Source organism: Helianthus annuus, chromosome 9 (genome assembly GCF_002127325.2).
Source record: "Helianthus annuus cultivar XRQ/B chromosome 9, HanXRQr2.0-SUNRISE, whole genome shotgun sequence".
Taxonomy (NCBI): domain Eukaryota; kingdom Viridiplantae; phylum Streptophyta; class Magnoliopsida; order Asterales; family Asteraceae; genus Helianthus; species Helianthus annuus.
The window spans coordinates 59,197,585-59,269,673 of NC_035441.2; the positions used below are offsets into that span (position 1 = coordinate 59,197,585).

Genomic DNA, 72,089 nt, shown 5'->3' on the forward strand with positions numbered 1-72,089 from the left:
GTTTTGGGTTAAAAGTAATTTATGAATACTTTTGGGTGAAAAGTAAAAAAAAAATCAATTTTTTTTTTTGGAAAACCTCAAAAGCCAACGTTACAACAACCATATGCATAACCATTTTTTCTTTGAAAACCCCCCAAAGCACACCTCGCGTTGCGACGGGGTGTAAAACGGTGTCAAACAGTACTAATGTCACACAACCGTCATCGACAACCAACACTAACTCGACCTAGGATATGCGTGTTGCAACGGACCTGTCAAACATGGAAAAATAGAGGTAAAAACGTTGAACCACACATGCACGTTGCGTCGTATTAACTCGAAAAATTTAGAACAATACGTAAAACGAAAATTTGCGAAAGATGAAAAGTATAAGTGACAAAAGTTGTGAAGTTAAATTGCAAATAATGAAAAGTTTTGGATTAAAGTTAAAAAAAACAAATTATGTAGGGTTAAAATTGCAAAAGGTAAAAACATTTAGGTTAAAAGTGAAAAATCAACTATTTTTTTGAAAAATGCCCAAAGGCCAAAGCACAATGTACAAACACATGATGCACATGTAACTTGCTAATTTATACAACAACAACAATAATAATCACGACGAGACATTTTACATGAAGATAAAAAACCACGTCAGGATGGGATATTCTGGAAAAGTTACGTCGTTGTATACCATAGCCAAATTATTCTAATAAAATTACATTAAAACATATATATAAAGATAAAAACGACAACCGCACATTGCAACCAGACGGTTTAAACATAGATAAAAAAAGCACGTCGCGATGATGCATTTAAAGATGACCACCGGGGATTTAAAAAACTTTTAAAATAACCGATCGGTTTAAAAACAACATAATGAAAAATAACTCGCATGGAGCATTATGAAAAAAACCACGTAGTAGAAAATTCAAATTCAAAGTAAGAACTTTATTAAAGCTTAGAGGTGGTAGTGTAAATTGATTAAAGAAAAAAAACTTTGTTAAGCACCCATAAAATTTATAATTATTACAATTTAGGGCTTTAATGTAAATTTGTTAAAAAAAATAAAATACAACTTTGTTAAAGTAGAGGTCACAAATGTTAAACCTATTAGGCCATCCATAGTCATAAAGCTTTTTATGGGCGTTATGCGACACGTGTCGTGCCACGTCACACATGAGCTTTATGGGGTGTTATGCCACTTGAGGCCGTAGTCATAAAGCCCCTACGTTATCATTACTCAATTATTTAATTTTCATTTTCTATTAATTTCTAAGTTTTTTAAAATTAAAAATCATTTCATTAAATAAAAAAAAAAGATTACATTAAAATAAAAATAAGAGTAAAATAAAAAAAGCATTAAATTAAACTAGAATAAATTACAAAAACATTACACAATCAAAGGTTATATTTTTTTCTATTCGCTCCTTTTGTGCCAACGCCATCTTCAACGTTTTTTTTCTCGTTAAGTGGTCGTGCGGTTTCGAGTAGAACTCAAAGTCGTGAGCCCATTGTCTATCCTGCATAATCTCGGACACTTCGCGTTTCTCCTCCATACGTTTAGTCCCGAGTTCGTGTATGTCTTGAAGTCGTTTTTTTATCTCCGAAAACGCGTTACTTATTTCGGTTCCCATCGACATCAACGACGACTCGGGCCTTTTTGACCGGCTTCTTCTTCCAGCGGGTCTTGGTAGCTCTTCCACCGGCTCTTCCTCCGGAATATCCTCGTTCAACTCGGTGTTTCGAGCGTCGGAGGTTGGCGTTTCAGGTTCACCCGACTCGTTTGTTTTGGACCTCTTTGACGGCCTTTTATTTTCCGATCGACCGCTAGGAGTAGAGATGTTGGCCCATTTGGGGCTATGGCGAAGGATTTGCCAACACCTTAGGTACGGGAAATGGCCATTAGCATTTGTATACTCGACCAACGCCGCTTACGTAATGTCCTCGTCCTTGCTTCCACTTTTACATCCGGCAAAATTGCGTTGGTACACGGTTTGAAAATTCGTGCGCTTTTTGTTGATATCGGTCCACTTGCCCGATATCGAGTCCGGCGGCCGGTATTCGTCTCCTTTACCCATGAGATCGAAAAAAAGATCTCGTATTCGGCTCCAAAAAAACGGATTTACTTTGATTGTTTACTAAAAAAAATCAATAATTAGTCCGAAATTTAAAAAAATATATATATATAAACATAAAAAAATTGTTAATAAAAAAGAAAAAAAAAAACAGAAATATAAAACTGTAAAAGAACAGAAAATAAAAAAACAGAAAAAGCATCGAAATTTAAAAAGCTGAAAATAAATAAAAAACAGAAAAAAACTTAAAATAAAAAAACTTTAAAAAATAAAATAAACAAATAAGTATACCTATCACGGGGTCCTCCGACACATCGATCCAAGCGCGGGTTAGCGCATACTCCTCGTCGGAGTCCCACGATATCACATTTTTTTCGCTCGGGTGGTGGTTTCCGGCCTTTCCGCTTTCTTTTAATGTGCCCGTTTTCCTTTTTCTTTTTGCGTCTCCGCTACTTTGGGTTGTGTTTCCGGAACAACCTCAGGTTCGTGTAGTGGGGAGCCGAAAGCTTGAGACGACCACATTCCGACGGTGTTTTGATTCAGGTTCCGCCCATAGAGATTCGGGTCCCATGAGAGCGGTTGGTTCAAAAGATTCAGGAACCAGGTATTTTGTTTATTGTAATCGACAAAACCGGATCCGAAAGGGGTGGGTCAAGTGGGAACCGGAAACACAGGGCGGGTAGGATTACCACTTTGGTTTGGGTCCGCACTTGATCGGGGAGGAATGAAACCACGGGTGAATGGATGCATTGTATAAAATTTGTGAATTTAAAAAAAAAAAGCTAGAGAGAAAGAAGGCTTGAGAGTGTGTGAGTTTATAAAAATATGGGAAAAGGGGTTAGTATTTAAAGGAAATATTGAAAATTAATTGTATTTTAATTTTTTATAGATTTGACTGTTTCAAACGGTCAGAATTTGAAAATCAAAGAACATGGCGCCGCTATGCTGATGGCGCTGGTTATTTTTTTGGGACCCAAAACGCCCTTCGTCGTGGTGTTACCGGCGCTATATGGCGCTATAGGGCCACAAACGCCCCACTACAGGGGACTTTAATGATAAAAAGTGTAAATAAACATTGTCCACAAAGAGACAAAAATAATACAATTATTAGAGCATTCACAATCGATCATCTATATTTTTGTGAGTGTATTATTTATATTTTATAGAATATTTGTGAGTGGAGAAGAGAGAAAGTGCTATTTTTTATCGATAAGTAAATTTGGATGGATATTGTTCTTCCTCTATAATTTTCTATATATTTTTTTTATAGTGGTTATGAGTGGAGGAGAGGAAAATTTTAATGATATAAGTATAAAAGTGTATTATTTAATTGAAAATTAGAGAGAAAAGATAATGATTTTTTTGTGTAATTATCGAGATTGAGTAAAGAACTAATTGTGAATGCTGTTAAGTACCCCATAATGTTATTATCATAATCATTATTATGATTTTCATATTATTATTATTATTATTATTGTTGTTGTTGTTGTTGTTGTTGTTGTTGTTATTAGAGTTAATTACGTTTTTCGTCCATGTGGTTTGTTGAAAATTACTAATTCAGTTCATTAGTTTAAAAATTGCGAAAACAGTCCATGTGCTTTCACTTGCGTAACAATTACAGTCCACCCGCTTAACTCCATCCATTTATTCTATTAAATTTTGATTAAATGACCAAATTGCCCTTGTTGACCCCATTGGCTATACAAAAAAATTCACAGGATTCGAACTTGTATATGTCTACTGCTAAAACTAGTGAAGGATCAAGTAATACTCTTTCTGATGCTGAAGTGATAAAGGTAACATCTTTGTTAGAGCAAGCAGTGAGAGAAAATGTTGCAGCAGAGAAACATGTTCAAGAGGAAGTTCGAGAACTTGCTAGTAGCCCAGATAGTGAGAATTTGTTCGGTGATGTTGATGTTGGAGTATTGATGTAAAGGTGCACAAAGACGTAATTGATCCTTCTACAAACCAGCCACTAAAGACTGTCATGTGGCCTCTAACGAAACAAACCAAGAGAATTCCACTACTTAAGGATCTTCCTGACAATAGCCTACACGATTTCAAGTTCTGGATGTATGATCCGATCTCATATCAAACAGTTCTCGTTTGTGAAAATGATGAATATAGAGTTGCTGATGTTCGTGACCTGATGCGGTTTGGAGAAAATGATATCCATTTGATTGGAAGGTCACAAATCCAAAATGATCCACAATATGAAGTTTGTGCCAAATCGTTTATTGCGGGAATTGCTTAGATAATACAGTTGAAGATGTGGTCTGGAAGGAGAGGAAGAGTTGAAACCCAGCTGTTCGGTCCGTATATTGGAAACAAGATTCCAAACGTTCAACAACAGAAAAAACAAAGACGCAAGTAGTGCTTGAATTGCCAAGACAACATAAACCTAATGGAATATTGTAAGGGCATGGTTTAGTAGGTTTAAGTTTGTCTTGTATAGATTGATAATGGGTTGGTTAGTTAAGGTGTTTGGGCTTGATTAGATACTTATGGGTGTATGGTTTGGGCTTGGTCTGGTATGTAGCTAGGTCGCACCGTATGTACTATAAATAGGGTGCACCTAGATTTTAGAATGGCTGGTTGATTGTTTATGCATTTGAACGACATTGTACTAGACAAACCTAGAGTTTGTGTGCAATCTTTATAATAACAATCGATTTCTTCTTCCTCTTGTTCATCACTTTCTTTGTTTTCCGCACTTTGATTGTGATTATGATATCCGATTGAAGATCTCTAGACTTACAAATTAACCCGTAATAATTTCTTAAATGTCATTTGCCGTTTATTGCTATAGTATTCACGTATTCATTTTATGTATAAAGACTTGAAGGATATGTGAAGATACAATTTTCCAAAGGAGCAAAAGTATACATGCATATCATGCCTTTTTAAAACAAAGTACACCTATCATACTCCTTGTTGCTTTTCTTTTGGGGATGCTAGCGGGTGCCGTCAGATATTGTCGACTTTTATATATTGTGGGCCAAAGAAGAGAAAACAATTATATTATGCTAATTATGGACTTTATATAACAATTATATTATGCTAATTATGGACTTTATATATTGTGGGCCAAAGAAGAGAAAACAATTATATTATGATAATTAAAAGTACTCATCATTTGCTCCTCAGGCTATAGGGTGTGGTCATGACCCTTATGGTCACCATGATCCTCCACATCAACGCCATGTCATTCACTTCTAATCCATCATTCAAAACCACTACCCTAAGGGTGTGGTCATGACCCAAACCACTATCTTCCTATTTTAATTTATTTTTGTAGAAAAGGAAAATGAATCATTGCAAAAGGAAAGTAGGCTCATGGTTGTCATGGTTTAATCCATGCCAACCATGGTGGATGAAGGAAGGGGATGGTGTAATAATCCATTAATTATCCTATGTGGCATTAATGACCCAACTCATGCTCCCCATACCCTTTAGCCTCATGCTTTCTTTTTTTTAAGGGCCAACAAAAAGAGGAGATATTATTAAAAAAACTGTACAAAAGCTTTACTTTAAAAGTACTCATTTACTCCTCAAACTGTCGTTTTGTGTTTGTTTAAGGTGTAAGATTCTTTATTGTTCGGAAAAATGGAAACAAAGTAATAAGATAGTAACTAAAAGAGTCCACTTTGCTACATGTAACAAGAATATTTTTTTGTATAAGCTTCTTAATCTATATCTATACTATATAATAAAAGAAACCAACTTTGGGACACATGTCATTCATTGGAGCAATCTATTTTTTTAGTTTTCTCATCTTTATCTCCTACTTAATTATAGATAATTAATATTAATATTAATTAAAAGATAATTATAAAATTAAATTTAAACAATTCGTTTAGGAGATAACATAATCTTTTGAAATATTTATTATTTATTATAAATTAATATAATGTAAAGAGTTAAATGTCATTTTAGTCATTGTGTTTGGGCCATTTTGTCAGTTTAGTCCAAAAGTTTTATAATACACAAGGGTTTATAAAGATATAATAAGATATAACTTTTTATTGATTGGTATATAAAATTACATGTGCTCAACACATACAATACATTAGTTTCTTAAAAATGTAACTTTTTTCATTATTAATATATAAAATAAAATAAAATTTACTCAACCCGTACAATACACAGAGTTCTTAAATATAAAATTAATTTATTCAACCCATGTAATAAATGAGATTTTTAAAGATATCTTTTTATTATTTGATATATAAAATTACATTTATTCAACCCGTGTAATAAAAGAGGTTTCAAAAATATATTTTATTTATTATTTAATATATAAAATTATATTTATTCAACCCGTGTATTACACGGGGTTCTAACCTAGTTTTGTATAACGTAGGGATGAAACGAATACCAACATTTTTATATATCTTCTATACTATATTATAAAAATACAAGAGAAAATGTTATGTTACTTAATTTTCTAAAAAAAGTATATTAATTTATAAAAAATTAACATGTTGCGTGATTACCAACGTCTATGTTCCCCGCAACATCGTGCAGGCGCTCCTCTAGAATAATAATATATATCAGTTTCACAATTGTTTTTACATATATCATTTTTGTCAAGTTAGGCCTTGTTTTTTTTTTTTTTATTTAAAAGAATATTATACAACATGATTATTTTAGCGTAATCGAATTTATAAGCGTGTCTACATACAACTTAAGTAAATTTCAATGTGTGGTGTTTTCGTTCGTTCTAAATTCGCTACGAACAAACTTGTAATACTTCATTTAAACCGAAGATAATGTTCTAAACAACAAACACAACGGTAAACACAAATACAAACTAGTACCTAGATAGAACTGGAATCACAATACGATAACAAAGCAGTCGGGTCGGGTCACAAGGTAAAAATTCTAACTTTTAATACGGTCACCTCTAGCCGTCGATGGAGTCGATGGAGCGAAACACCCACACAGACGACGTCTTCGGCTTCTTCCTCCATGGTGAATAAAATCGCGCAAGATCACACTCGTTCTGCTCTTACTCACCGAATATCTACTCTTCACTTTGCCCTTCTTCTCATCATCAAGCTTCAGCAACACGCTTTGGATGTTTTGAACATCCAACTGCACTGTTTTGATCCGTTCTGAACGTTTCCACGTGTCGTCTTGCTCCAGCCACGCTGCTAAAGACGCGTTTTTATCAGCATTGGTGGTTGTTCCAACGTTCACGTTCGATAGCTGCGAAATGGTCTTTTCAGCTTCTTCCAACTGTTCTTTCACAATCTTGAAATCAACCACATTTAGTTTTTTACTCTTTTTACCGGCTTCTAATCTTTGTGTAAGATCTTTCACCGTTGACTCGAGAACCGAAAGTTTTTGCGCATCCGACACGAGTCTTTGCAATAGCTTTCCTTTTTTGGATTCTCGATGTGGTACTTGTAGCTTGTAGACACCCAAATCTTCGCTTTGTGGCTCGTATGGCAGTTTGCAGGCCTTGTTTTCGGTTTTGTACGTCTTGTGAGCCGTTTGAAACTGATCAAGCAACATGTCATCGCTCCGTAAATACCCTCTTCGGCTCCTGCTTCTGCTGTTTGCAGACGATGATCCGTCCGATGCTTGATCAAGCGGAATGTCTCTTACTTCTGAAAACTCAGGTCTAGCTTTCGGGATGTTAAGATGATCTAACGTTAGATAACGTTTCCCACGAAGCTTGTCTTCTTTGTTACGCTTTTGGTGATCGTTAGATTTCGATTCTTCGGTTTCTGTTTTTGCCGGTTTTGGTTTGATGTTGACGCCTGAGGTTTTTCGCCGTGTAACTGTGTTTATATCTTCCACGATTACCTTTTCAAGTGCTGCTATGCGTGTCTGAAGCTCAATCAAATCCGATATTCCGTTTGGTTCAAGCGATTTTGGACCGCGAGTGGACTCTGGATCACTTTGATTATGATGGTGTTGAACCTTCGATTCCACATCCTGGACCTACATTAGATTTTCCAATAATATAAAGGACAAAACTCGTTAACTTTTGCATTAAAGGACAGCGCTTGCAATTTGGTGTAAACATAAAGGACAAAACTTGTAATTTACTCAAAACATAAAATGTTTTCTTCTAGTTTGTATTGGATATTAGGTTTATTATTATGAGCTCACATGCCCATTAGGTATCTAGGGTTTGCATTTTGTTCTCTATATATTGTAATGGGCCCGTGGGCTCATAATAATAAACCTATTATCCAATGGTTTGACCCTCCAAATTGTCGGTTTGACCCCTTAAGTTGTTTCCGATAGTATAGTTGAAGTACGATGGTTTTAGTAACGACTTTTACAACCCACCAAACCCGTTTAATTAAATAGGTCAATGTGTCAACGTATTTAGGACCAACTTTACCCATTTATTACAACCCACCAAACCCGATTAACACGTTTACAACTTGATCACTACCCAACAACTAGTTTGACACGTTCAGATAAATGGGTTAAACAGGTCGTGTTTGGGTTGCAAAATTTTAAGTGTATCCGGGTTGAGCTTGATATTTTTGACATGAATAAATAATATATGGGTCGTTTTCCGGTCGAAACAATTCGATCCAAAACTCGTCAACCCACCAACAAGATTATGGTAGAAAGAGCAATACCTCTGCTTTTCGGTTGTTTGATACAACAAGATTCGCCACAGTGAAAATATTATGTTCAAGAGATGATATATTCTCCTTCAACGAACTGATAACCGGAGTATACGCAAGCAACTGTGCTTTCAATCCTTCAATTTCTCTCTCCATATCACTCGCCTTTCGTTTCAACTCTTCAATTTCCTGATCTTTCGCTGCATTTTCACCTTCAAGACTCTCACAAACTTCCGCCAGCTCATGAACTTTACCTTCAAACACAACGTCACGCGTGTTCGAAACTTGAAGATCAAAAACACACTTCGTAGCCTCAGCATTCCACAATTCAAGCTCGTTCTCTCTTTCTCGAAGCTCGGATGTCAGCTTCTCTTGCACGGTTTTGCGTTGCTCGATATCTTCGTCCAACATAACTAACTCCAATCCAAGACTCGCGTTCACTTCGATCAGATCACGATTCTCTTTCTTGACCTTCAAGAAATCATTCTTCATAGTTTCGTATTCGTTCATAAGTGCCTCGTTGTGTAGTTCGGATTCCTGGAGGACGGTTGAGACGACGGTGTTTTCGACAAGTACACGCTGCTTATCATCTTCTTCTTTTAACAAAGAATGCTTCAACTGCTTAATGTTACCGATAATCTCTTCAACCGAAATCTTAGCAGGGTTTGACTTTGACCCGACCCCGAGAGTCGAGAACACTTGATGAATCCCGAATCTCAAATTTTCGACTTCAACTAACAAGATCTCTTCTTCGACCTGTTGCCCGAGAATTTCCGTTTCAAGCTCGGAGATCAATCTATCCGCTAACTTAGACGCCTCAATATGCTTCCGGTTCTCGACCAATAAGCAATAATTCTCTTCTTCCACTTCCTTTACAAACTTTTGTAAGATGAAGTTCTCAAACTGCGCAATCACCGCTTTATCGAGTTCTTCCTGTAATTCTTCTTTCTTCAGTTTACTCTCTAAATCGTCTAACCGTTTCTCGTCCATCATCATACGACGCTCGTGTTCTCGTTTCTCCATAGTTGACGAGATTAATTTGATTATTGGAGAGTTTCCGGTTTCTTTTCCCTTCTCGAATTGCATAAACCGATTCTCGAGAACTTCTAATCTTTTTTGCACACTTTCTTTCAAAAGATTCGACTTCTCGTTGTTGAGCAATTCACAGAGTTCTTCAAGTCCCGTCGATCTTTCTCTGAGCTTCTCGAGCTCGACGTTTGCAGCCGAAAGAGACTCCTCGAGAACGGTTTTTTGAAGAACAAGTGCAGACTTTTCGGCATTCAACCTCGAGGTTTCGTCGTGCAAGCACTTTACCGATGACTCGAATGATTCAGGATTTGATTTATAGCGCGTGTTCAATTTGGTAATTTCTTCTTTTAAATCGTAGATTTCTTTTTGCATAGTGGCGCATTGACCCGACTTCAATGCTACCTCGTCTTCGAGTCTTTCCTTCATTTGCTTCAACCCCACAAATTCAACTTCTGTGTTCTTCAACTCATCGTGTTTGTCGGATAATTCTTGATCTTTTAACATGATAATCTTAGCTAAATCACTCACTTCCGTCTTCAATGATTGGTTTGACGTCTCCAAACGAACACAAATCTCTTCAACGTGTTTAAGCTTTTTAGCACTGTTTAGAATCTCGGTTGTGAGGCGTTGAACATCCGATTGAGCGGAAGAGAGATCGAGCTCTAACGCGCATGATTTCTCGACGCATTCTGCGTATAAAACCCGCAAAGCTTCTTTCTCTTTCGTTATCTCCAAAATAGCGGTTTTAAGCCTCTCAACTTCCGTTTCGGCTTTAGCAACTTGCTCAGCGAACATTTTCGCTTCCTCTTCGGCTGCCGCAATCTTCTTCTCTAAAACAGATATCGTTTCTGTTTCGGCCCCGACTGCTCGTTGGTCAATTCCGTTTATCTTTTCCTCCAAATTGGATATCGTTTCCAGACACTCCGTTTGTTCGGTTAAAGTTAAACGAAGAGTTTCGTTCAACATATGAACTTCTTTTTCCGCTTCGTTCGCTTTCTCTTCAAGAATCCGGGAACTTTCTCGGGCGCGATTAAGTTCGTCATCCGCATTCGACAATTTCTCCGAAATAAACTGATACTGAACAAAAAGAGAATCTTTTTCCGCAATCAGATCAGCCACTGCCTTCTTTAATCTCTCAACTTCACATTCATCTTCCGGAAACATTTGTAAATCAAAAGATTCGTGTTTCTGAGCGTCGGGTTCGATTGAAGATAAATCGTCGGGTAGAGTGAATGGTTCTTGATCCGGGAAAGCAGCTTGTAAAGTTTTCTGGGCGTGGCGGAGCTCGCTGGTGGCGTAATCATATCTTTCGGCTAATGCACGGTATGCGCGGTAGAATTCTTCGACTAGTTTCATGAGCTCGGGGCGTTTCTTGTAGTACATTTCGGCTCGTCTTGCAAAGGAATCGGCGTCTACTTCAATGAGCTTGATCATGGATTTCACTTTGGTATCCATTTCTGCAAAAGCACATTTATGTGTATCAACACTCATGTCATACATGAAAAGTGTATGAAAACAGAAAGAGTAAATTACGTTTTTGGCCCCTGTGGTTATATCACTTTTACTATATTAGCCCAAAATAAGAATTTTTAACATATCTGCCCCCATGGTCTCTATAACTAACCATTTTGGCCCCTAAGTCTAGAGATCATGGGGGCCAAAATGGTTAGTTATAGAGACCATGGGGGCCAAAATGGTTAGACTTAGGGGCCAAAATGGTTAGACTTAGGGGCCAAAATGGTTAGTTATAGAGACCATGGAGGCAGATATGTCAAAAATTCTTATTTTGGGCTAATATAGTAAAAGTGATATAACCACAGGGGCCAAAAACGTAATTTACTCTAACAGAAATTATTATAGAGTAAAGTACACGGATGGTCCCTGTGGTTTACCAAAATTTTGAATTTAGTCCATAACTTTCCAAAAGTACACGTATGGTCCTTGTGATTTGCACTTTGTAACGAAATCTAAAGGATTTAGCATGTCCAAGTTAGGGACTAAATGCGTTACAAAGTGCACACCACAGAGACCATCCATGTACTTTTGAAAAAAAGTTGGGGACTAAATGTGTTACAACGTGCAAAGCACAGGGACCATCTATGTACTTTTGGAAAGCTAGGGACCAAATCCAAATCTTGGTAAACCACGGGGACCATCTGTGTACTTTACTCTAACTTAAATTATAATATGAACGCTCTAATGAAACTAGTAAATCTAGAAAAGTTTATGTATAAAGATAATGTCACATATAAAACCGTGAACAAGCCCAACTCAGCGAACGTGTAAAACGTAGAGGTTGCAATTTTGACCAACTTACCTAAAACGGCTCGATTTGTGTTATAATTTACATCTAGTGGGACAATTAAAAAATCTAACTATATTAGAGATGGGTCAAATAGTCAGAAAAAGTTCACAAGGTTTAATAAAAGTAGCTTGTGAGTCAGCCCAACCTGTTTCGATCCGCACAGATTAACTATTTGTTGACCCGTAATCCAACCAATAAAATGGTGAAACAAAATAGTTTAGCTAAATAGGAAACGAGTCAAATGGGTCAACCGAGTTGAAAGTCATCCAAAGTATACTTTTAATGCATATGACCTTCGAGTTAACTTTATTTGGAAATCAAGAAGTAATTACAATATTATAGAGTTTGTAATTATATTTAACACCCTAAATACTTTAGGGGGTGGGGGTGGGGTGGGGGGGGGGGGGGCACAACACATGCTTGAACCTTCCTAGCTCCATCAACAGTTAATTTTCTCATTCAGAAATGCAGATCTTTGTTCTTAAAACCTTTTTTATAGAATGGAATGATTCGGATATAACCCAAATCATGTTTTATTTAAGAAAAAGAACAAAAGACAAAATTCGGTTGATATGTAAATTATAACTTTAAAGCACTAATATGTAAAAAAATTATATAAAATCCTTTTTTTGGGTTAAACGGGTTGTGTTTGTGTAAACACGTGTCGTGTTTGGTTCATGTGGGTGACAAGATTTTTGAGTCCGTGTCGTGTTCGGATAACATGACTAATAGAAAAGATTGTTACACATTTAATTTTACTAATCTACCATTGCCTAATTTGATTATGGAAATGCCATCATTACAAATTTAATTTTACTAATCAGCCTTAAACTGTGCAAGAGTCTACTAGATTCAAGGGTACTTCCTATAATCAAAAATGGCAATCAATCATTGATCAAGAACATATAAGAAAAACAAATCATACATATATACATACAAACATACCAGTAAGATTTTCTTGAAGCCATTTAGAATTCTTGGGGCTAATGTGGCTGTCCCACAACCAAGAATATAAACGCCTCGACTCGGAAGTTAACGCACAAGCCATCACTCGAGCATGAAAACGAAAGCCAACTGATTCGGATCTTTAAAATTCCAGAAAGTAGATCAGACAAGGAATCAAATCTTCTTTTTTTTAAGATTTTTTTGAAAAAAAGGAAATTTAGCTCCTTAATTCACACTCCAAGCACCTAAAATCATCAATTATCAAAACGGGTAAATATTAAGTAAAATTAGACAATTAATAACAGTGAAAATATAGGTAGATTACAACAAATTACCTTCAAAATCAAGCGGAAAAACTGCGTTGTGTCTAAGCAAGATCACAAGAACAGGTATGACTTATGAGCCCTTTGAATCTGAACCAAAAAAATTGAATGTATAATAATTACATAATGACTTCTGTGGTGGTTGTTTAAAAATTGAAGCAATTAGGCAACAAGTCAATATATCATTTTCAAAAATTAAAACACATTCAATTTATATTAAATGGGATTTATATGACAAACCCCAAATGAAGAACAAGTAAGAAAGCACAAAATACAAGAAATAAATAAATAAGAAAATGTGACTGATTTTCAGCTGTAAATTTCCAGATTTATAGCCCAGAATCAATTTTTTCTTCTTTATAAAAAAATTTCTAATAAAAGGGTTAAAAAAAGATAAATATTAATAAAATTAAACAATTAAAAACCAGTGGAAATTAGGGATTATATCAACCAACATCTAGGTAGATTACAAGAATTACCTTCAAAATCAGGCAGATAAATTAAGTTGTCAATGAGCAAGATGACAGTAATAGCTATGAGCCCTTTAAATCTGGACCCAAAAAAAAAAGTGAATACATGTCAATTAACAGAGCCAAAAATCAGTCAAAATATTTCCAAAATATGGAAACAAAGCAACTCATTTATGCAGATGAAAACACTTTCTATCAATAAAATTCACATTTTTTACACCCCCCCCCCCCCCCCCCCCAAAAAAAAAAAAAAATCTTAACAGCAACTGAGCATGAACTATGAAGGATCAAACACAAAGAGGGTTTATAAGAAAAAAACCCATTTACAAAACACCATTTTTACCAACCCCAGATGAAGAACAAGTCAGAAAGCAAAAAACTCAAGAACTAAATAAAGATAAATTGACTTAAAGCCAGGATCAAATTCTTTCTTTTTACAAAAATTAAACTATAAAAAAGCATTTTAGCACCTAAACTCATCAATTATCAAAATGGATATATATATTAAGTAAAACAATACAATTAAAAACAGTGGAACTAGAGGGTTATATCCACCAAAATCTAGGTAAATTACAAGAACTACCTTCAAAATAAAGCAGAAAAAATGAATTGTCTCTAATCAAGATCACAAGAACAGCTATGAGCCCTATAAATCTCAACAAAAAAAAAAATTGAAGCCAGTACACAAGAGAAGGCAAGATATCATTTTCAAGAAACATACCAAAAAGAACAAATTATATGACAAATCCCTATCATTCACATCTAATCACAGACCCAAAAGTCAGTCAAAATATTTCACAAAATGTAACCAAATCAAAACATTAACAATAATAATGATAATAATATTCACATTTACCCTTTCAGTTTCTTAACAAAACTGAGTAAATACTATGAAGGATCAAGCACAAAGAGAGTACATAAACACAAACCCATTTGCAAAACACAATCTTTACCAAACCCCAGATGGAAAAACAACTCAAAAACCCACAAAATTCAACAAAAATTACAAATTTCAAGAATCACACTTACAAAAAATAGAATCTTGGAAATGGGATTCTGGAATCTTGATCAGTTGAGCGAAATATCCTCTGCAAATCACAAATTTTGCAACTTTCTCTCTCTACAATCTCTCACATTCAACTGTAGTAGTGTTTCTTGTTTGATAATAGACTATTGGGTCATCTTGTTCCGTATTATATTGCAGACATTTGGTAGCTAGAGAAAGAAAGAGTGATAGACTGTAAAAATACACTTCACACGTAAGTTGTTCATGATTATGTCCATTATAAACATGTTGCAAAATCATATTACATATCATAAAAGTATTATTTCTTTTTTTATTTTAGAAATTAATTATCATATATAAGATTTATGACATGTTATAAAGTATAATAAAATATACTTTATCTATTTTAGTTAGTTATATTGCTTGTAAAAAAAGATATTCCAAAATCGTGTAAAGATATTTCTATTTACTAAAAAATATACAAAATATCACAAATATGAATATTTCATGTTTAAACTAATGTACTATAGTTATTGCTCTACTGGTGCTCATTGATATTTAAGTTCCATCTATGGTGACCTTGGTGAGTTTTTCCCTCCAGGTTTCAAGTTCAAGTATGGGTGATATGGGTTTCTCATCGAGGGGTTTAAATTAGGGATATATTGTGCGAGTGGGCTCTCTAGCACGGACCCGGTTAAGACAACGTATGCTAGACCTCCCAACATTCACGAATAATTCATATCTTTAAAAAAAGGTAACTTTTGTAAATCACATAGAATCCGTCAATAGAATTTGTCTTTTGACGATTGAATTCTTGACTTCAAGGAGAGCAACACATTAACTCCAATAAACTTATATTACACATTTTTATATGATGTTTTGGTCTAGTGGCATCAGATGGTGTCGTGTAAAAACTATGGTAGGCTCAATCATTTTGACGATCTAAAGCAAATAAAAAACCCGAGGCATTTTCCCAAATAAAAACATTATTTGAGAAAAACATTCCTTTACCCGGCTTGGGACCGGCAAAATAGACTTAAAGGTTTATTGTTGGCAAAGTTAATTAATGTTTTTTGTATTTTTATACATTTTATGTATGTGTAAAAGTTAATTAACTTTTTTCGTATTTTTATATATTTTTTGTGTGTGTAAAGATAAATTCAGGCCAACCCAAATATCATATATAATTTTTTTTAAGTTGGAGACCCTATTGATTTAAAGCCTAAAGCCCAAGACTTAAAATACTTGGATTTGGACCGACCTTGGTAAAAACATATGCATCAATACATTAGTATTAGTTTACACCAATAAACTTATATTACATAGATTTTCATATGACAATTTAGTCTAATGGTATCATATATTTATTTCCATCAAAGTGATACAGATTTGAGTCCTACAAAATAAGCTGTATGTGAATTTTTGGAATAAATAGTGTGTTCGTCATTTAAAACATAAATTAATATTATTTAACTAACAACTATTTTAAGGCAAAAGAAAATATAAATAGATATATGATTTATACGGTTAGAATTCAATAAAACTTTAGAATTATTAGAATTATTATACCGACATCTATAGACATCGTGAGGAATTTTCAATGCCACCGTCATTTTACCATAATAGCCTTTGGCAATGTGGTAGCAATGTGTAGGAAAGATGTGTCTTTTTGGAATAAGGTTTAAATTAGAGTAAATTACTATTTTAACCCCTATAGTATAGTCAGTTTAACACTTTCAACTTAAAAAGAAAATTTCTGAGGTATCAGACAGATATTGTATTTTATAACGGTTTTGACCTCTAACACTAACTTTATTATTTTTTTTGTATTTAAGTGTAAGGGTAATTAGATCAAGTTTTTTTTAATATTTAAAAGATTATTAATGCAATTACTCAAGTTTTTTTTTATTATTTCGTTATTTTCATGATTATTATTTAACAAAATACATTTTAATATACAAATAAATATGTATTTTCATTAACCGTTTGTTTTTTATAAACGTCGTTTTTAAAATCATGTGTTTTATAACCTTTTATTTAAACCGTCTATCGTTTTTAAAATTGTTCCTTTTAAACTTGTTGTTTTTAAAATCGTTCTTTTTAAAGTCGTGTATCCTTTAAAGTTTTTTTTAAACATTTCATTTAATACCGTTTTTTTAAATAATTTTTAACGTTTTTTAACAATTCATTTTTAAGTCGTTCACTTTTGAAAGCGTTGCTTTTTTAACTGTTCCTTTTAGAGTAGTTTTTAAAATCGTTTAAAACTTTGTATTCAATTTACTTATAACCTTTAGGTAAAAAGAATTTCAAAAAATGAACACTTTCAAAATTTGAAGGACTTTCATAACGATCGAGTGGTTAAAAACAATGTTTATATAAAAATAAAACCTTACAAAAAATAATTTAACAAGTGTAAGGTTTTAAAAACGCACGAATTAAATAAACAAAAGGTTAAAAAATAACGAAATTTGAACAAACAATCGGTCCAAAGAAATGAAAGATTTGAAAAAAGATAAATTATTCTAAAAAGAGTTTGAAGAATGAACAATATTGTACAAACTTTTTATTAGAATGCTTCATCTTTTTTTCAAATCTTTCATTTCTTTTATTTTTATGCACGTCGTTTTTTTTAATTTTAGAAATGAACGGGCTTAAAAAGCGAAATGTTTAAAAAGTTTAAAAACAAATGATTTAAAAAAACAGTATAAAATAAATTGTTTAAAAACCTTAAAAGTTAAAAAACAAATGGTTTAAAAAGTAACAATTTTAAAAACGATAAACGGTTTTAAAAAAGGGTTAAAAACAAATGATTTTAAAACGATGTTTATAGAAAACAAACGGTTAAAGAAAATACATATTTATTTGTATATTTTAAAACGTGTTTTGTTAAATAATAATTATGAAAATTACGAAATAATAAAATAAACTTGAGTAATTGCATTAATAATCTATTAAATATTAAAATAACTTTGTAATTATAAAAAAAAACCCCCTAAGATATATAATGACCTAATTATTCTTACACTTAATTGCAAAAAGTAATAAAGTTAGTGTTACGAGCTAAAATCCTTATAAAATACAAACTCGGGGTCTAATACGTTAAAAGATTCCATTTAGGGCTGAAAGGGTTAATCTACTAAACCGTAGGGGCCAAAACAGTAATTTACTATTTAAGTTATGTGATGAACATTAGAATATAAAATGTAGATTTTAATGGTGAGTGAGTTGTGACATCTGTGCTTGTGATGTCGTTATACAACTCTGAACAATACAATATTAATAAAACAATGTGTTTTGATCCCAATGTTTGTCATTTATGTTTGGTTTTGTGCCCATGTTGATTTTGATCGATTTTGAGCTCTATATCGCTTTCTAGAGAGTTATACGCAAACTGATGCGTAAACACGATCAGTATAACGTGACAAACACTCCGGGACATCAACATAAACTTAACATACCTTAAATAACCTTTACATAACTTACAAATAAGTTTTAAAGGCTTTGGTATGGCAAAAACAAGTTTATTCGCTCTCAGGGACTATTTGCGTCAACTTGCAAAAGTCTACCGTTTCATATGGAACCGTACTGTATGGAACTTGATCATAAGTTAAACATACCATATATAACCTAAACATGGCTTTGAAATAAGCTTTGATAGGTTCGGTGTGCGAAAACATGCTTATATGATCTTACAGGGGCTAAAAGTGTCAAAAACGGCGTAAGTTTGCATTTTCGCGCATATCTTACGTTCTGACCACATCTGGACATCCAAAATTTTTGTACACACTAAAATATTTTTATTTTAGTGATCGGCATGCAAAAATTCCATTCGTCGCTTAATTTGGAACGTTTTTGCGACTGTTACGACTTCCGTCGTAATTAACTGAACAACGCGATCGTACGACCAAACGAACCGACATCCAATATATTTTTGAGCATGTTTTGAGTTCCCAATACTTTAAATTCATTTTAGAGCCTTGAAATGAGGTTAACGGGGCTTAAACGTGTCAAAAAATGGGCCGAAATGCAAGTTTTGGGTTGCAGGGGCCAAAACTGCCAATCTGCCAAAGATGCCAAGCGGCCCGCGTAAACCCAAGCCTTATCCTTACGCGGTCCGCGTCAGTGTTACAGTGCAGAAACATTGAATCTGGTCTTTTAGCTCGTTTTTGCTGGTTTTGATCTCTAGTTTTCAATGCTAGGGGCTAGTTTGTGTGGGGAACAAGTCCCCCAATCAGTCCTTAACACTTGTATGGCTTGGATCATGCCCTCTTCTCCAAGAAACGATCCTAACGGTTTGCGAAAAACTATATATAGCCCAACCATTTCATTGTTTCATTGCTCATTTCTCTCCTCTCTTCTCTACTATCTGCTTTGGAGCTCTCTCAACTGAGTTTGGGACTTGTCTTCTTTGTAGAAAAGATAGCAAGGACTTGGGTGAGCCTTCTTTCATTCTTTTATTTGCTTTCTAGTTTAAATAGTCAAACAAGTGTTTGACTTTCAGTTTGACCAGCCTTTGGTCAACGCAAAGTTCGGTTGAACTTTGCAACGTGATTGTAATCACGTTGGTTATAATCCTTAGTGATTATACTCGCTGATTACCACGTTAGCTAGGTGTAGTGTCGAGTCAAAGTTTCGGTCAAAATGCGTTTTAGCACGCATTTTGCAACGGAACTACTTTAGGGTATCAGAACACTTTGTTTTGATACCAAATCAGTAAGTTAAACATGTTTTGACATGTTTAACTCGACACTATTAGTTTAGTGCTTGTTTAGGGTCGTAAGTTAAGCGGTCTAAACAACCGCTTACACTTCCGAACCCGACCCGTTTGGTCGATCTTTAGGATCCGACCAAGCTTAGTTAGTGATCATAGTTGCATAGGGAATAACCACTGAGGTTATACCTTGTGATCACATAGGATTGGTTAGTCATATGCTAGTTAGCTTGTATGCCCACAGGAAATGACCAAAATGCCCTTTTGAAACATAAATCCGTATTTTTACTATGTGAACATATTTTTGACATATAATCTGATTTAGTAACATGTTTAGGCATAATTGGGCATGTGAGACTTGACATAGCACATAGTTAACCATCCGAACATAGTTTTACGCAAACAACGCCTTATAGTAGCTTATGTTACCATAATGTGTTGAAACGGGTCAAAAGCACTTAGGTAGACTTTCCAATCAGAATATAGGGCCTATTAAATCATACCATATGAGTTCAATTACTCATTTGATTTATAGAACCTCATTTTATCCTATCTCCCGATTTAGGAGCCGATTTATTAACATAGTTACCTATACTAGGTGCCGGTTGATTCTGTGATACTTGGAGCTTAAATTGGTCTTATTCTCAAGACTAATTAATAATCCCAAGTGAGTACATAGTTCCCCTCTTTTACCGTTTTCAAATATTTTGGGGTGATACACATGTACATACGTGTTACTTTCGTGCATTTCATGCTTTTATGACATAAACATGCTAGTTTCACCTAGTACACTTATAGTACATATTTTCCATTGTGTTTTGCTATGTATGTCAAGCATGCTAGCGCATTGATTTGTTACACATTTGTTGCATATGTTTATTTAGCATATGTACACTTTACATGAACATTTCTACTAGGCATGTTTTTAGCATTCCTAGTACATGGTTTTCATAGCATGCTTACATTGGTTATGACATTTGGTATGTTAAATTGGGACAATAATACATTCATTAACATTGATCACGCCGCTCGGACTTATGTAATGGTACCATAGGAATTGACAACCCCCGTTTCCGACTTCCTAGGTTTGTTTGGAAGTTGGGAATGACAGAATCCGACTACATAATTTAGATAAACCTTTAATTCGTTTAAAGGTTTGTCGCCACAGTCGCAAGGCTTGAATGTATGCGATTAACATTACTCCATAAATGTTTGTAATCATAAAGCATTGTTTTTCTGCAAAACATAACATTTGATTTAAACTTAGGTTTATTCAAAAACGTTGTTTTGTACATTTTCTATGGGGTTGAGTAGCTTCTAGTTATTCACCATACATGGCATTTGTTACATAAGTAGATGATTTCCTACTTGCTATACATTTCATTAGTTATACATGATACAGTTATACACATGACATTACACATGGTTTATACATAAACATTTTGACATTTAACATGACATTTTGGTTGGTTATTGATAAGTGACTTATGTAACGGGGCTATGTGTTATATGATAAAAGCATGGTGGATACGCCGCTGGTACTTCCTATATATAAGTGCTTTTATTGTATCATACATTGTTGTGTTATCTAAATCACTTGGGGCAAGACAAGAAACATTTTTACAAGAACATGACATTGTTTTACAAAGTATACATTTTTATACAAATTCACTTCTACTTGGTTATTCATTTAACCATGCATTGTCCTTTCATCATCATTTGATTTTCATATCGATTTTCATATGATTTCATAAAGGACAACATTTTACAAGGTTCATGACTACGTTTTATTAAACACTTCTTTCAAATACAAAGTCATGAATCTAAATAAACAAAACCTATGTTTCCCACAGGCATTTTTATGCTGACGTACCTATTTTTACATGTGTTTTCAGGTGCTAATGCATGATGGTGTTTGTGCTTCACTTAGGCGGACTCGGGCCTTAGTGACTTAAAAGACAGTTAATTATGTTATTTTAGTTTGAACTTAAAGATAATGTAAACTTTAATCTTAATAATACATAACTTTAATTGCCATGGTTGTTGAAACAATAATTCTGTCGCATTCACTCCCCGGCGTTTCCGCCGCGGTTTGTTGTTTTAACGCGGCCGGTGTGTGACAGAAGAGTTGGTATCAGAGCCAATGGTTATAGGGAACTAGGTTATTAGTAATGCTTTGACCTAGACTATAACTTTCTAGGACCCTAACACAAGTTTACTTGTGTTTAGATCTTAAAACAATACACGTCACCTATCCTTAGGTGATTACCAAAACTTGAACACAACTTTCCAAAATGATTTTTGAAAATCAATCATCTATCCTTAGATGATTTATTTTGGTCTTATACCTTCCAAATTTTCAAAATCTCGTCAAAGTTTTGGGTCTAAATAATGTGAACACGTGCAAACTGGAAGGGTGAATGCCTGTACCCTGAGTTTTCTGTCTAAGGCTAGAGTGTTTGTACAAATCCGCAGTATCGGACCAGTCACTCTTACCTGGGAACTCCTGGGGTGAGTGTTCACTTATAGGCGAGCATGTCTTCGGTGATACATTATTATGACTCATTTACTTTGATTTGTCACCGTGTGTTGTTTGTTTGCTTTGTGGTAACAAACAAACGACCACCATCCTTGCTTTTTGTCGATTTTATTGTTATCTCATTTTCATCACATCATCTCACTCATTTTCTCTCATGTTTCCTCTTTTAGAATGCCTCCTCGACATAACGTTCCCCAACCTGATGCCGAACTGGCAGCTATTATAGCACAGCAAATGGCTGCTATGCTACCTGGTCTCATAACTCAAATAAACCAAGCCACCAATAACAATGTTAATGCACCTGCTCCGTGCAACTTTAAACAGTTTAACTCGACTAAACCACTCAAGTTTAGTGGTACTGAAGGAGCAACAGGGCTTCTCCAGTGGTTTGAGAGTCTTGAGAGCACATTTCGCCATGTTCAGTGTCCGAACAATCGTAAGGTTGAGTTTGCCTCAAGTGTATTCCAAAAGAGAGCTCTTACCTGGTGGAATGGGGTAATGAGAGATAGAGGTGCTGATGTTGCTTTGGGTCAGACATGGGAGGAACTCAGGGCTCTCATGATGAGAGAATTTTGTCCTCATCACGAGCAGAGGGCACTAGAAGATGAGTTCAATGATCTGAAGCAAGACAGTGGTAAACACCGAGCTTATACAGACATATATGAGGAGTTAAGCTTGCTCTGTCCTACAATGGTCACGCCTTTGGATAAGGCAATCGAGAGGTACATAGACGGTTTGCCAGATCTTGTTCAGGATATTGTCACTGGCAGCCATCCTACTACCGTCCGTCAGGCCATTGAGCTAGATGCTACCCTTACTGAATCCCAAATCAAAAAGGGTAAACTCCACAGAAAAGGTGACAAGAAGCAGAAAAAGTCTGATAGCACCAAGGAGAGTAAGGGCAAGAAGGCTGCTGAGTCTTCTAAGAAATCGAGGAAGCGTAAGGCTTCCAAGAACTATGCTGTTACTGCTCAGACCAACCAGGCTGCTCCCAATCAGGCTGCACAACCTGCTGCCAAGAGGCAGTATGCTGGAAATGCACCTCTGTGCAACAGATGTAATAGCCACCACCAGCCACAGTTGCAATGTCGTATCTGCACGAATTGTGGCAAGTCTGGTCATCTTGCGAATACTTGCCATTTTGCTCCTAACCAGAATCAGGCAGCTCAAAACCAAGCAGCACAAAACCCTGCTCAGAATCCTGCACGACCTCACTTTCCGCCTGGTTCATGTTTCAATTGTGGGGATCTGACCCACTATAGGAACAACTGCCCGAGGTTGGCACATGTGAATCAAGCACCAGCTCGTGGTAGAGCTTTCAATCTTAATGCAAATGAGGCTCGTGCGGATAACGAAGTGGTGAACGGTACGTTCCTTGTTAACAACCATCCTGCTTCTGTTCTATTTGATTCGGGTGCCGATAAGAGTTTTATGTCCTTAGCATTTGAGCCTTTGCTTGCGATGACTAGAACAAAACTAGGAAAGCCCTTGACAGTAGAAGTAGCTAGTGGTGAACAATTTGTACTCGACTCGGTTCTTCGAAATTGCCAGTTGAATCTCAATAACCATCTTTTCCCCATTGACCTCACACCGATGCAACTCGGGAGCTTCGATATAATAGTAGGAAAGGATTGGTTATCCAAGTACCATGCTGAGGTGGTATGTTTTGAGAAGTTGGTTCGTATACCGCTTTCGACTGGTGAGATCTTAGAAGTTCGTGGGGAGAAACCTGTCAGTGGTCTTAAGCTTATGTCCTGTACCCAAGCCCGCAAATATCTACGCAAGAAGTATGTTGCTTTCTTAGCACATGTCGTAGAGGATAAAGGCAAGGGTAAATCAATCCAAGATATCCCTGTTGTTCGGGATTATCCTGAGGTATTTCCTGAAGAATTACCTGGTTTACCCCTTGTACGCCAAGTTGAGTTTCGCATTGATCTTGTGCCTGGCGCAAATCCCATTGCTAAGTCACCTTATCGTATTGCACCGTCTGAGATGCAAGAGTTATCTAAGCAGCTTCAAGAGCTTTCTGACAGAGGATTCATCCGTCCAAGCTTTTCCCCTTGGGGCGCTCCTGTCCTATTTGTGAAGAAGAAAGATGGATCATTCAGGATGTGTATCGATTACCGTAAGCTTAATAAGCTTACCATCAAGAATCGATATCCCCTACCTCGCATTGATGATCTCTTTGATCAACTACAGGGTGCTACTTGCTTTTCAAAGATTGATCTGCGTTCTGGGTATCATCAACTTCGAGTGGTCGAAGAAGATATTCCCAAGACAGCTTTTCATACGCGTTATGGTCATTATGAGTTTACTGTTATGCTTTTCAGTTTAACTAATGCTCCTGCTGTTTTCATGGACTTGATGAATAGGGTTTGTAAGCCTTATTTGGACAAGTTCATCATTGTTTTCATTGATGACATTCTGATTTATTCTAAGACTCGAGCTGATCATGAGCAACATCTTCGTCTTATAATGGAGCTCTTAAAGAAAGAACAGCTTTTTGCCAAATTCTCCAAGTGCGAATTCTGGCTTAAGGAAGTTCAATTTTTGGGGCACATCGTCAACGAACAAGGTATACATGTAGATCCCGCCAAAATCAGTGCGATTAAGGATTGGGATACACCTACTACTCCTACCGAAGTTCGTTCATTTCTTGGTCTAGCGGGTTATTACCGCCGTTTCATTGAAAACTTCTCCAAGATTGCGGTTCCTCTCACTGCTTTAACTCAGAAAGGCAAACCTTTTGAGTGGGGACCTAAACAGGAAGAAGCTTTCCAGACCTTAAAACAGAAGCTCTGCAATGCGCCTATTCTATTTTGCCCGAGGGTAACGACGACTTTGTCGTGTACTGTGATGCATCCAACTTAGGCCTTGGCTGTGTTCTTATGCAAAGAAACAAAGTTATAGCCTATGCATCAAGACAGCTAAAGGTACACGAGAAGAACTACACCACTCATGATCTTGAGTTAGGTGCAGTAGTCTTTGCTCTCAAAATCTGGAGACACTACCTTTATGGTATAAAGTGTGTAGTGTTTACTGACCACAAAAGTCTCCAGCACATCTTCAATCAGAAAGAACTTAACATGAGGCAACGACGTTGGGTTGAACTCCTAAACAACTACGATTGCGAAATTCGCTACCATCCTGGTAAGGCGAATGTCGTGGCTGATGCATTGAGTCGTAAGGAACATGTCAAGCTTCACTGTGTTCAGGTTCGATCTGACATTCAAACCCACATAATTCAGGCTTAACATACTTGTGTTACACAAGACTTGATGGGTAAAGAGTTACCATGTCATACTAATCCTGAGCTTGAACTGAAAGACTTTGGGATATTCTATTTCATGGGCCGTTTGTGGGTCCCAAGTATAGACAATCTTCGCACCTTGCTTATGGATGAAGCTCACAAGTCTCGTTATTCTATTCATCCTGGTGCAGACAAAATGTATAAGGATCTTCGAACCCAGTATTGGTGGCCGGGTATGAAGAAAGACATTGCCTTGTATGTTTCCAAATGCCTTACTTGTCTTAAGGTTAAGGCAGAGCATCAACATCCCTCTGGATTATTGGAGCAACCAGAGATTCCAGTTTGGAAATGGGAAAACATTGCTATGGATCTCATTACCAAGCTGTCGCGCACTAAAAGAGGTCATGATGCCATTTGGGTTATTGTTGATCGTCTAACAAAGTCAGCACATTTCTTGCCGATCCGTGAGGATCTATCTGCTGACAAGTTGGCCAAAATCTATGTTGATGAGATTGTATCTCGACATGGTGTTCCTTTGAACATTATATCTGACAGAGATGCTCGATTCTCGTCTCGCTTTTGGAGAACCATGCAATCTGCCATGGGTACCCAACTTCATTTGAGCTCAGCGTACCATCCGCAGACAGATGGTCAATCTGAGAGAACAATCCAGACACTGGAGGATATGCTTAGAGCGTGTGTGATTGATTTTGGTGGTAGTTGGGATTCGCATCTACCTTTGATCGAATTCTCCTACAACAATAGTTATCACTCTAGCATCAATATGGCTCCTTTCGAAGCTTTATACGGTCGAAAATGTCGTTCACCGGTCTGCTGGAATGAGATAGGTGAAGCTCAGCTTACTGGACCTGAACTCATTCTAGAGACTACAGATAAGGTCAAGAAGATTCGTGATAACCTACAGACAGCTAGAAGCTGTCAAAAGTGTTACGCGGATCAACGACGCAAGCCCTTAGAATTTCAAGTCGGTGATCACGCCCTACTCAAGGTATCCCCTTGGAAAGGTGTGATTAGATTTGGAAAGAAAGGAAAATTTGCACCACGCTATGTTGGACCATTTAAGATCGTTGAAAGAATCGGAAAAGCAACCTACAGATTAGAGCTACCTCCTGAACTTGGAAATGTTCATCCAACATTCCACGTGTCCAATCTCAGAAAGTGTTTAGCTGATGAGAACCTCCACATACCACTTGATGAAATCCGTGTTGATAAGACAATGCACTTTGTCGAGAAACCTGTGGAGATAGTGGACCGTACATTCAGACAGTTGAAGAACAAGCGGATTCGGTTGGTCAAAGTTCGTTGGGAATCTAAACGTGGCCCAGAGATTACTTGGGAACGTGAAGATCAGATGAAAGCGAAATATCCGCATCTATTCTCACAAGTTTCCTCTAAATAAATTTCGGGACGAAATTTCCTGAAGTAGGGGAGACTGTGACATCTGTGCTTGTGATGTCGTTATACAACTCTGAACAATACAATATTAATAAAACAATGTGTTTTGACCCCAATGTTTGTCATTTATGTTTGGTTTTGTGCCCATGTTGATTTTTGATCGATTTTGAGCTCTATATCGCTTTCTAGAGAGTTATACGCAAACTGATGCGTAAACACGATCAGTATAACGCGACAAACACTCCGGGACATCAACATAAACTTAACATACCTTAAATAACCTTTACATAACTTAGAAATAAGTTTTAAAGGCTTTGGTATGGCAAAAATAAGTTTATTCGCTCTCAGGGACTATTTGCGTCAACTTGCAAAAGTATGCCGTTTCGTATGGAACCTTACTGTCCAGAACTTAATCATAAGTTAAACATACCATATATAACCTAAACATGGCTTTGAAATAAGCTTTGATAGGTTTGGTGTGCGAAAACATGCTTATATGATCTTACAGGGGCTAAAAGTGTCAAAAACAGCGTAAGTTTGCATTTTCGCGCATATCTTACGTTCTGACCACATGTGGACATCCAAAATTTTTGTACACACTAAAATATTTTTATTTTAGTGATTGGCATGCAAAAAATCCATTCGTCGCTTAATTTAATTTGGATCGTTTTTGCGACCGTTACGACTTCCGTCGTAATTAACCGAACAACGCGATCGTACGACCAAACGAACCGACATCCGAGATATTTTTGAGCATTTTTGAGTTCCCAATACTTTAACTTCATTTTAGAGCCTTGAAATGAGGTTAACGGGGCTTAAACGTGTCAAAAATGGGCCGGAATGCAAGTTTTGGGCTGCAGGGGCCCAAACTGCCAATCTGCCAAAGATGCCAGGCGGCCCGCGTAAACCCAAGCCTTATCCTTACGTGGCCCGCGTTAGTGTTACAGTACAGAAACATTGAATCTGGTCTTTTAGCTCGTTTTTGCTGGTTTTGATCTCTAATTTTCAATGCTAAGGGCTGGTTTGTGTGGGGAACAAGTCCCCCAATCAGTCCTTAACACTTGTATGGCTTGGATCATGCCCTCCTCTCCAAGAAACGATCCTAACGGTTTGCGAAAAACTATATATAGCCCAACCATTTCATTGTTTCATTGCTCATTTCTCTCCTCTCTTCTCTACTATCTGCTTTGGAGCTCTCTCAACCGAGTTTGGGACTTGTCTTCTTTGTAGAAAAGATAGCAAGGACTTGGGTGAGCCTTCTTTCATTCTTTTATTTGCTTTGTAGTTTAAATAGTCAAACAAGTGTTTGACCAGCCTTTGGTCAACGCAAAGTTCGGTTGAACTTTGCAACGTGATTGTAATCACGTTGGTTATAATCCTTAGTGATTATACCCGCTGATTACCACGTTAGCTATGTGTAGTGTCGAGTCAAAGTTTCGGTCAAAATGCGTTTTAGCACGCATTTTGCAACGGAACTACTTTAGGGTATCAAAACACTTTGTTTTGATACCAAATCAGTAGGTTAAACATGTTTTGATATGTTTAACTCGATACTATTAGTTTAGTGCTTGTTTAGGGTCGTAAGTTAAGCGGTCTAAACAACCGCTTACACTTCCGAACCCGAAACATTTGGTCGATCTTTAGGATCCGACCAAGCTTAGTTAGTGATCATAGTTGCATAGGGAATAACCACTGAGGTTATACCTTGTGATCACATAGGATTGGTTAGTCATATGCTAGTTAGCTTGTATGCCCATAGGAAATGACCAAAATGCCCTTTTGAAACATGAATCCGTATTTTTACTATGTGAACATATTTTTGACATATAATCTGATTTAGTAACATGTTTAGGCATAATTGGGCATGTGAGACTTGACATAGCACATAGTTAACCATCCGAACATAGTTTTACGCAAACAACGCCTCATAGTAGCTTATGTTACCATAATGTGTTGAAACGGGTCAAAAGCACTTAGGTAGACTTTCCAATCAGAATGTAGGGCCTATTAAATCATACCATATGAGTTCAATTACTCATTTGATTTATAGAACCTCATTCTATCCTATCTCCCGATTTAGGAGCCGATTTATTAACATAGTTACCTATACTAGGTGCCGGTTGATTCTGTGATACTTGGAGCTTAAATTGGTCTTATTCTCAAGACTAATTAGCAATCCCAAGTGAGTACATAGTTCCCCTCTTTTACCGTTTTCAAATATTTTGGGGTGATACACATGTACATACGTGTTACTTTCGTGCATTTCATGCTTTTATGACATAAACATGCTAGTTTCACCTAGTACACTTATAGTACATGTTTTCCATTGTGTTTTGCTATGTATATCAAGCATGCTAGCGCATTGATTTGTTACACATTTGTTGCATATGTTTATTTAGCATATGTACACATTGTTTTACATGAACATTTCTACTAGGCATGTTTTTAGCATTCCTAGTACATGGTTTTCATAGCATGCTTACATTGGTTATGACATTTGGTTTGTTAAATCGGGACAATAATACATTCAATAACATTGATCACGCCGCTCGGACTTATGTAATGGTACCATAGGAATTGACAACTCCCGTTTCCGACTTCCTAGGTTTGTTTGGAAGTTGGGAATGACAGAATCCGACTACATAATTTAGATAAACCTTTAATTCGTTTAAGGGTTTGTCGCCACAGTCGCAAGGCTTGAATGTATGCGATTAACATTACTGCATAAATGTTTGTAATCATAAAGCATTGTTTTTCTGCAAAACATAACATTTGATTTAAACTTAGGTTTATTCAAAAATGTTGTTTTGTACATTTTCTATGGGGTTGAGTAGCTTCTAGTTATTCACCATACATGGCATTTGTTACACATTGACAGCGTCACATAGTTTAAGTAGATGATTTCCTACTTGCTATACATTTCATTAGTTATACATGATACAGTTATACACATGACATTACACATGGTTTATACATAAACATTTTGACATTTAACATGACATTTTGGTTGGTTATTGATAGGTGACTTATGTAACGGGGCTATGTGTTATATGATAAAAGCATGGTGGATACGCCGCTGGTACTTCCTATATATAAGTGCTTTTATTGTATCATACATTGTTGTGTTATCTAAATCACTTGGGGCAAGACAAGAAATATTTTTACAAGAACATGACATTGTTTTACAAAGTATACATTTTTATACAAATTCACTTCTACTTGGTTATTCATTTAACCATGCATTGTCCTTTCATCATCATTTGATTTTCATATCGATTTTCATATGATTTCATAAAGGACAACATTTTACAAGGTTGATGACTACGTTTTATTAAACACTTCTTTCAAATACAAAGTCATGAATCTAAATAAACAAAACCTATGTTTCTCACAGGCATTTTTATGCTGACGTACCTATTTTTACATGTGTTTTCAGGTGCTAATGCATGATGGTGTTTGTGCTTCACTTAGGCAGACTCGGGCCTTAGTGACTTAAAAGACAGTTAATTATGTTATTTTAGTTTGAACTTAAAGATAATGTAAACTTTAATCTTAATAATACATAACTTTAATTGCCATGGTTGTTGAAACAATAATTCTGTCGCATTCACTCCCCGGCGTTTCCGCCGCGGTTTGTTGTTTTAACACGGCCGGGGTGTGACATGAGTTAGCATTGTAAAGAAAACTTAAAGCCGTAACTTTTTAGTTAGATATGTGTGTGGTATATATATATATATATGGAAAGGTTCTATGCAGAACACTAAATATTGCGAGAAAACGCACAACACAATGAATCACTCATTTTTTCTATCCTAAAAACCTAAAAAGTAAATGAAAATGTTACAAATATAAGATATATTGTTTCTTATACTAGAATTCAAAACAAAATATGAAAAATTTCACTTTTTGTATAACCTACACATATGTAGGTTATGTGTAGGTTAAATTACCAACATGTGTGTAGTCTATGCGTAGGTTAAAATCGTTGGTTTTTTATGTATATATAATACACATATGATTGTAAGAAACATAATATTTAAAAAAATATGTACTTTAAATCATAAAATTTAGTATTTTAGAGTTGTTCTTTTTGTTCGCAATTGTGGCACCCAAGGAAAATCCACAATCATCTTGAGCTACAACTCCGCTTCTCTGTGACTGCTTATCGAATTTCGGGACGAAATTTCTTTCAAGTTGGGGATGATGTGATAACCCGTACTTTCAAGAGTCTTGTACTAGTTCTTTTATACTTTATGTCACGTTGTATTCTGGTGTGCGTGATTGGAATGAATGTTTTGATTGGATGTCTTAATATGTTTAACGAATGTGTAAATCGTTATACAATAGATGATGTTTTGTTTTATGAACTTGGTCGCACAACACCCTTCGGGTCGCACACCTCACTCTCGGCCACACACCCTTTTGTTGTTATGAACTAGTCCACGGCCCAAATGAAACCCGAGAGCTGGGTTCGGCCCACACTTAGAGAATACACACATGTTTTGTGTGTAAACCCCTATCATTATCATAATACATAACATAATTACAAACCCTAGCACTCTCCTTGTTCCTTTGAAGTCGACGGCAGCCTCTCCTTCACAATCGAAGCTTTCTTCTCGACCCTAACACTCTCCTCAACGTCTCGTAATCTGGTTAGTATGTCTGTTCTGTGTTAATTCAATTTTCTGTTAGTTATGTGTGATTGTGTGTTTCGATTGTTTTGGATTCGTATGGATCATCATAAGAATCATTCATGAATGAGACTGTTAGGAATTGGTGAATAGTATGATTAGGATCGATACCTTATGTGCAAGAGAATTGAGAAATAGTAATGTAGGGTTTTGTGTGCATGATGCTAACTGGTGATGATCATGAACTAGGATTTCACAATGTTAATGTTTGATTCGTTAATGCTTGGAAACATGGATACACTTGTTGTAATATAAACAGATTAGATGTAATCTGCTAGTGTTCTTGGTGTTGATTGATGTTAGTCGATGACTAGGGTTGTATAATATTGATGATTTGGTTGCTACTGTTTGATGATGTTGATGATGATTGTGTATAGAAACAGTTTTGTGTTTGGTGTAATGTAGTTGATCCGATTTGAATTATGATTGTGTTAATTGGTGTTGTTAATCACAAAGGGAACGGTAAGATCTTTGAAAAGCTGTGTAAATAACTGTTCCTGATTTAATGGATTGATTATGAAACTGACTGCCATGATTCACAGCCAACTTAACTAATCGCACACTTTCGTACGTACACTGAGTTTTGAATGTTTGATCTTAGTCGCACACTTGAAACAAGTTGCACCATCAATTGGGCCGCACACTAGTTAGTGGGCCACAAACATAAACGAATCGCACACTTGTACGATAATCGCACACTAAGTCTGGTGTTGCACACTTGATTAGGCTTTACCTATCATATGGGCCGCACAGTCCCTTAAATTAATACCCTCGTTGGGCCGGATACATTTGGGCCGCACTGGTATGGACTCGCATACTCGGATTGGGATCACACAGTTGGACGTGGATCGCACACTCACTATAGGCCTTGGAGGTCGTGCACTGTTGAGCTACTATTTGGAACGTGAATTTGTGTTATGAACGTGTATGAAATCTTAATGTTTGCTATGTGTTACGTGACAATGTTTATTACGTGCGACCTGTTGAATACGTGATCTGAATGTGCATATACGAATCTGATTATCATCGGTAATCATGTTAGGATTTGGTTGACCAACCGTGAATAACGTAATATAACATACCGAGCAAAACTAAGGTGAGTTTTCTGCTTTTTTTTTTCAAGCATGCGTCTCGGGGAGGGATAACTAGTAAATATTCTGGGGATGAATACTTGGTTATTGGGTTTAACTGGAATGTTAAACTGGAATGTTGGATAATACACTCACTTTCTATCACTTAAGTCCCATCTACTACCGAACTAGTTGCCGGGGAGGCAACGGGGTTATTAGTTGATAGCGTTATTAGGTTTGGCACCCTCACACCGTATCGGGGAGGACGAGCGTGAACTAATGACATTAACCACTCGACCAATGTTTGATAGCGCATTGGGGAAGAGCAAACAGACTGACGCCAACTTGCGGTATCGAGTTATTATCAACATGTTTTAAACTAATATTTGGTAACTAAACGTTTTGACAAACTGTGAACTCACCAGCTTTGTGCTGATACACTTGTCTGCATGCTTGCAGGTCGTTAGATTCTTGGACATGGAACTTGCTATCTGGGATTGCTGGAGTGGTCATGGGTCGAGATACTTGGATTTACGTGACAAGTCTATCTGTTTTCAAACACTTGGTTTTTGAAATACTTGAACAATGGTTTACATTATGCTTTCGCTGACTATGTTGGGTTTTAAGTTATGTTTTAGAAATACAATAACTTAATGAATGGAAACTTTTATTTAATATCTTGTTATAGTTCAATGTGATTGGTGGCTGGATCCTGGTACATCACACGCCACGCGGGGTTTCCGCATGTGGTATTTTGGGGGTGTGACAGCAATAGTTAGTGTTCTGTAATGATCCTCATCATATATATATATATATATATATATATATATATATATATATAGGGGACCGCTAAAATGAAAACCACCTCCAGCTGTAAGAACCACGAGAACCACTTTCTAGCCATTAGATCAAGAAGATGGATGAACAAGATTAAAAGTAGTTAAAATTAATATTAAATAGATTTTGTCTTATTATGTCTTTAATATTTTAATCCAAAAGGGTATATAAGTAAAATTGCTTTTTTTGTCTTTTTATATATATTATTTTTAATTGTCTTTTTTGTCCTATTCATTAATTACCAAAGTCTTAATTTATTTTTTATTAAGAAATAGATTTTTTTGTTAAATAATTTTTTGAAATCAGATTTTTATGATATTTTTTTTAAGATTTGTTTAAAAAAAACGTTTTGAAGAGCCCTTTTTTTTCGCCCGGTTTTTACGTTAACGTAAATTACGTTAACGTTTTTTACGTTTTACGCGCCGTTTTTTTACGTTAACGTTTTTTTACGTTTTACGCGCCGGTTTTTTTACGTTTTACGCGCCCGGTTTTTTTACGTTTTACGCGCCGGTTTTTACGTTAACTTTTTTAACGTCGTTTTTACGTTAACGTTATTTACGTTTTACGCGACGGTTTTTTACGTTAACGTTTTTTTACGTTTTACGCGTCGGTTTTTTACGTTAACGTTTTTTTTTTACGTTTTACGCGCCGGTTTTTTACGATAACATTTTTTACGTTTTTACGTTTTACGTGCCGGTTTTTACGTTTTACGTAAAACTTTTTACGTTTTACTAAAAAAATTTACGATTTACGTTTTACTAAAAAAATTTTATGATTTACGTTTTACGTAAAACTTTTTACGTTTTACTTTTTACGTTAAAAAGTTTACGGTTTAACTTTTTTTTACAAAACCGTTTTTACGCAAAACCAACGCACCCAGAAAATCGCATACTTGGGTGGTGTCTCAGATAGTTTACTATCATCATCGACGCCTCAAAAAAAAAAAAAAAACCCCAACAAACAAAAAACAAAAGAACGAGTGGATTCTTGAAAAAAAACCGAAGTTTTGGCTCAGATTTTCCGACAATCAGAGGCTGCAAAGTGGGGTTGCAGGTTCAAAAACCTACCCTCCACCATCCTTGCCGCGCCATCGTCAATTTTTTTTTGCATCATCACCGCCGATTCAATAAGGCACCGGATTCTACTGATTTAAACATTCAAAAGGAAACAAGAACATCATTCAAACAGATTCAAACCTGTATCAAAACCAACAGATTCAAAAGAACACAAACTTTATTTAAATCATAGATCAAGAAACAGGGGCATTTAGACCGATTGCCCTTTCAAACTTCAAATCCAAGTTCACTGTTTGCAAAAATCAAACCCACAAATAAAAGATCTGAGATTGCAAAATCAAACCCACAAATTAAAGATCCAAAGATCAACACCCACCTATCTTCTTGCAAATCCAAAAATAAAAACAAATCATACCAAGATCTAAGCAAAAACAGAGTCAAGATTGTTCAACATTCAAAAAACAAAAATCAAACCGCCATCCAATCACCGGCACAACCGACATCAAACGACACGACCGGCACCACTGGGGACGAAACCATACCTGTTGTCGGAACCGGACAACTTTCAGACACCACACACCATCCCCCTGTGCGGCGGCGACGTCCTAGGGTTTTATCTCCGTTTAACGGTGCTGAACGGCGGCGGAGGAGACAGTGACGGTGGCGGCGGCGTCCTAACTTTTAGACACCACGAGCCAATCTCTCTTTCTCCGGCACTCTCTTTCTCCCCTCCGATTCTCTCTCAAACTTGAGAGGAAGATAGATGTGTGTGGCCGGAATCGTCGCCGGAGAAGGATTACAAAGAGAGAGAGAGAGATGAGAGGGATGAGAGGTTCACCGGAGAAGGGTTTCAAAGACCATTTCAAAGAGCATTTTCAAAGAGAGAGAGTGCATAGCTTTTTTAAACAAGTCTGATAAGATGGAGAGAGAGTGTAAACAAGTCAGATAATTAAATGTACATGACACTTTGATCAAAAGACCAAAATGCCCTCAAGAATATAAAATACTAGTGTATACTTGGCAAACCATGATTGGTGGAGAGTGGTTCTCGCGGTTCTTACAACTGGAGGTGGTTCTTATTTTAGTGGCTCCCTATATATATATATATATATGGTAGGGCTATATAGAAAACCCTATATAAATAGAAAACCGTAGAAAACCCAACCTCCCGACATTTTTTTTTGAAAAAAATAACACATGTAATATACATGTTTTTAAGAGTTTTGGGCCAAAAAAAATCAAAAAAGCGCCGAAGGAATGATTTAAAAAAAAATCAGCAAGTTTCTGTCTTTTGTGCCTAACACATGTTAGGCAACCGGACATTGCTGAAATTTGTTTATTTTTTTTAAAAAACATCCCTTCGGCGCTTTTTTGTTTTTTTGGCCCAAAACACTTTTAAACATGTATATTACATGTGTTGTTTTTTTCAAAAAAAAAAATGTCGGGAGGTTGGGTAAAAATGGGGGGAGATTTGAGTTTCCAGAGTTTCCTAAAATTTTGAGGGTTTTTTGTCTAGCATTACCCTATATATATATATTACATCCTTGTTCAAGTTTGAACCTGATACCTCCCCCTTAAGGGGGGACGGGGCGCCCCATTATCAATCACCGACCACGTGTTGCATAGTGTGGAATACCGCCGCCGCCGGTGTTGATCACGCGTGGATCCTAAAACGCGTTGAGATTTTCACGCTTGAAGAAGTTGATGTTAATGCAATTCAGTTTTGTTTTTTTAATGATTTTGATAGTCTGTGGTGAGTGATGGACATTTCCACTAAAAACCATCACTAGTGATAGAATAATGTTTGATGACATGGTGGAAATTGATGGGATGTTGTGACTGATGAGTGAGTGGTGAGTGATAGGCGCCCCTACCCCTCTAAGAGACATGTGTCTTTACCAATTGGGATATCCTACATGACGTGCGTAGTATATATAAAGTAATAGAACTGACTCTTTACGATTAAAAAATGTTTTTTTTAGTTTTTTCTTTTAATATATTGCTTAATATGTGTGGGGGCAGAGGCGGACTCATATAGAGTGGGTCGGGGTACCCGGACCCTAATGTTTTTTGAAAAATTAGTAGATCTGGCATATTAAATTTTCTAAGAACCCTATAAAAATAATTAAGTGGACACCATGAAAAGAAAAGGAAAACTGGTGTAGTAGCATTATCTCCTCTTTACCAACAAGAAGTCACAAGTTCAATTCTTGTATGACTTGTTTTTGTGTGTTGTTTTTTTTAACACCAAAAACAAGCAGAAGATGTGCACCCAACCACAGGCACAACCCTTGTATACTATGAATTTACATTATATTTTTATTGTGTGTTTTTAAATAGTAATGATTAGATATTTTTAATGCATGTTCCTCGCCCCGACCCGAATAACGACCGACCCGAAAATTTTAATGTTTTGTTTTGAAAAGTTTGAATGCCGAAAAAAGTGAACCCCAATGAACAAAATCTTGGGTCTGCCACTGGGTGAGGGGTTAGGTCCGGTTGATAAATCCATTGAAATTAAGGTGTTACTCCCCATAAGGTCATGGGTCCAAGACCCACCAACAACCCACATCATCTTATTCGACAACCATGTGGTTTTAAACCCCCGAATGGCATCCTTTGGACCGTATATGGTCGAATTATCATTGAACCAGTTAACATGTCAAACTAATGAATCCATAATGATTAAATCATACCATCTTTGTTGGATTTCAACAAAGGTGGTGGCAACCGGGTCTAGATAGAGTAGCGACGTCTAGATCTAGATGAATGAAGACGTGGAAGAGACGGTGTAGAAGTAGGCAAAGTAATGGGAAAAATATGAAAATGTATCTTTTCTTTGACTTGTGCTATAGGTTCTAAATTCTTAATGATTTATTTTAACATTATTTTAATCACAATATTTATTTTATGCTTTGTTATTTATTTTTGTTACATTTTATACTTTGAGTAAGTTCAAAAACATTTTGGTAAATATGAAATTATTTGGATTTTTGAAACAGTCCGACCAATAGCACTGGTTTAATAAACAATCAAATTTTCAAAACATTGACATCCATAGTCTTCTTCACCGTAAAAAACCACATTGAATCTCTCTCTTAGACTAGAGGGTATGGGGGACGGCCAAGGCACGGCGAGGCCTGGCGCCGCCCCGGAACACCGCCCCCCTTAGCCCCATCCCGTCATCATCGTCCGCTTCTAGACGAACTCGTCAGCCCACCTTTCTCCCGTCTCTCTCTAAAATCAAATCAATTATCTCTCTCTAATATTTTAATTGTTTTTATAAATAGTGTGGGGCCCCATCCTTCAGCCCCTTAAAATTGCTTGGAGGGCCATCCCATATGGAATGAGGATGTGGCGTCCTACGTGGTGGCCCATCACCTTGAGGATGACCCTCCCCATACCTTCTAGCCTTATCACGGTTTATGTGCGCCTCGTGCCACAATATTCATAGCCACCTCCATCTATCTCAAAAAAAAAAAAAAATAGTGGTTTGGAATATGTTTCACAATTTAAGAAAAATCATCCAAATTAAACCATGTATAAAAAGAAAACAATATAAACTGAAATTATGGTGGTGACTTGTTATCACTAGGTTTTTTTCAGTCGCGTGTTGCGGCGAAACAGAGCAAATGATAATGTAAAAAAACGTTATTTGAAAATGTAGCATGTTGTTTAGAAAGACAAACTGTTAGAATCGGTTTAGTTTATCATCATATCATTTTACGATAGCAAATAAATACTTTATTTTTTAATATAAATTCGTTTTTAATAAAACTTATATTAATCGAGGGTAAAAATTAAGCTCAACTACATACTTAAGTTTTTACTAAAAAAAATTAATGAACATAAGTTATTAAAGAAATATCAAATTAATTGATAAAGTAAAGACAAATTTAAAAAAAGAAAAATATCTTATTAAAAACAAAATAAATGATAAAAGAAATATGGTTTTAGAAAAGGAAAAAATAAAAATACGTTAAAAGCTAAAAGTAACTAGAAAAAAATTAAAATATGCTAGAAGGTAAAAGTAAATATTAAGAAAAATATATTAATATAATAAAAATTAAAAAGCTATATATTATTTTAAATTTTAAATTACTATTCAAACTTATATTAATCAAGGGTAAAAATTAAGCTCAACTACGTACTTAAGTTTTCAGAAAAAAAAAATAACGAACATAAGTTATTAAAGAAATATCAAATTAATTGATAAAGTAAAGATAGATTTAAAAAAAGAAAAAAAATATTATTAAAAACAAAATAAATGATAAAGAAAATATGGTTTTAGAAATAGAAAAAATAAAAATAAGTTAAAAGCTAAAAGTAAATAGAAATTTTTTTTTAATCATGTTAAAAGTTAAAAGTAAATATTAAAAAAATATATTAATATAATAAAATATTAAAAAGCTATATATTATTTTAAAATTGAAATTACTACTCATGGTACTTCGAAAACTATATATATATATATAATATAATTTTTTTTCGGTATTCAATTATTTGAAATAAGGATTAACACCTTTTATTTACACACATCCTATATTTTATTTTCACACCCCCTATTGTATACGGGTCGTATAACATTATACGGTCCGTATAGACTGTTTTTGAATAGGAAAATGCGCAGGGAATGTTTTTTGATTTAATAGTATACGGTCCGTATAAAGTTATACGGCCCGTATACATTTGTATACGATCAGTAAAACGTATACGGCCCAATGGATTTATTTTGTGAGGTTTTACCAAAGTTTTTGGTGTTACCACATGTATACGGGTCGTATAACTGTATACGGGCCGTATATAGGTTGTTTTTTGTCTCATTTTTTCCAATAAAAACACAATCATTCTAAGGTTTCCAAACTCTTCATCACCCTTAACAATGTCGATAAACGTCGATCGGAACATGCCGCTTAAATCGGAGCACAAGTAGAGTAACGTTACCGATCAGTCCGTTGATGGAAACCTTAGCGATCGCAGAGATCTTCGTGTTGGTTTTTTATCGATTCTGCTAGTTATCAGCGGGGATGGGTACAGAAACCACCAAGGGTGATAATGGATTGGTTACAAAAACCACTAGCAGAAGAACCCGACACGACTTCTATGATGATCTGAAACATTCCGAATAACTAGCAGAAGAACCGGACACAAACAAGTTCTCCATAGTTTGTTATTCAGATCTCTATTCGGTCATCTTTCCAAACTACAACACACGATAACTTTAAACTTTATATTGTGTGATTTGACCAGGAAAGGATTGGAGGTGATTTCTACTTTTAATAAGCTGTCACAGTTGTCAAATTCGTTATGTGCATTCATATTGTTGAGACAACAATAGGTAATGAACGGATTATTGGACTTCTTGTTCCAAATGCAGTTGTAGGATCCGTACTTAAAGGTCTCTCTAAAATATGCAACCGAGACCGCCTTGTTAATTTTAATGAAGCAATGAAGATTGAATGTGCAAACCGCAACCGTCTTTGACTACGGAAACGGTGCTATGGGAAATCACCATTTCCGCTTACCTTAATCACATCTTCCGATCTGGAGTTGGAGAACCGTTGTGTATTTGCTTACTGATCTGGAATTGGAGAACCGTTGTGTATCTGAATCAGGTTCTCAAACAAACACCACTAAAGATGAGTTGGTATTAAACCAAGAATATGAAGATCACGGTGCAGAAACGTGGGAAGAAAGTCATTAGACTACCGCAGATGAAGTCAAATGTGATCAAACTTGGACATCAGACGTAAATCTTGAAGCAAATGTGTGGTTCCCAATTGGTTACAGAAACCACTAGCAGAAGAACCCGACACGTCTTCTATCTAGTCTAATACTTGAAAATGGATATGATTGTGTCAAGATCTTTATCTATCATGTCATCGACCAACTGCTCGAAATCCCTTTCGTTTCTCCCACTGACAGGGGTGCTGATCTTTTCTCCCATTGTGCAAACTTGAAAAATCTCACCATAACACATTGTAGACTGGTGGGCTTGAATGGTTTTAATATATTTCATCTTGGACTATCTAGTCTAATACTTGAAAATGGATATGATCGTGTCAAGATCTTTATCTATCATGTCATCGACCAACTGCTCAAAATCCCTTTCGTTTCTCATGTTAGGGAGAATGTTCTCGAAATTGAAGGAAAAGGAAAAATGGTTGCTGACGTTTTTCAGTATTCGGATTTTGTTTGTTTGTTTCCAGCTAGGGTTTAGAATGGTTGAAGGAATGTCGGGTTATGTATCTATCGTTCTTGTGTTACGTTGGTGTTTCTATAATATTCATGTGGCTGTTAACTATACGTTATGAATCCCAATGCTTCTCTATAAATATTTGTTTCTTTTCCTTTTCATGAGGTAAAACCGGTTTCAACATCAAGGGAGACTGTTCTGGAAATTGAAGGAAAAGGAAGGTTGTAGCAATTTAACTAAGAAGTAATTAGGATTATTTTCTAACTAAACCCTTGAATCCCAATGCTTCTCTAAAAATATTTGTTTCTTTCCTTTTCATGAGGTAAAACCAGTTTCAACATCAATCATTCTTCTAACTAAACCCTTCGTATTTAAATACCAACGTGTTCGAAACATTCCAAATAACTAGTAGAAGAACCCGACACGTCTTCTATGATGATTCAAAACATTCCGAATAACTACACAATGTAAACGTGGAATTCGTAATGATGTTTGAGAATTAAACGCATGTACGTGACAAAACAAGGATCATTCTAATAAATTAAAGAGATTAAACATTCATGTGTCGTATGACCGAATAAACAATCAGATGAGAAGACGTGTCGGGTTCTTCTGCTAGTTATTCAGAATGACAATCAGATGAAACAATGAAGACTGAATGTGCAAACCGCAATCGTTTGCTATTTAGATCTCTATTCGGTCATCTTTCCAAACTAGAACACATGATAAGTTTAAACTTTATATTGTGTGATTTGACCAGGATAGGATTGGAGGTGATTTCTATTTTTAATAAGCTGTCACAGTTGTCAAATTCGTTGCGGGTTGGTTTTGGGAAGAAAAGAAGGGGTTTAAGGTGTTTTGGTAGGTTGAAAGAGGTGAATGATCTTGAAAGTGTACAAGTGGAGATTGCAGATATTTGTTGAAATCGAAGAAAAGAGTAAAAAAGATGAAATGAGGCGTCTTAACACAAAAGCAATACTTACAATTAACCAACATACATTGATCGTGGATTTAACGTGAAACCGGTTTTACCTCATGAAAAGGAAAGAAACAAATATTTTTAGAGAAGCACTAGGATTCAAGGGTAAAAAAGATTGTGTATTTGCTTACTGATTATTGAAAAGATTTGTTGAAATCAAAGAAAAGAGTAAAAAAAGATGAAATGAGGCATTCATTGTTTAAATCTGAATCAAGTTCTCAAACAAACACTACTAAAGATGATCCGAAACATTCTGAATAACTATAACCATTAAGTTTAGAAACCCTCGGTTCCGAATGCACTACTAATGATGTATTAATATGATTGATTGAATTAAATTCATGTATGGGCTCAAGATAAAGCAGTTGGTATGTGTTCATATCAACGTTGTTTATCACCCTGTGTGAGCATTGGAAGCCTGACAAACAGTCTTGCAATTACTTATTAGGGTAAAAAATGCGGTCTCGATTGCATATGATTGTTTGCATGAAGCTTTGGTGTATGTTGCAAGTTAAATCGGAAACATTCCTAGATTGTCTAAAGAAGCGCTTTTATCATGTGTCGTGTGACTGTAATAAAACGGAAGCTATCAACGTTGGGATGAGTACAGTTAACAGCCACATGAATATTATAGAATCACCAACATTCCTTCAACCATTCTAAACCCTAGCTGGAAACAAACCAACAAAATCCGAATACTGAAAAACATTAGCAACCATTTTTCCTTTTCCTTCAATTTCGAGAACACTCTCCCTAACATGATAAAAGCGCTTCTTTTGCTAGTGGGTTTTTGTGACAACTATGCTCTGTAAACGATGTAAAACAATATCAATTATCAATGAAACGATATGTGTTGGTGTTAATATTTGTGTATTTGTGTTTGACGATTTTACGATTTGATTCTAGTTCGATTTCAAGCTTTAAATCGCTTTCTGGAATGTTATATGCAAACTGATGCATAAACGTAATCAGATTAACGTGACAAACACTCTGGAATAGTGATATAGGTTTAACATACCTTAAATAACCTTTACATAACTTAGAAATAAGTTTTGGGGTTTGGTGTGTCGAAAACAAGTTTATTCGATCACAGGGACATTTGTGTCAAACTGCGAAACTATTCTGATTCGTATAGTAACGAACATTCCGGAACTTTATCATAAGCTAAACATACCATAAATATCCTTTACATAGATTAGAAATAGGCTTTGAGGGGTTCGGTATACGAAATAAACTTATTTGATCAACAGGGACTAAAAGCGTTAAAAAGTGCATAAGTTTGCATTTACGCGCATATCTTACGTTCTGAACATATCCGGACATCCAAAAATTTTTGTAATCATTAAAATATTTTATTTTAGTGATTGGAATGCAAAAATACCATTCATCGTGTAATTTGGATCGTTTTCGCGTCCCTTTGAGTTTTCGTCGTAATTAACCGAACAACGCAACCGTACGACCAAATGAACCGACATCCGAGATAATTTCATGCATGTTTCAAGTCCCCTATGCTTTAACATCCTTGTAGAGCCTTGAAAATGGGTTAACAGGGTTTAAACGCGTCGAAAATGGCTTAAACATGCTGCAGGGACCATTTCTGCCAGTTTGTGAAACTTTCTGGTTCAGATAGGGGGTGGCGTCGCGCCACAGCAACAGGGTGGTGCCATGGCGGCACGCGACGGCCCTGTTTTGACAAAAATCCTGTTTTCAGCAACTAGCTTGAATTTGAGGGTCTTTTATGCAACTTTTTCAATACTATGAACTAGTTTTGGAGCTCCCATTGTATACTAAACCATGTTCCACAAGTGTATGGTTAGGATTAAACCTTGATTCTTGCAAAAACACTTGTCAAGATCCTAAGAATCCAAGCTTACTATAAATAGAAGTGGGTTCTTCACTTCATTCCTCACAATTTGATCTCAATTCTTCTCTAAGTTGAAGCTCTCACTTGTGAACCTTCATACCTGAGTATTTTGAGTTCAAATCTTCATTGCTTGGATCTTTTGTAAGCTTCTTTCATGCTTTTCAAGCATGAAAGTCAAACAGTGTTTGACTTTCTGCTTTGACCACGAATTGGTCAACACAAAGTTCGTTCGAACTTTGCAACGTGAGCGTAATCACGATGGTTATAGTCCCTTGTGACTATACCTACTGATTACCAAGTTGATTAGTCGAAGTGACGAGTTAAAGTTTCGGTTAAAATACGTTTTTATGCGTATTTTGCAACGAAGCTATTTTCGGGTATCAAAACACTTTTTTTTGTTATCAAACTTGTTTTCTAACTTAGTTAAACATGTTTTAACATGTTTAACTCGTCACTTTTGGTCTAGTGCTTGTATAGGGTCGTAAGTCAAGCGGTCTTGACAACCGCTTAGACTTTCGAACCCGACCCGTTTGGCTGATCATTAGGATCCGACCAAGCATATATTGTGACCATAGTTGTATAGGGAATAACCTTCCGAGGTTATACCTTATGTCACTTAGTTTAATTAGTTGTATGATAGGTAGTTTATATGCCTTAGGAAAATGACCAAAATGCCCTTTTCATGCATAATTTGATTTTAAGCATATGTAACCTAACTTTTGTCACTTAAACTGATTATGCAACATATTTAAACATGTTAGGGCATATAATACTTGTCATAGGACTAGTTAGGCGTCTCGAACGCGCTTTTGCGCGAACAACGCGTTAAAGTAGCATAAGCTACCTTAATGGGTCGTAACGGGTCATAAGCACTTAGGATAGGTTCCGATTTGGAATGTAGGCTTTGTTAAACCATATGACATGAGTTCCAATACTCATTTGGTTTACAAATACCTCATTCTACCCGATCTTCCGATTTAGGTGTCAATTTATTAACTTAGCGATTCGATTATTAGGTGTTATTTGATTTCCTTGGTTTGCTTGAGCTTTGTTAGTTCATTTAATCAAGGATACTTTGCACTACGATGTGAGTACATAGTTCCCCTATTTTACTGTTTTCGATTGTTTTGGGGTGATTCATATGTGTTAAACGATTTCGATGCTTTTAACGATGATTTCAAAATCGAATACTATGGTTTATATTAAACAATAACGATTTCGATAATGTGAACGAACTTGTTGGACGTATTTACATAACGAATGACATTCATTAGCTTTAGCCGAGCCGACCAGTATTAGGTCATGGTACCATAGGATCTGACAAATCCCGTTATCGGACTGCAGCCATGGTTATGTGTGGGGGTTATATGGGTAACGACTGAAACTGATGATTGTTAACTTACCCTTTGGTGGTTTGTTAATATGAGTTGAACGATGGACGAGTCACGAAGGTTTGACTGTATTCACGAGACGACCAAAAGTTAGTTTTCACAATTAAAACGAGAATGATTTGGAACGATTTTTGAACGACTGAACGAATCTGAATGATTGAACGAATTTGAACGATTGAACGATTATGAACAATTTGAACGATTTAAGCAGATGAACGATGGTTTATTGCATGAACGAATTATATGATTTAAACGATGGGTTTTTGGTATGTGATTAGATAACAGGACGGGTGTAACATGGTAGATACGCCGCTGGTACTTTTTATATATAAGTGCTTTTATCATATTACATTCCGTGGCGTTATTTAGTTCACTTGGATGAACGATTTCTAAACGATGTCACGCAACAATGTTTTCTATACGATATAAACCATACGAGTTATTTTACGAGAATGATTTACGATTTGGTTTACTTAAACAAATGTTTTGGGTCAAGATTCATGGCATCGAGGTTTTATAAACTATAACCAATCTGTTTTGACTTGGTTATTCATTTTACAATACAAACATTTTACAAAACAAGGTTTTCTAATATCGATTAACGAAGTTGTACGAGTTATTTCAACATGTAAACGAGCCATGAATCTGACACTCTCACAAAACCTATGTGCTCGCCGGCATTTTTATGCTAACTTTATTTTTACATATGTTTCAGGTGGTGTTGAATGATGTTGATTGCAACTAGGATGCATGCTCACTTAGGACTGGACGAGGCCTTAGTGACTTAATAACGATGATAGTCGATATGTGAACTTGTTTGTTTAATTTTAAGACAATGTAAATATTTAATAACTAAATAAAACGAAACTTTTTGATCCATGGTTTTGAAACAATAATTCTGTCGCTCCACTCCCCGACGTTTCTGCCGCGGTTTCGTTGTTTTACGCGGTCGGGGTGTGTCAGTTTTATGAGTCAAACTTAACTTTCAGATTCAGATTCAGGAATACATGTCAGGTTCTGTACCCATCCCCGCGTTGATAGCTTCCGTTTTATTACAGTCATACGACACATCAATCGAGACCGCATTGTTAATTTTAATGAGCAATGAAGATTGAATGTGCAAACCGCAACCGTTTTTTACTAAGGAAACGGCGGCTATGGGAAATACAAACCCGACACGTCTTCTATGATGATTCGAAACATTCCGAATAACTAATAGAAGAACCCGACACGTCTTCTGCTAGTTATTCGGAATGACAATCAGATGGCACATTATAAAAGCGCTTCTTTAGACAATCATATGGCACATGATAAAAGTGCTTCTTTAGACAACAATCATATTCAATCGAGACCGCATTGTTAATTTTAATGAAGCAATGAAGATTAAATGTGCAAACCACAACCATTGTGTATTTGCTTACTGATTATTGAAAAGATTTGTTGAAATCGAAGAAAAGAGTAAAAAAGATGAAATGAGGCGTGCATTGTTTAAATCTGAATCAGGTTCTCAAACCACGTCCAAGATATAATCGTTCTAATAGATTAAAGAGATCAAACCACGTCCAAGATATAATCGTTTTTTACCATTTTTTACCCTAAGAAGTAATTGCAAGACTGTTTTTCGGGATTTCAATGCTCACACAGGGTGATAAACAATCCTGATATGAACACATATGATGCGTGTGTAGTGCTATATATATTAGGTGTATATTTTAAGCTCTTTTTACACTTTTTAGCCAAGTTTTAAATTTATAAAACACGATATTCACTAACACTAAACACACATATGGGCAAGTGCACCCATCGTGGACGTAGTATAGTGTTGGTAAGATACCGAGGTCGTCCAAGGACACAAGAGCTTTTAGTACCGGTTTATCCTCAACGTCTAATCAAATCAAAAGTTAGAAAAAGGTTTTTAAACTATAAAAATAAAACTAACTAAAATGCTAAAAAATAAAATAGAAGTAAAAACAGATAGACAAGATGAATCACTTGGATCCGACTCGTGTGTAGTGTAACCTTTGATTATTTCCGCACTTTTGCACATTTTAAGAGATTATCCTAGTTATTGTAGTAGGCCCCTCTTTTGAAGGTGACGTTACCGTCAACCCAGTAGTTTGAGTCAGCAAGGATACAATCCTAAATGGTCGGATTATTGAAAGATAATTAATTAAGTTATTAATGCATAATATGGTAGGCCTCTCTTATGAAGGTGACTTACCCTCGGCTAAGTAGTCTGAGTCAGCAGGGATACAGTCCTAAGTAGCCAGGTTAAAGTTTTAATAGTAGTTTAACTGATGAGGGGGTCAAAGAGTTTGGACCCCCGCCATCCAACACCGGTGGGTATTGAAGGAGGTCCTACTAAATTTGACCCAGGTCCTTTGCAGGATCTATACACTGAACAATGGCAAGACTCTTACCAAACTGTTCCCTTAACCCCCGACCAGGTAGCCAACATATCTCCATATAGACCGTGGAGATATGAATAGTGAAAATCATTTATTTTATATAGACAGTAAAATAATGCCAAGACACCACGGACAAACGATAAGGAAGAATCACATTCAACATAAGAAACTAGTTATTAAAGTCATTAATAGATAACCAAATAAAAAGTGCGAAAAGATTAAAAATAAAAAGTATTACACTAAACACTTGTCTTCACCAAGTGATGTAAGAGACTTAGGCAAACATGCCCTTTGATTGTCAAGAACTCTTACGATCAATCTTGGACCCCGAGACGACTCACACACTCTATGATGGACAATGGATGATGATGGTGGGTGGTGAGTGAAGTGTGAGAGAGGTGGTGGCCAAGGGATGAGTTGCAAGTGATCCAAGCATTCCTATTTATATGCTGAACAGAAGCTCGGGCACGGCCCCCTGTCCATTAGGCACGGCAACATGTCCATCCTTCTCCCTTTCTTCATTAATTGCAGTTTGTCTGCATTAGTTGACCACGCCCCCGTGTCCGCTGAGCACGACCCTATGTGCAGAAGCGTAGCTGTACTATCAAGATTTGCCTGGATTCTGCGAATCTTATAGTTGACCACGGCCCCGTGTCCGCTGAGCACGGCCCCGTGGTGGGCGATAGAAGCTTCTACAACTTTGTCTTTTCTGCTGACACTTGGGCACGCCCCTGTGCTCACTGAGCACGGGGCGTGTTCAGCCTTCTGTTCTCTTGTTTTGCTTGGGCAGATGCTGTCTGGGGGTCGGGCATGCTACGTTTGTTCCTTTTCTTGTATTTATGTTAGATTTAGCTGCCTTTTTGCTTCTTTTGTTTATTTGAGCTCATTTAATCCTGAAAATACCAAAGGAAGATAAAAACACATTTTTTCCAACATTAGTACTAAAAAGGGTTAGTTTTATGCCACAATTGATGTGATTGATATGTTGCATTTTGTGCACATCAAATACCCCCACACTTGAATCTTTCCTTGTCCTCAAGTAAAACTCTTTATAATGTGGCTTTACACTCCCAAATGGAATGGGTAGAAGAGAAGGTTTTTGGACTTGTCATAGAGTGTCGGGATTTCCAAGATTCGTTATTAAGTTTTATTTTTATTTATTTACAATCCTATTTGTCATGATTTATTAAAAACGTTTCATAAGATAAATTACTTATTAGGGCATAACATGCCCTTTTAAAACTCCATTTATATACAAGTTCACATACCTCACGGGGGATCACTCAACACTCGGCCGAAGGTGTATTTTTAGTGAATCACTCGAGAGCGGCATGGAACTTACTCCTACCATAAGCTTGCCAAGCAATCAATCCTCCTCCTTTTTAACTATACACCTTTGTAAATATCAAGAGGACTTTTTTGCGTGAAAGGTTAGGCTTGGGCTAAAGGTGGGTGGTTGGGTTAGTGGTTAGTAAAAGGGCGAAAAGCGTAAAAAGCGTCGATTTTCATAAGACTTGATATTTTTCAAAACTTTTTATTTTGATGAAGAATTTCAAACAAAGTTAATTTTGATAATCTTGTTTGGTTATTTCTTTGGCTTCATCCTCATCATTTTTTTTTTCTTTTTTTTTTTCAGGAAGTCATAGGAAAAACCGAGCTTTGTTACTAACATAAAGGGTTTAAAAAGGAAAAAGGGTTTAGGTGGTTAAAAAGGGTGGTTTTTTTTTTGGTTAAAAAATGAAAAGGTTTAGGCTCAAAGGGGTTAACTAGGGGGATTTTGGGTAGAAAAATAATGGTGTAGAAAAAAAAAGTTAGTCCTAATGCCTCCATCATTTACTTACTCGGGTTTAAGTTGGTAAGGACCGGGAATGTATCGTCGTGGCAAGTTCTAGAGTTGTAAGAACCAAGCGGCTATTCACACAAGAAACGAAAAATGAGCATTAAAGTTATGTGTTTGTATGCTCGACAAAAGCTCAAAACTCACTTTTGTGGGAATGGGTTTTTATGTGGTCAAGTATATATAATTAAACTTTAACTAAGTTTGTCATGCCGTTTCATAATTTTCTTATGTTGGTTCTTTTTATCACGACGCTATCGGTTGTAAATTTATGAAAATATAACGTTTCTAGAATTTTGAAATTCCCAACTTAAACCTAGACAAGTAAAAAAAATGAAATTTTTTGAAAAAATTTGGGGTGATTAGCGGTTTCAATAGAGTTTTGTGCAAGACTTGTTAATTAGGACTTGCAAGATTCAAAGTTTTAGCATCCCCCCACACTTAAATTACACATTGTCCTCAATGTGCCCCAAAAGTAAGTTTTTAGGTTGATTGAATGTGTAAAAAGATGTGAAAAATCAAAGATTTGTGTTACTGGTCGTCTGGACACGGCCTCGTGTCGAGTGAACACGACCACGTGTTCAGAGTGCCAGTAACGAAAACTTACAGAAGGTGGACACGGGGGCGTGTTGGCTGGGCACGACCCCGTGTCTGGCAAAAATCTACAGAATTTAAACAAATAGCAAATCTGGGAGGTGGGCACGGGGGCGTGTCGGCCGGACACGACCCCGTGTAGACAATCTGCAATGGTGAAAAACAGGTTTCTGGCTTCGGTTTTCCTGTCCCGGCTTTAGTAGTACTAATATTTAGTACTCTAAGCCTCATATGTACTTGTTTTATCAGTAAACACAACACCAAACCATAGCAAACATCCTAGATTACCAAGTTCAACATCCAAACCACAAAGTTAAAAAATAAAAAACAAAAGCAGAAAATAAAAAGAGTTAAAGGGAAAGTAAATTGTTCAACACTCGGCACGCAGGCCGGAAATTGTTCGATAGAAAGGGGGGTTAACCTGTGGGATCACCAACCAGCTGCTCCTGCTCCTACTCCACCTGCCTAGTCCATGTCCTCATCCTCATCATCACCTCCTCCTCCGTGCCCCGCCATGTACTCACGGATGCTCCCGATGTCATCTTGAATATCGGATATGTTTCTTTCAATAGCTTCGATCCGAGAGTAAGTGTTATTGGCGAGGTTGTCGGTGTTCCTAGTGCACATGAGGTTTTCCTGCAATAAGTCATGTAAACTTTGGAAGTTAGGAAAACCACCTCCTTGTGAGGAGGATTGGCCCGGATCACCGTAAGGCTGGTACTGGTAATGGGGAGGTTGTTGAAACTGTGGAGCGTGAAGGACTAGTGCCTCTTGCGGGTTCCATGCATGCCCCTGCATCCTTTGGAAGCTAACTGACCCGTCTTCAGCCTCATATATTAGGTTCATGGATCGGCACATGTGCACATCCACTCTTCCCGACCATGGGCTCCTTTCGAAAGACCTAGGTATGTTCACGAAGTGCTTGAAGAGACGGTATATCCACCCCCAAAGAAGATAGGGGTTGGTGGAGTAGCAAGCCTGTTCCAATGCATGTTTCGGAGTAGGAGAAAAGGAACATCGAGATGTCTGCGGGTATGAATGCAGTGAAGGACTATTAAATCTCTCAACCTAACAACGCTATGCCTTTGGCTAAGAGAGTAACCGAGGTCCCTATGGATGTATCGGTAGAGTGGCTCCCTCAACTTAGTGCTCTTAGTGCTGCTTGGGTTGTAGTGCCCTTCACCAATCTGAGCCCACACGGCTTGGCGTTCGTTCTCATCCAACTCTCGCACCCCTCTGGTGTTCTCTTCATTACCCGCATCTTCCTCCGTATATAGCCCGACTATCGACCCAAATTGTGCCATCGAAATCGAGTACCTAGTTCCACCACATCGGAATGCCACCCCATCATTGTCGAAAGGGTCGCACCTTGAATTGAACATGAAGGTGCTATAGAATTCCATAGTGCACTCGTGGACTAAGCGAAGTCGAGTGGTTAGGGCGATTCTTAGTGGACCGGTAACGAGGTTGTTAAACCGGTCAAGTTGGTTCACCACGGCTAAAAGATCCGTGTACACTTGTCTTGGGTATTCTTCCGGTCTTGTTTGAAGTACTTCGTATCTTGCCCTAGCGTCGAGCTCATTTGCGTTGAACCTCGTGAATTTCTTCGACATCTGAAAGAATACACCAAAAGTTAGTGCGAAATAATGGACTTTTCGGAGAAAACTGAAAACAGCGAGCTGGACACGGCCCCGTGTTCAGCGAACACGACCCCGTGTCCAGGTGTCTGTAACTCAAAAACTTCATTTTTCGACCCGGTTTTGAAAACTTGAAAATTGTTGGTCCAATAGGTGCGGTTTCCCCCGAAAATGAAACCCCAAGTGCCGTTTTTCCCAAAACAAACCGTTTACCCCTTCGATTTTATCTTTTTCGGTTAAAAAACAAGGGTTTGGGGTTTTTGTGAGAAATCGGGTGAATTTATGAACAATACAAGTGGATTTACTTCCCATAACACTAATCTAAACTAATGCTAACAGATTTATGCAAAAATTTGAGGTTCGATCCGGATGAAGTTCAAGAACCCTAGATTTTTCCCCAAATTTTTTATGTTTTAACTACATGCAAGTATCTAATCTAACTACGAATGATGATAGAATCATACCTTGATGTTGTTGGAATTAGAGGAGACGTCGAATTTCTGCGGAAAATCGCATGGACTAGAGCGTTTTGTGGGGAAACGGGGCGTGTTGAAATGAAGAAACTGTTTTGAAAAGGGGTTTTATCCTGACAGTTGCGCGGACACGGCCCCGTGCCGAGCGAAGTTTTTTTTTAAAGTGCTCGTGTGAGTGCCCTGTTTTCCCAAAACTTGGTTAGAAGACTTACCGATTTCGATGTTTATCCGCTTGTTCGTAACTTACCAAGTATGATGTTGATGCTTTTACTCTTCGACCGTTTGAAGCGAGATTTCTTCTTCCTCATCCTTAATGAATCCTTGGTAGAGTTTCAGCCGTTGGCCATTGACTTTGAATGGAATTCCATTCCGATATTTGATTTCTACTGCACCGTGTGGGAAAATATGGGTGATAGAAAAAGGTCCTGACCACCTAGACTTTAATTTTCCAGGAAATAATCGAAGTCATGAATTAAACAAAAGAACTTGATCCCCTACTCGAAATTCATTAGGTTTAATATGTTTATCATGCAAAAGTTTCATTCTTTCCTTATAAATTTCAGAGTTAGAGTATGCATAATTCCTGAATTCTTCTAATTAATTTAATTGACAAAATCGATTTTTACCTGCAAATTCTAAATCTAAGTTTACATTTTTAATTGCCCAGTAGGCCTTGTGAGCTATTTCTACCGGAAAGTGACAACTTTTTCCATATACGAGCTTATATGGGGTTGTACCTATTGTTGTTTTATAAGCAGTTCAAAAGGCCCATAAAGTGTCATCTAATTTATTAGCCCATTCCTTTTTATTTAACCCTGTGGTTTTTTCAAGTATTCGTTTTAAACCTCTATTAGTCACTTCGGCTTGTCCATTTGTTTGAGGGTGATATGCTGTTGAGACCCGGTGATAGACCCCATATCTTGTTAAGATTTTTTCGAGTTGATGATTACAAAAATGGCTACCTCTATCACTTATTAATGCTTTAGGTGTTCCAAAATGAGAGAATAATTTTTTCAGATATCTTACCACAACTCTTCCATCATTTGTTGGAAGTGCCTCGGCCTCGGCCCATTTAGACAAGTAATCGACCGCCACAAGTATATATTTGTTTCCTTTCGACGGTGGGAAAGGTCCCATGAAGTCGAGTCCCCACACATCAAAAATTTCACAAACAAGAATGCCATTTTGTGGCATTTCGTTTTTGGAAGAAATATTACCTGATCTTTGGCAGGCGTCACATGTCTTGACAAGGCTTTGGGGGTCTTTGTAAATGGAAGGCCAATAAAATCCTGAATCAAATACCTTTCGTGCGGTAGTAGCGGCACCGTAATGTCCTCCTTATGAACCTTCATGACAATGGCGGAGAATTCTTCTTGGTTCACTACCATGTACGCACCGCTGGATGAGTTGGTCGGCACACATTTTGAAAAGATAAGGATCTTCCCAAAAGTAATGCTTTACATCAGCAAAGAATTTTGTTCTTGGTGATGTGGCCATCCTTTGGCGACTATACCGCTAGCTAAGCAGTTAGCATAGTCGGCATACCATGGTTCTTGTCTATATTCCACCATCTCCAGGGACTCCGTTGGAAATTTTTCGTTGATTTCCTCGTCCCTGGTTGCCTCCAAAGCTGGGTCTTCTAGGCGTGAAAGATGATCTGCTGCGGTGTTTTATGCTCCTCTTTTGTCTTTGATTTCAATATCAAATTCTTAGAGGAGTAGAATCCACCGAATCAAACGGGGTTTAGCATCCTGTTTCTTGAAAATGTATCGAATGGCTGCATGATCTGTATAGACTATCGTTTAGAAAGAACAAGATAAGAACGAAATTTATCAAAAGCAAATACCACAACTAGTAACTCTTTTTCAGTTGTTGTGTAATTTTCTTGTGCATCATTAAGTGTTTTACTAGCATAATAAATTGGGTGAAAATGCTTTTCTTTTCTTTGTCCCAAGACTGCTCCAACTGCAAAGTCACTTGCATCACACATGATTTCGAAGGGTAGTTTCCAATCAGGTGCTATCATGATAGGTGCATTGACTAGCATTTCCTTGAGGGTTAGAAATGCTTGATTGCAATCCTTGTTAAAGATGAAAGGGGCATCTTTTTCAAGTAATTTTGTTAGAGGTCTTGAAATTTTTGAAAAGTCCTTGATAAACTGTCTATAAAATCCGGCATGCTCTAGGAAACTTCTGATTGCTTTAACGGAGGATGGTGGAGGTAATCGAGAAATAGTGTCTATTTTGGCTCGATCAACTTCCATTCCTTTGCTTGAGATCTTGTGACCGAGTACTATTCCCTCCGTTACCATGAAATGGCATTTTTCCCAATTAAGGGCGAGGTTAGTTTCCTCACATCGGGATAGCATTCGTTTGAGGTTATCGAGGCATTAGTCGTATGAATCTCCAAAGATAGAAAAGTCGTCCATGATGACTTTCATTGTCTTTTCTATCATGTCATGGAAGATGGCCACCATGCAACGTTGGAAGGTTGCGAGGGCATTCCATAAGGACATGTGAATGTTGTCTTTTCTTGGTCTTCGGGTGCTATCGGGATTTGAAAGTAACCTGAAAAACCATCCAAGAAACAACAAAATTTATGACCGGATAATCTTTCTAACATTTGGTCAATAAAGGGCAAAGGAAAGTGATCTTTCCTTGTTTCTTCATTTAACCGTCTATAGTCTATACATACTCTCCATCCTGTGACAGTTCTCGTTGGTATTAATTCATTTTTCTCATTAGTTATTACCGTCATACCTCCTTTCTTTGGAACTACTTGAACGGGACTTACCCAAGGACTATCGGAGATAGGATAAATAAGTCCGGCGTCAAGTAATTTGATGACCTCGTTTTTAACCACTTCTTGGACATTTGGATTTACTCTACGTTGTGGTTGTATTACCGATTTGTAGTCATCATTCATTAAAATTGTGTGCGTGCACATGGAAGGACTTATTCCTTTAATATCTACAAGCTTCCAAGCGATCGCATTTTTGTGTTTTTTTAAAAGTTTAATTAATTTTTCTTTTTCTATACTACTTAAGTTAGACGAAATAATTACAGGTGATTTACCATCCTTGTCTAGAAAAGCATATTCCAAACCTTTCGGAAGTTCTTTGAGCTCAAGAGGTGGGTCTTTAGGAGACTCCTTATTTGGTTGCTCATTTTGATCAAGAACTTTAAAAGTTTGTTCTATGGCGACCTCTTCTTGAACAAAGTGGTCCATCTTTTCACTTGTATCGGGTGGCTCATCTTCATCTTCAATTAGGGGGTCATTATTGCCAAAAGGATATTTCATTGAGCGCTCAAGATCTATGCTCCTTTTGAATGCCCCTAATTGAAGAGGTAGGTTGCTGTACTTCCGGCTATTCAAAGCTTCATGAGTTTTTACAAAAGGTCGTCCCAATACTAGAGGAGCGTCATCAGGGATGACAAAGTCGGTTGGGATTACCAATTGATTTGTTTGAACCAAGACATCCTCAACTATACCGATTGATTTTATTACTCTCCGATTGGATAGAAAAATGGGTATTTGAAGTGGAGTAAAATCACTAATACTTAATTTTTCGAAAATGTAATTAGGCTTTATGTTAACACAAAGATCTTTATCAATCGTGACATTACTAATAAATGAATTTTTAAAAAAAAAACATGGAACCGGTGTAATGTTGATTTCAAAAGGGTCTTCTTTTATTAGTGAAGTTTGATCATTAGTTAACTTAATACTTACCATTTCGTCAATTTTAGTGCTAGCGTTTAACTCTTTTAAAAACTTAGCATGAGTGGGTACTAAACAATAATTTTCAAAAGAAGGTGACAAGAGATTAATTTCTTCAAAATTAGACTCTTCTTGGATTTTAACGTTAACGGACTCACCTTTTTCGTTGTTTAACTCATGTGTCGGTTTCTCACTTATTTGTTCTTCCATTTTTACCTCTTCAACTATCTTTTCTTTATTTAATTCTTCTCTTGCACGGGACTCTTCTTCCCTTGCGCGAGATTCTTTTATGTATCGCTCGATAGTTTTAAGGTGTTCTAACTGATACGTGGTCGAAAACCGGTGTTCGTTTATGTCTAAGTTCATGTTTTTACTTAACTATTAATCCCGAATAGCCTACTTGTAAAAGGATTTGTGTTTTGCAGGTCTTGTGAAGTTTAAGGAGCTAATTGGAGCTAAACGGACCACAGGGACGAAAAACGAGCCACCGGGATGCGAAACGGGTCAACCGGGAGCAAGGAACGCGAAAAACGGAGAATGAGGTTTTGGGGCACCGTCGCTGACGCCCATATGGGCCGTCGCCGACGGTCAACACAATTCTCCGTCGCCCGTTTTGTTCGTAAACAACAAGATAAGCCGTCGGCACCAAGTGAATATCTACGGACCGTCGCCGACGGGGCATCAGGCCGCCGGCAACGACTCTCCAATCCTGCAGACGCGACTTTCTTGATCGTTGGTCTTGGAACGAATCAAATAGAGGCTAGCCTTCATTATTCGGCGGTTACACTTTCTTGGGAGTTTGAATATCATCTTGGAGCCATTACTCATAATCCATCACCTACCATTCCATCCAACATCATCTCTACAACCCGAATCATGAACGGATTCAACATCTAAATCTTGATTCCAAAACCCTAGCTCCATCAATCCATCAATCCATCAATCATTTCATCCATTCATCATCATCACTTATCCAAAACCCTAACCATCATCATCTACCATCTTCAAGGTTTCAAGATGTTCAACTTCAAGTTCTCAACATCCGGTGATGAAGCTCTTTCGATCATGCGCGGCTAATTTCTAGGAGGTTTCACCCCGGTGTAGACTTATGTAAGAGTTAGGGGTATTATGTTTTGATGTTTGCTTTGTGACAACTTGATTTACATTTGAATCTTTAGATAATTGTCCTACGTTTGTATTGAATTTGCGAATTGTCGAGTGAATGATTAAATTTGACTTTGTGAAACGAATACACGCATTTATGCCTTGTCTTTTGATAGGATTTGCTAGTCCAAAGTAACGAAGTGCATCGTGGTCCGTTGTCTATGACGTTGATCGCGATTGGCACCTAAGCTTTGTAATTGTGACCCGTTAATGAATTATTTCAAGTAAAGCAAATTAAAACACATAGTAACCCTAGGTCTTGCATTTGTTGAAACCGGGTGTGAGCCTTGTTTTCTTATTATTGTTCAAGCAATCAATTTCACTTTTTGCAAATTGTTTACCATTTGTAGTTAACCTATCCAATCAATTTAGATATTTTTATTCAAATCTCTTCAACCAACAAAAATACATAAAAAAATTGCAAGCTTCATAAAAGTGACACCTTTTCATAATTCAATCGAATCCATTCGTAAACCACAGACTCTTCGTGGTTCGACCCCTTACTACCACTTCTATTTGTTAAGGGTAATTTGGGACTATAAATCTTATCTTTGACCGGAGCGCGACACTCCGATCAAATTTTGGCGCCGTTGCCAGGGAGTGCGTGCGCTTTGTGTTTGGATATTGTTTGAATTTGTGTGATTAACTGTTTAAATTGCATAATTTCTTTTCTTGTACTTGTCTTTTTCCTTGTTACGTGGGGTGTGTTACTTGTGCAGGTTACAGGTAGTGCATGCATACGCAGAACTCCGGGAGGACTTCACCTTTAGTCTACGAACCGGAAATTGAAAGAGTTGCAAGAAGAAATTTAGCAAGTCGGTTAGAGGCAACACTTGCATCTAATCAAACCACCACAACACCACCACTCACACCGACCATTGAAACCGATTCAATGGCAAACCAAAACTCAAACCAAAACCTTAACTCGAACCAATTTCAGTACTGACGCAACGTCAACCCAGCCCAGAACGTTCAACCTATACCTCAAGACCGACCGGGTGGTAACAATAACAATGGACCACCCACACCACCCTTTCAAAACCAAAATCCCAATAACACCCAAAGAACACCCCAACACTAAAACCTTCATCGACAACAATCCTTACCCCTAAACCTTGATGACAGGAATGTCAATTCTGACCGTCAAGGCAACCGAGATCGTGGCAATCCTGCGAACGAAGATCCATTCTTCAACATAGATGATTTGAGAAATGCCACCCCCGACGACGAACCATATAGTGTTCCGGGTTATCAATCACCGGAGCACGTGAGTGTTCATACGGAAAATTCGGACGATGGAGGATACTATGATGATTGGGCAAATGATGACGAAGATTGGGGGTACATGAATCGGGGTAATGGTTACAATGCAATAGGGTATGAAGATGAGGAATTTGGATACCAAAATGCCAACTACGTTGGGGATGATGATTACGGGTATGGGGATGGAAGTAATGATGGTTACGAGAACAACCGTCAACCACGAAACAATTATCAACGGAACCGGAATGATGGGTTTTACAACAATAACAACAATGCTAACCATAACGGGATTCCTCGTTTTGTGGGAGGTGGCAATCAAAGAGGTAATCAAGGTAGAAATCAAGGTGGGGATAGAAGGGGTGAGCGAAGGGACAACCAAAGACCGGTTGATCAAGAAGTTAATGGTCCGCATCGTCGTCAACAACCTCCACGGGGAGTGAATGACCGTTTTATGCCGGTGGTCACCGAGAATGATTCACCAATTGTTTGTGAGAGGAGGATGTTTGATTGTAAACCCTATTACATCAACATACTTCCTCATTTCAATGGAAGGTCTAACGATGAACCGTACATGCATTTAGCGAAATTCTCCTCTATATGTAACACAATCGGAGGGCACAATTTTGCATTGGAGGAAGTCAAGCTTCATCTATTTCAATTCTCGTTAAAGGACAAAGCGAAGCAATGGTTCCTTACACTTCCGGCAAATAGCATTCGAACACGGGGAGAAATGCCACAAGCTTTTCTGGATGAGTACTATTCGATGGCAAAGACCGATGATGCTCGTGATGAAATTAGGTCTTTTTGCCAACTATCAGGCGAGCCGTTGCATGAAGCATTGTTTTTGGGTTCCGGGGGGAGTATGGTCGCAAGGATGAAACTTAAAGGAATTGACGGAAGGGCACCACCAGGAGTGGAGCCTACGGCTTAATTTGACTCAACAAGGGGAAACTTACCAGGTCCAGACATAGTAAGGATTGACAGACTAAGAGCTCTTTCTTGATTCTATGGGTGGTGGTGCATGGCCGTTCTTAGTTGGTGGAGCGATTTGTGGTTAATTCTGTTAACGAACGAGACCTCAGCCTGCTAACTAGCTATGTGGAGGTATCCCTCCATGGCCAGCTTCTTAGAGGGACTATGGCCTTTTAGGCCACGGGAGTTTGAGGTAATAACAGGTCTGTGATGCGCTTAGATGTTCTGGGCCGCACGTGCGCTACACTGATGTATTCAACGAGTATATAGCCTTAGCCGACAGGCCCGGGAAATCTTTGAAATTTCATCATGATGGGGATAGATCATTGCAATTGTTGGTCTTAAACGAGGAATTCCTAGTAAGCAATGGTTCCTTACACTTCCAGCAAATAGCATTCGAACATGGGGAGAAATGCAACAAGCTTTTCTAGATGAGTACTATTCGATGGCAAAGACCGATGATGCTCGTGATGAAATTAGGTCTTTTCGCCAACTATCGGGCGAGCCGTTGCATGAGCATTCACAAGATTTAAGGAGTTGATGCGAAAATGCCCACATCATCAAATAGAGAAGTGGGAGTTAGTCAAATGTTTTGTATGGGGTCTAGACGACAATGCATGGAACCGCCTTGAATCAACGAGCAACGGGACTCTTTTGAGCAATCATGAAGATGATGATTGGGAGTTTTTGGAGCGGATGAGTAAACGGTCAAAAGAGAAGGAATCGGCCGATCGAGCTAAGAAACATCCCATTTCCCGGTCGCTTCCCGATCTTGATTCTAAGGATCGAATTTCTACCTTAGAATGGGAAATGGCTCGTATGAAGAAGAAGGAAGTGAACACGGTACAATTTGCGGTGTGTGAAGACTGTGGAGATATTGGGCATACAACCGAGCAATGTCCAACGGGGTCGAGTGATTATACCGAGGAGGTAAACCAAGTGTATGGGGATCGAAAGCAATATGACATGAACTCCAACACTTACCATCTGGGTTTGAGAAATCACCCCAATTTCTGATATGGTAATTCTTCGAATCAAATGAACCCGAATTTCCAATCGGGTAATCAAAGTGGTCAAGGTGGGTCCTCGTACAACAATCGTCAAGGTGGTAACCAAGGGGGTTACCAAAGGAATTACAATCAAGGGGGTAACGAAGGGTATCAAAACCGTGAAGGCAACTATCAACGCGGTTACAACCAAGGTGGAAATGGGGGTGGTGCATCAAACTCCCAAGGTGATGACTCGATAAGTTCGAAATTTGATGCTATCATGAATGCCGTGAGTAATCTTACCAATTCACAACAAGCTCTTACTAACTCATACCAAGAGTTCAAGGCCGAAGTGAAGAAAGAGTTTGAAATGAAGGATAAATCTCAAAAGGCATTAGAGAAGCAAGTGGGGCAACTAGCTCAAGAGATGGCTCAAATTCGTGGAAGTGGAGGAGGACTCCCAAGTGATACCACGGTGAACCCTAAGCATCAAAGGTCAAACTCGAGGAACACACGTGAGGTACCAATTAATCAAATCTCTTTACGTAGTGGTCGAGTCATAGATAGTGGTGTCGAGCCACCATCACCCAAGTTTGTTGAAGGGGTGGTGGAAGATGCGAGTGATGATGAAGGTAAAAACGGTCAAACGGGTCAAAAGAAAAATGATTTTAAAATTAATAATAATACCCCCGTTGTGACCGTTCCCGTCCCAAAAGCTAAGGAAAAGGGTGTGGAGGTTAATACCGCCCCTTATCCCGAAGCTTTGTTGGGACCATCTAAGAAAGTGGTAAACAAACGAGGCCCACAACAAGAAGAGATGTGGGAAATTTTTAAACAAGTCAAAATTAATTTACCACTCTTAGATGCAATCAAGCAAGTGCCTTCATATGCTAAATACTTGAAAGATTTATGCACCCAAAAACGGACTCACAAGTTTCCTAAGAAACTTGTTTTAACCGAAAATGTGAGTTTGATTCTTTCGGGTGCACTTCCACCAAAACTTCAAGATCCGGGAGCGCCCATTATTTCAATACAAGTTCGGGAATTCAAAATGACACGGGCAATTTTGGATCTTGGGGCAAGTGTGAGTATCTTGCCGGGTAGTTTATATGACCAATACGATTTTGGTTCACTTCAAGTGTCTAACACCACCGTGGTGTTTGCCGACCTGACCCCTAAACTACCCCGTGGGATAGTCACGGATGTAATAGTCAAGGTCGAGGACTTTTACTATCCGGTGGACTTTCTTGTGTTGGATTATGTTTCTTTGGACCGAACCAAGCAACCAACGGTGATCCTCGGTCGATCATTTTTGGAAACATCGAATGCCCAAATTAATTTCAAATCGGGCACGGTCGACATGACTTTTGGTAACTGTCGGTTGCGGTTAAATGTCTTTTCAGGATTAACGGATCCTCTAGTTGGCGATGAATGCTACATGGCGGACATCGTTAACGAGTGTATACCTCTATGCGACATTAGTGTCGAAGAGGAAAACACAATAGAGGAATGTTTCATGTTTGACAGGTTACAAGGAGAAACAAATCGGAGCATGGATGAAGAGGTGAAAGAGTTGGAGGTTATGGCGGCAAAGGAAGGAAGGCCCACTTGGACACATCAAGTGGAAAGTCTTCCAGAAAGCATTGACACAAAGTTGAAGCCATCATTGGAGGAGCCTCCGGTGTTGGAGTTGAAGGTGCTACCCAAGCATCTTAAGTATGCTTATGTGGGTGAAGGTAGCACGCTCCCGGTAATCATTGCATCTAACTTGAACTGGGAGGAAGAAGAAAAGTTGATAAAGGTGTTGGTCATCCATAGAGCCGCTATTGGGTGGACCATTGCAGATTTGAAGGGAATTAGTCCCTCGGTAGTGATGCACAAGATCATCAGGGAAGATGGTATGAGTCCTTCTCGTGACACACAACGGAGACTAAATCCGAACATGCGGGAAGTGGTCAAGAAGGAGGTATTGAAGTGGTTAGATGCAGGTATCATATACCCTATTTCGGATAGCCAATGGGCGAGCCCGACACAAACAGTTCCTAAGAAGGCGGGTATTCAAGTCGTCACAAATGACGCAGGTGAAGAGGTCGCCACTCGGCCGGTAACCGGGTGGCGTATTTGTATTGATTAAAGGAAGTTAAATGCTGCAACTTCCAAAGATCATTTCCCTTTGCCATTTATTAACCAAATAGTTGAGAAATTGGCCGGACAAAAATTTTATTGTTTTCTGGATGGTTATTCCGGATACAATCAAATTGCTATACATCCGGAAGACCAAGCAAAGACTACCTTTACTTGTCCATATGGTACCTCCGCATTTAGGCGAATGCCTTTTGGACTTTGTAATGCCCCCGCCACCTTTCAAAGGTGTATGATGAGTATCTTTTTGGATATGGTGGGGGAGTCTTTGGAAATCTTCATGGATGATTTCTCAATATTTAGGTCATCATTTGATACATGCCTTGACCAACTCGAAAAAGTTTTGAAAAGATGTGTTGAGAAAAATCTTGTTTTGAGTTGGGAAAAGAGCGATTTTATGGTTCAAGAAGGGATTGTGTTGGGGCATGTAGTGTCAAATCGTGGGATAGAGGTTGACCGTGCAAAAGTGCAAGTCATATCTACTTTACCCTATCCTTCGAATGTTAAGGGTATTAGATCATTTTTTGGGTCACGCGGGGTTCTATAGAAGATTTATAAAAGGTTTTAGTGATATAACCAAACCTCTATGTAAATTATTGCTAAAAGATCAACCGTTTGAATTCAATAAAGATTGTCAAATGCCTTTAATGTGTTGAAGAAAAAGTTAGTTGAGGCCCCGATCTTGCAATCACCGAATTGGTCATTACCATTCAAAATTATGTGTGATGCAAGTGATTATGCGGTGGGGGTCGTATTGGGTCAAAGGGTAGACAACCGATTGCCATTTACTACGCAAGTAAGACTCTCTCGGATGCACAATTAAATTATACAACAACTGAGAAAGAGCTACTTGCGGTGGTATATGCGTCGGATAAATTTCGTGCTTACATATGGGGTACTAAGGTCATTATTTATTCTGACCATTCTGCAGTGAGGTATCTCATGGACAAGAAGGATGCGAAGCCGAGATTAATCTGATGGGTTCTCTTGCTACAAGAGTTTGACTTGGAGATCCGAGACAAGAAAGGGAGTGAAAATGTGGTTGCGGACCACTTGTCTCGATTGGTTGCGAAGGAGGATTCTTCCCGTGAAGAGATCAATGAGAACTTTCCTGATAAGCAAATTTTAAAAGTTGGAATATTACCATGGTATGCTAATATTGTCAATTATTTGGTTACAGGTGATTTGCCGGCTCATTGGGATAGAAGGAAGAGGTTGCACTTCCTATCTCAAATCAAGTACTACACGTTGGAAGAACCGGACTTATTCAAGTTTTGTCCGGATCAAGTCGTTCGAAGATGCATACCCGATGAGGAGATTCCTAGTGTCTTGATGCACTTGCATTCATTTGCTCGTGGGGGCCATTTCAGTGGTCACAAAACTGGGCACAAAGTGCTCAATAGCGGTCTTTATTGGCCGACTATTTTCAAGGATGCTTTTAACTTCGCTAAAAATTGTGTTGAATGTCAAAAGTTAGGGGATACTTCAAAAAGGGATGAAATGCCCATGCAACCGATCCTCATTGTAGATATTTTTGATGTGTGGGGTATCGATTTCATGGGCCCATTCCCTAATTCGCATGGCAACTTGTACATCTTAGTGGCGGTCGATTATGTATCCAAGTGGGTCGAAGCGATTGCCACCAAGACGAATGACCATACCGTTGTTTGCAATTTTGTACAAACAAATATAATTTCTAGATTTGGGATTCCCCGGGTAATCATTAGTGATGGGGATCTCATTTTAAGAATTTTAACTTTGGCAAACTCTTGAAACGGTATGGTGTTGACCATCGAATTGCTACTCCTTACCACCCACAAACAAGTGGTCAAGTGGAGGTTTCTAATAGGCAAATAAAAGAAATTTTGCAAAAGACCGTTCGGCCCGACCCAAAGGATTGGTCGACGAAGTTGAATGATGCTTTATGGGCTTATAGAACGGCTCATAAAATACCTATTGGAACCACTCCTTATCGTTTAGTTTATGGGCGAAATTGCCATCTACCGGTTGAGCTTGTGCATCGTGCTTGGTAGGCTATTAAAGAAGTTAACATGAAATATGACGATGCAGGGAAAGAGTGGAAATTAAAGCTTTGCGAGTTGGAGGAGCTTAGGGAAGAAGCGTATGAGTGCGCCTCGAAGTACAAGGATGATGTGAAGAGGGCACATGACGCGAAGTTGAAGCCGAAGGAATTTGAAGTGGGTCAAAAGGTTTGGCTATACAATTCAAGGATTAAATACTTCCCCGGTAAGCTCAAAAGCAAATGGATGGGCCCGTACGTGATTACACGGGTCGGAAAGCTTGGAGATGTTACAATCAAGGACCCGAAGGACGGGTCAAAGCAAACGGTTAATGGGCATCGCCTTAAACCGTTCCTTGATGGTAACAATGAGAAAAAGGATGAGAATGTAGAGTTGGTGAACGTCGTGGTAAGTGTGCCAACTTATGAGGTCAACCGAAAGGACCGGTAATGAATTTTGTAAAGTTATGTACAATTATTTAATTGTTTGTGTGTTTTTGTGTTAATCGTTCTCGTTTCATACTAATCCTCTTGATTGTGTGAAGTTCGGATATCACGAACGGGTCTTGAAGACAAAAGGTATGTTTTTAGACTTATTTGTGTGTATTAGGGACAATACACGACTTTTCGGGGGGTGGTAGGGCCGTTAACGGTTTTCACGGTTTTCGGTTTTCGTGATTTCTAAAATTTAACTTATAAAAAAATCACAAAAAGATTTTTAATAATTTTTAGGATTTTTTAATGTATATAGTTCTTTTGTAAAAATCACATAATTTTCCTCATAAAAAACAACATAAAAATTGAAAAAAATAAAAAAACTGGACTTCCGCATACCGTCGGCGACGGTGGATGTGCACGTCACCTACGGCCCTCCAAAAACAACGTTGCCATGTTTTGTCCATAGACAGTAAGTTTAGCCGTCGCCCCAATTTCCAAATACATTGACTGTCGCCGACGGAGGGACTGACCGTCGCCGACGGTCCCTCTAAATTGTTCTGACACAGAATCGAACCTTGGGTCTTATTTGAGTCAAATCGATTATATACCCATAATAACTTAAACCGAACTTTGTATTGTCCACACACATGACCCAGAAATCTGATCATATTCCCTAAACATCAACAAGCGTCATCAAATCAGTACTCACACCACGTTCTCTCTCCTTCATCTCCATCTTCTTCCCCAACTCCCCTCTAGAACCCTAGTTCTTCAACTTCTCATAACTCCTTCGATTCTCACCCAAATCCAGTGATTTTTGAGCCTAAATTGTGTAGTTTTTCGAGAGGAACAAAACCCCCTTAACGGTTTCTATCAATACTTGTTCATTTGCAAGATTTTTGGCTGTGAGTTTTTAGGGTTTTGAAAAGTGTTCATCCAAGTTTCTTGCTTTGCACTTTTTCTTAATTCTTCTTGTTTATCTACACTAAAGGTATGGAATTTTAGTAAATTTATGCATGATTTTCATATGTATTGTTGATTTCTTCCGAAATTTTAAGCTTATTGTTTAAGAGTAGGTTGTTTATCATAATGTATGATGTTTTAGCATAAATTTAAGAGTGTTTGCTTGATTTGGGTGGGATTTGAGCATGCTTTAGTCTTGGTGATGTGATTACACTAGATTTTTGCATGTTTGAACCTAGTTGTGATGTTGAATATTGTTGAAACCATGAAATTTTAAGAAATTTTATGAATAAACATGTTTAATTGATATAGATGATAAGATGTGCGACTTTGGAAGTTTAAAAAGGCGATTTTACATCTAATTATTGATTGAAATTCAACATTGCATATTATGTTCAAAGTTTGAGAGTGCTTGAAGATTCGGGTATACTAATTGTTGTTTTATTGTCTTTTGATTGTAGCTATGTTTCGAGGAAGCATGAAAGCAAAAACCTCCGGGCAAGGTTCGTCTTCGGGAGCCGGGTCAGGCTCGGGGCTATATCAAAGGCGTTGGGAACAATTAAGTAACGTAGAAGAAGATGATGGGCAACTCTATAGACAAGATTGGGATTGGGAGGAGGCCAAGAATAGTAGGTCGGCTTCGGTATGGAAAGATGATAAAAAGAAGGCTCTTTCCAAGTACCGAAACAAGAAACTAGAGGCGAAGATGTGGAAAATGAAGATCGTCACGGGTGTTTCAAAGCCCGTACCCGAGAGGGCAGTATGTGAGCGTACATTGAATGTCGATGAGTTCCGAAAAATCGGCATAGTTCAAAGGTTTGAAAAGATTGGGTGGGAACGAGTGATTGACTGGTGCGAGGATATCACCACCCGGGTGTATTTGGGGGTTGTTTGTGAATGGTTGTCTACTCTCCGTTTTGAACATTCTGATGGGCCGGCTCCTACGTGGCAGTTGATCGGCAATATTGGAAAAAACCAAATGATCATGTCATTCGAGCACATGAATGCTATAGCAAGATTTGATTCACTTGGGAGTGAAGCGTATGATTACTATGGTTATGATCAGTTTTTGGATAATAAGAGAAATGAAGTTGATCCGGTGCAAATGCTAGCAGCTATATTGCCAGGTTCCGGGGGTGCAGGGGATTCAAGAAACGACTTGTCTTTGGAGGGCAAAATACTCCAAGGCATTTCGTTGGAGAATGTTTTGGTGCGGTTTGGGGACCGCGGTAAAGTGAAGGCACCCGACTGTCGGGTTTTACATTCGTTGTTGTATGGGACGCCAAGGATATCATGGCGTCAAATTGTGATGATCAATACATAGGATACAAGGGAATCATTCAAGCGGAAGATGATCCCTTATGTGAGGTTGATTAGCGCAATGATTTTGCAGCAGAATGCATTGCCTCAGGAGTCACTATGGGTGTCTAAACCCATCGATCAGTTCAACTTCGCCTCCATGAGGTGACATTGGAAGATAACTGTGAAGGCTTTTGGTCATCTTCACACGTTTGAAGATGAACAAGGAGATAGTTACCGATTCACTGAGCCGAGAGAGGGTGATGAAGAGGAAGAAGATGAGGAGATGCCTGATGTTGAGGAGGAGACGGATCGTTCCGGTCCGCGGGGACCAAGGCAAAGATATAGGAGGAAGCATTGGGAGATTTCTGCTGATATAGCAGACTTTGTGAACCAAAGGCAGATACTGTCATACCGGTTGTGGACCCGCGGCAACAAGCGGTTTACGATAATGTATCGGCAGGCATTGGTGAAGGGAGAGAATACCATGCGAGCAGGAAGGCTTGGGAAGAGGTGCAAGGGGCGTACTCGCAAGAACAATGGGGTTTCCAAGCATCCTTTCGCGAGAGGGTGGAGAAACAGATGGAGGAACAACAACTGCAACAAGCGTTACAACAGTCATAAATGGAACGCTTGTTACAGTTGCAATAGGAAGAAAGGGCCCACAGACTGTGACAACCCTCACTAAACCAGGTATCCGTACGACTTAATTAACTATTAATTGTTGCCTAATTACTGTGCTTAACTGAGATTTCTGATAAACTGCTACTTGATTGTTGATACTTGTACATATCTGCATCATACTTTGATTTCTGTCACTACATTATTTGCTTACTGAACTCTAGTGACAAACATGATGCACAAAAGCACAGTAGCACTTGAACGGATAACCTATTGAACATGCTGATATAGCCAGCATCAGGCAGACACTGCCTCTAAAGGCCTGAATGAGCCAGAAATATTTTACTACACCCATAGTGTGTGTAGGGATACAAGGGTTGTTAAACTGCGTCTTTAGGAATAAGATACAAAGATTGGATGTGCCTAAAACGTACTCTAAGCACAAAACACAGCACTTTTATCAACACACTAGCTTCTAGCTAATTAATAAAGTGCCAAAACATGGGGAAATGTTCCTGACACTTTACAGAATAAATTGTGTCGCTAAAAATATTAATTACGACGCTTAAAGGATTACTTAAGCACTTTAACGGATTACTATCCAACCGAACAACCGGACTATACCCGGAACATAAAAATATTGCCAAAAATATTATTGGTCTTTTTCTGAGCCAGTTAGGGTCCCTGATTACTCTAACACCCGCTTTATAACGCGTCATGCAACTAACGGGGTTAATCCCTAAAGTTAACCGACTTAACTAAACTGAACTCTAACTGTACAATTAAAAACCAACCGGATACCCCCCCCTTAAAGAGATCGGCCAAACCTAGGGACAAGAGGGTACAAGCTTTTGAATATTTTATTTGATGTTGTGGATATCTAGAGAACTTGTAAAACCGTTGGACGATGGCACTAGTTTTGTCTATAAAATCAACACTTAACACACAAGAGTTTACACAACCATTTCACCAACACCCACACTCTCTCTTGCTCTCTCCCACTCTCGGCCGTAACTCCCCACCCACACACCTCCATTGTCGGCTTTTGATCAATACATTCCAAGCTTATACAAGGTGTTCGGGTCACGTATAAGGAAGCTTGAAGCAAGCGGAAGTTGAAGGACCTCATTTCTTTGCTTTTATCCACGCCATTTTCGACTAGATTCTTCCCTAGCCCCGAGCTAGAGGTATAATGTTTAAAACTCACTCTCGATCGTATCTAAAGTGGTTAATATGATTTTTAACGGTTAAAAGTCGGAATCATGCGTTTTGAATCTTTAAAGGCTACTAAAACTCGAATATTGTTGGTTAAAAGCTCATAACATGTGTAAAAGTCGTAGTATTCGAATATGTTGATTATTGAGGCCCGATCTACGTTGTGGTGGCTCTTATCATCGTTTAACCCGACTTTGTTAAGATCACGAATCTTGACATACGCTTGTTTCTATCGGTACAAGGGTTAAAAGGTGAAACTCCACCACACGAGAAACATGAACTTGTGTAAAAGTATTTTGACTTGTAAAATAGTATTTAAAACGAGCCGATCTACGTATGTACAAGTGGTATATTCGTAGAACCAAGTGTCGAGAAAATCATGTTTTATAAAAGTTGTGTAACATGTTAATAAATATGATATTTACAAACTACAAGGGTATAAACACTTGTGAAACGAAAGATCCGACAAAATAACAATTTTTACAAAAGTTGTCGGGAAGTTGTAAAGAATGATTTGTTCCAAAAACGGGGTTTTTACAAGACTAAACTATTTTATACATAGATCCACTAAATATAGGGTGATCTACACTATGATTTTCGGAAAAACTACAAGTTCATGTAATAATGCGATTTTACATACTAGTCTACAAGTTTGATGTATTGAAACGAGTTTGAAGTATCGGAAATTGATTGGTTGATTTAAAGAAGTGTTGGAATGATTTTGTAAAAGAAAATGATACGCTTGAAAGCGTGGCCACCTCCAGTTACAGGGGAAACTCTGGCGAAATTTTTCTAAAATCTAACACTTAGAATTATTTGCAAGTGTTAAACTATTTTGAGATGTTTTCAAAATACATTTCGCCATGACTTTATTTATTAAATAATCGGAGGTGGGATTTTCACAAAAACTAAACGTGATAAATATTTATTCGATAAATATATTTTCACCACACTGTTTATGATTATTTTGTGAAAAAATATAAATATTATTTTTAGAGTAAAAATAATATTTACAAACTTTGTCGAACCCAAAATAATACCAACGCCTACACGACAAACATATAAGTTACAACGGTAATTACTATTACCACTTAATCGCCAAAACGTAACTTACGCTTATTACGGAAATATCCATAAATGCGTATTTTGTCAACGTATTATTTTTGGAAAGTATTATGCGAATAGAAAATATATTATTTTTGAGAAAAATAATTATATTTTGGAATGAGAAGTAAAATATATTAAGTGAGACTTAATATAACGCGCATGTATTAATTCCCCCATCCTTGGGAAGGAGATTTACTACCAAATATATACAAGGAACGGTTGTCTAACTGTTTCCCGAAACTTAAACTACAAAGCTAAAGCACGGCCATCCGTCTAATAGAATTAGCACATGTTGGTCGTTACACAGCTTTCGGACATTTGGAGTGCTTGATTTAGCGACGCACTGACTGTGAGTTCATGTCCCCCTTTTCTCTTAACACTTTTCAGTTTTATAAACTGCGGGGGTGAAATACATGTTACTATGATTATGAAATACTTGATACATGGTATGGTTAGCGTAAGGAGGGTTACTTTCTAGATCATGTGAATGGGTAGGCGGAAACTTGAGGTCATTAATCCTCAGGGTAGGACCGAGGGGCAGGAGCGGTAGATCTATTTGGGTGTAGCGAGCCCAGTCCCAGGTCCAGCATAACGGACCTTGGGATGACTTTGTTCCCGACGCATAAATTTGCTAGGTTTGAGCCTTCCTACTTGCATTTCACACATATCAATGGCCTTGCAAACCATTGGTGATCTCTTTTTCCTTATTTGCTACATACCAGGTTTTTGATAAAGATAAAGGTTTATATACTCACTTTCGCATGAACTCGCTTAACATTATTGTTGATTTTTCAACTTACATGTATTTCAGGAAACTAACGATCTGGCGCGGTATGGCTTGTTTTCCGCTGCATTAGGCTCAAGGTCATCCAGGGTTCGGGGAATGTGACTCTTACCTGGACAAGTCACAGTCCTTGAATCGTGTTTATGTTATGTTTGGGTTTGTAATGTTTAGACAAGTTTATGGTTGTTGGGTGTTAACCCGTTAAGACAATGTTTTGACTTTATTTTAAGGGATGATCTTGTATATTTTTAATTCATATAGCTTGTTATGATTAAGCTATGGTATTAAGAAGTCACACCAAATTAACCACGCTTCCGCAAAGCCAGGGTGTGACAGCTTGGTATCAGAGCTCTGATCATAGCGAACTAGGATTCCTTCTCGAGTCTAGACTATGATCATTAGGGCTCTCACGAAAACATTTTTACTGCATACCACTTAAGTCCAGATCCAAAACGTTTTTATAAACAAATGTTGAGCATATTTTATTTATTATTTTTAGGCTCAGTCTGGGAGGCTGAGGCTCGGTCTGGGAGACTGAGGCTCGGTCTGGGAGGCCGAGGCTCGATCTAATGGATCGAGGTAGTTGTCTAGTGGGACTAGGGAGTCAGTCTGGGAGGCTGGGAGAATTTGCTAGTGGGACTAGGGAGTCAGTCTGGGAGGCTGGGAAAGTTGGCTAGTGGGACTAGGAAGGACAGTCTGGGAGGCTGGGAGGCTAGTGGGACTAGGAGGATTATGTGATTATTACTTGGTAACTTGTGTGATTACCTGATTTACTGATTTTTGTGTATGCTTGTGTTTATGTTACAGACCCATGGACTCACCAGCCACGGGTGATTCAGATACCACCGGACCTTTACCCATAGTATCGGACGACATTGCGTCTTCAGAGCACGAGGTGCATACCTCCGACTTCACCAGCACTGATGATGATGACTTCCAGCCCTTCGCTCTGCCCGATGGCGCTGATGAGCATATCGATGACCCACCTGCTGAGTATCTTCCCTTGGTAGCGATTCCAGCTCCCATACCCCTTGCTTCTTATCCAGCATACGACTTGCTACCCGACGCCGAGGCTGACGGCGACATTGATCTCTTTGAGGACGAACCTTACGAGGATGAGATTCCTGATGCAGCCCCTCTTCCCGTTGGCGATCTTTTGATGATCGCTGGTGCTCCAGTTGAGGACTCGCCCGACCATTCGCCAGTCCCAGACTCCTTTGAGTCTGTGGCATCTGCACCGTCTCACGAGGTGAGCACGCAGCATTTTGAGCACGACTCGGACCCCGATCAGGCATCTTCTGCCGCACCCATCCCGAGCTTTGTGTTCGAGCACGATGACATTGAGGATTCTGATCCCGTTTTTCCTCCAGGATTTGATCCTGACCGCGATATTGAGTATATTCCTATGGACCAGCATATGGAGGACCCTGTTGATCCCGTTGATCCTGTTGATCCCTTTGCTCTAGATCCTGAGCATGAGCATGACCTGGTACATGCCGGCGTTCCTGATGAGCCCATATTAGCAGACCCACCTGTTGGTGACCATCTTGTGGACATTCCTTTGATTGCTGATGATCATATTATAGCTGATGATCCTGTTGTCGATCCACCTTTTGTTGATCCCCCTTTGATTGCTGATATCCCTGTTGACCACCCAGTTGAGCATGTTGCACCAGTTGACCCTGTCATTGCTCCATTCGATCCTGTTCCGCTCGAGCCTGAGCAGCTCTATTTGCTGATCACCTGGATCCACCC

At 37.8% G+C, this 72,089-nt stretch overlaps 1 protein-coding gene across 3 annotated transcripts; it reads right to left on the reverse strand.

Annotated features, from left to right (window-relative positions):
• Positions 1–6,760: 6,760 nt before the first annotated feature.
• Positions 6,761–14,976, reverse strand: LOC110877726 (protein NETWORKED 1C). Of its 3 annotated transcripts, none has more exons than XM_022125916.2 (6): positions 14,752–14,976; positions 13,732–13,802; positions 13,265–13,342; positions 12,930–13,174; positions 8,663–11,136; positions 6,761–8,006 (listed from the first exon to the last, which is right to left on the reverse strand). In XM_022125916.2, exons 4-6 carry the CDS (start codon positions 13,030–13,032, stop codon positions 6,939–6,941), a joined length of 3,645 nt encoding a protein of 1,214 aa, XP_021981608.1. In that variant the 5' UTR covers positions 13,033–13,174; positions 13,265–13,342; positions 13,732–13,802; positions 14,752–14,976; the 3' UTR covers positions 6,761–6,938. The 3 variants fall into 3 exon arrangements, with proteins under 3 accessions (XP_021981608.1, XP_021981609.1, XP_021981611.1); XM_022125917.2 differs by lacking the exon at positions 14,752–14,976 and adding an exon at positions 14,306–14,381; XM_022125919.2 differs by lacking the exon at positions 13,732–13,802 and having other exon boundaries at positions 14,752–14,973.
• Between the last annotated feature and the right edge of the window lie 57,113 nt (positions 14,977–72,089).

Bases quoted from the DNA above. Each gene is read 5' to 3' on its own strand.
- LOC110877726 (XM_022125916.2), bottom strand. From the start codon at position 13,032: ATGGCTTGTGCGTTAACTTCCGAGTCGAGGCGTTTATATTCTTGGTTG. The intron at 11,137-12,929 runs GTATGTTTGTAT...GTGCTTTTGCAG, and splicing joins GCTTCAAGAAAATCTTACTG to AAATGGATACCAAAGTGAAA. The intron at 8,007-8,662 runs GTATTGCTCTTT...AATCTAATGTAG, and splicing joins CAAACAACCGAAAAGCAGAG to GTCCAGGATGTGGAATCGAA.